Source organism: Vigna umbellata, chromosome 6 (assembly GCF_029865625.1).
Source record: "Vigna umbellata cultivar VRB3 chromosome 6, Vumbellata_1.0, whole genome shotgun sequence".
In the NCBI taxonomy this organism is placed as follows: domain Eukaryota; kingdom Viridiplantae; phylum Streptophyta; class Magnoliopsida; order Fabales; family Fabaceae; genus Vigna; species Vigna umbellata.
In genome coordinates, this window is record NC_142170.1 from 20,583,119 (window position 1) to 20,648,274 (window position 65,156).

At 31.6% G+C, this 65,156-nt stretch overlaps 4 protein-coding genes across 5 annotated transcripts; 2 read left to right on the forward strand and 2 right to left on the reverse strand.

Annotated features, from left to right (window-relative positions):
* The first annotated feature begins 9,728 nt into the window (after positions 1-9,728).
* Positions 9,729-12,995, forward strand: LOC124822313 (thiamine thiazole synthase, chloroplastic-like). The gene is made up of 3 exons (XM_088092270.1): positions 9,729-10,172; positions 11,964-12,452; positions 12,681-12,995. The coding sequence occupies exons 1-3, from the start codon at positions 9,771-9,773 to the stop codon at positions 12,843-12,845; spliced, it is 1,056 nt and encodes a 351-aa protein (XP_087948396.1). The 5' UTR covers positions 9,729-9,770; the 3' UTR covers positions 12,846-12,995.
* Positions 12,996-28,173: 15,178 nt separating this feature from the next.
* On the reverse strand, positions 28,174-35,516 carry LOC148196938 (rab GTPase-activating protein 22-like). Its single transcript, XM_088093175.1, has 10 exons — positions 35,269-35,516; positions 34,591-34,686; positions 34,164-34,267; positions 33,707-33,948; positions 33,503-33,625; positions 30,633-30,721; positions 30,356-30,461; positions 29,813-29,910; positions 29,334-29,588; positions 28,174-28,266 (listed from the first exon to the last, which is right to left on the reverse strand). Exons 1-10 carry the CDS (start codon positions 35,356-35,358, stop codon positions 28,174-28,176), a joined length of 1,296 nt encoding a protein of 431 aa, XP_087949301.1. The 5' UTR covers positions 35,359-35,516.
* A 2,284-nt stretch (positions 35,517-37,800) lies between these two features.
* Positions 37,801-39,048, forward strand: LOC148196939 (early nodulin-like protein 9). Its single transcript, XM_088093194.1, has 2 exons — positions 37,801-38,069; positions 38,394-39,048. The coding sequence occupies exons 1-2, from the start codon at positions 37,868-37,870 to the stop codon at positions 38,834-38,836; spliced, it is 645 nt and encodes a 214-aa protein (XP_087949320.1). The 5' UTR covers positions 37,801-37,867; the 3' UTR covers positions 38,837-39,048.
* Positions 39,049-46,520: 7,472 nt separating this feature from the next.
* Positions 46,521-60,162, reverse strand: LOC124845435 (protein disulfide-isomerase 5-4-like). Of its 2 annotated transcripts, XM_088092796.1 has the most exons (15): positions 59,963-60,159; positions 59,472-59,562; positions 59,179-59,273; positions 57,923-57,980; positions 57,623-57,807; positions 57,462-57,519; positions 56,966-57,006; positions 56,687-56,761; positions 55,269-55,325; positions 52,122-52,188; positions 51,887-52,030; positions 51,449-51,670; positions 47,183-47,335; positions 47,020-47,097; positions 46,521-46,927 (listed from the first exon to the last, which is right to left on the reverse strand). In XM_088092796.1, the coding sequence occupies exons 1-15, from the start codon at positions 60,001-60,003 to the stop codon at positions 46,850-46,852; spliced, it is 1,443 nt and encodes a 480-aa protein (XP_087948922.1). In that variant the 5' UTR covers positions 60,004-60,159; the 3' UTR covers positions 46,521-46,849. The 2 variants fall into 2 exon arrangements, 1 of the variants encoding a protein (XP_087948922.1); XR_015780229.1 differs by lacking the exons at positions 46,521-46,927; positions 47,020-47,097 and adding an exon at positions 48,617-48,815 and having other exon boundaries at positions 47,198-47,335; positions 59,963-60,162.
* Between the last annotated feature and the right edge of the window lie 4,994 nt (positions 60,163-65,156).

Sequence of the window (65,156 nt, forward strand, 5' to 3'; positions counted from 1 at the left end):
TAGGGACAGAGACAATACGGGTGTTTCTCAAGAGTGGCGGAGAGAGAGTTCGGAAAAGTCGAAATCTTCCAAAAAAGAGAAGACTCAACCCGCCAAAAGGGTTTCTGAATATTTTTTCTTTCCAAAAATGCCTTCCTAAACAAGCGGTTCCATTTAAAATAAACAACTAATCATAACGCGACATGTGGCGTTGTCAAATAGTTGGTAAAAATATGTTGTCAAAGAAACATTTTCAATAAAAAAAAGGGAAAAAGAAGATGGACTAATATTAAATTGAAGAAGTATTATCGGGAGAGAGATGGGAGTTACGTTCACTAGTACAAAATAGACTTTTTATAGCGTGTGTTTATACCTGTTCAATTTTATCAGGTGTAAAAAATGATGCGGTGGCAAAATGGTAAATAAAAATAACTTTTTTACACCAGTTACTCTAAAAATAGGTATAAAAAATAACATAGTGACAATATCGTAATAAATAATAAATAATTCTACACCGGTTACATTGAGAACCAGTGTAGAAAATAATTTTTATACCTATTTTACTTCAAACCGGTGTGAAATATTAAATGTACCCACTCCTATTCCTATTCCCATTCCCGCTTCACTCTGCGCGCATCTTCTTTTCTTCTCTTAGTTCTCTACATTTCTTCATCTTTGCTTCACATCTTCTCCTAATTCTCTCTGGCACGCGCGCGATTCTCCTCCGCAAGCTCCTTTGCATTGAGGGCAAAGTTCAAAACCTCCAATGTCGCGACTCTTCCCGATCGACTGCTCGTTAAAACTCTCGTGTTCTTGGACCGCGACTCCTCTATAAGGTTAGATCCTCTCTTTTGCTATGCTTGGGCGATTAGGGTTCCGCGCAACACAAGAATGAAATTTAATGTGTGCATATGCTCTGTTTTGTTATATCTAGCAATATACCTACTCCAAAGTACCTTAGTTTATTTGCTTTAGGAGCTGGGAGCATTATCAGTTTATGTATTTTGTTTCCTTATCGTCAATCTTGCTTCTGACTAAGATCTGGGCACTGTAGGAAGCTTTCCTTATTTTTTGAACTTGAAGAATATGAAAATATGACCTGCATTTTCACTTCTTAAGATCTTTTCAGATTGTGTAAAATGGAATTGTATACATAATTTCATTTAAGGGTCAGAAGACAGGATTTTATGCATACCAGCGTGAGAATCGGAAGTTTATATCAACAATTTCAGATGGTCTAAAGGTTCTTGATCTTTGCTGCTATAGTGGTGGTTTTGCTCTAAATGCCGTGGGTGGAGGTGCTTTAAATGTCACAGGTGGTTATATATTTTTAGTTCTCATTTTTTTTCTAATAATTATCACTACTTACAATTGACATTATAATGTTGTTGATACTTTGCTGTTTTACTGTCTCATGATTGAAATTTGGAAAGGAAGGATGCATACACCTTACCATCCTTGAGCTAGTGATGTTAAGTAATCCTGACTCGGATCCAAACTTGAAACTAAACTTATAACATTTATTGCTAAATTTTAATAGTTAAACCTATTAATAGTTAATCATTAATCAAGCCAGAGTCTTCCTCTATTGTGGACCATTGATTTGAACGGCTTTGAGTCATCCAATTGCCTGCATATCATATGTATATTGGCTGTGACTCATCCTGTTTGTTAGAGAAGAAGATTAAGAATATGATGAAAACTTAAGAGTAGGAATGACCGACTCTGTATAGTTTTTCTCCATACCAGATATATAGGCCCACCCGAGTGGGTTATAATAACCTAAGAACTATTCTGTATCACTGCTGATAGTTTTTTTATTTTTAATGTTTTAAAGTAGGTGAATTTCTTTTCCCTGGCTTGAAATACTATATGTCTTCAGAAGTAGATTTGTCATTCATCAGTAACAATTGAGAATTTTCTTTTTATATTATAGTAATCTTTTAAAAAGTTTTTTTTTTCAATCTTTTTAAAGAGCTTTATTTACTTTTCTCTTCCAAATGTGTAACTTTTGCTATTGCTGCTTCATCCTTTATAATTAATGTGATATGTTGGAGCAAGTGAAGATTTGCTCAAGAACAGGACTTATGGTGCCTACTGAAAATGATGCAGAAAAGTTGGAGTCGAAACATAATTCTGTCAAGCAATATCTTGTTAAGTGGAAGGGACTCTCATATTTGCACTGCACATGGTAAATTCAATGATTATTTTGTTATTTCATAACTTTATATTCCTTTCTTTGAATCTTGCAGTCTTGTTCTCTATTATTGTATCAGTGCAATTATTATTTTGAATACATGTTCATTAATTTTTCTTTCAAAACTGCATGTTGATTTTTTATTTGATCTTAATTTATTTACTTGTGCAGCCTTTATATTTGATCTTAATTTATTTTATTGAAAGGTATAAGCAGCGTTCTCTGCCCATTATTTTCAAGGTTTTACTTTAATCTTATTATAGATGATACTACTTTCAACCTGACGCTTCAAATATGTAACTTTTGAAACATGTTTCAGTTTTATAAATTTAAGAGTCAAAATTTAAAATAATTTAAATATTTTTTCTTTTTTTCATTTTTTAAAATATTTTTTAAGAACAAAACTGTGATTAAAAACATATTTCTATACATACTTCTATGGAACTAAGCCTTCTACACAACATAATATTATTTGAAATATTTTATATATCATTTGTGCATTATTTTCTAATTGACGTAAAAGTATTCTTCTCCAGTACCAAAAGAAAAAATAGTTTTAATTGTGTACCATAATGACGGTTGGATATCTAATCTTGAATATTTGAATAACATGACAACATTATATTTTAGAACTTTGGTTAGTTTCTGTCAATTGTTGTCGCAAAACCCTTCTCTGAATAGAGGTCTTTTCTTCCCATCTATTGTGTTTCTAACTTTTCTGGCAAAATTAAAAGATGAAAACAAATTTTTCTGATGTATCTGAGCCAAGGGATGTTACCGAAGATTTCCAGTCTGATTTCTTTCCAATGCTTCGTTATGTGACAGTTGTGTAGTGGAGTTGATGAAAAGGCAAATGAAGCGTGCTCCACAGTTGCTTTCCAGGCATTGCTTTGTCATTTGGTGGAATGATCTTTGTCCTGTCTACTGCACTGCTGGTATGTCAGGTTAGAAATGCAAGCAAACTCAATACTTAATACTATTAGTATATGAGCTTGATATTTCCTTTTGATATTATCTATGTTTTTTTTCTTTTTCAGGCTCTTCTATCTGGATGTTCTGTAGGAGGTTTAGCTACCATTATACATTGTGACGAATTTCGGGAATTGTTTCCTAGAACCATAAGAGTAAAATGCCTGAGTATAGGTAATATTCATGTTTGCAAATACAATAGCAAGTAATTACTTTCTTGAGTCAATAACATCAATTTTTCAATTTGGTGTTAGAGCCACCTACAACAAAACAAGATTCAAATGATCAAATCTCAAACAGTTTTTTCAATGAAAGCTCAAATTCTGGTGTCCAAGTCCTGGTGTGTCTTTTTCCTTTGTTTTTTTTTCCTTTTCTCTTTCTTGGGTGATATTTTTGTATGGCAATTATTAGTTAACTTGATACGTATTATGATGCATTGATATCTCTTCCAAAGCAGCTTAGTTCATAGTGCATGTTTCTGGAAGTAGTATTCTTTTAGAGCCTAATGTGTCTTTGACAAGTGATTTCTATTATATGATACTTAAACATTGATACGACCTCTGTTACTATTGTATTGTTCTCAAAAGAATGTTATAAAAGATGTTGAAAAGGTCCACAGAGAAAGCTAGTAAGAGAGAAAGCTAGTAAACATCAAAGTTAAATTCTTGATTGATTTTGATTCACCTTATGAATGAGTAGGGTTATTAGTGTGTTATTGGGGCTGAAGGGGTTCTTTTTATAGGATTTCACTTGGATTCCCAATGAAATTCAATCTCAGTGTGGAAGTTAATAACCTCGTTTATATACACGTCTTGAGTTTTGAGCCAATTCTCCCCCACAAATAATGATTCTCCGCTTCTTCTTTTTCTTTTTTAAATTTAGTTGCAATGGGGTTTACTGTTTTAATTATTTTATTTTTTCCTTGCAGTGACATTGTGTCTAATAATCCTAAAAACGTCTTCTACTTAGCTTTTCTTATATGGAAGAACTTAAAAGATGAAATTATATTTAATTTATAAGCTTTGTTATGCCTAGTGTCAAGAGTTTTGTTCTTTGTTATGAAATTATATGACTTTATATTTGCGAGTTATAAGTCAAAGAAAACATTTCATTGGCAAAGAAAATATTTAATGTTTTACTTGATTTAAACTATTCAATGTGTAGATATTTGATGACACATCTCTAATGGAGCAACATGTCATAAACGATGTTCGGAGGCAGTGGGCTGCATTTTTTAACCATTTGTAAATGATTAAATATTTCGATATTACATTTTGAGTTTAGAAACTATTTTATATGTAACGATGTTAAGTAACTATGTTATGTAAATATATATTTAGAAATTTTGTTAGGTAAGTATTATATTTTGATGTGTTAATAGAAATGATATTGATTATTTTGTTTAATATTGATTATTTAGACTGGATTATGTAATTGAATTTTAGGCACGTCTAGATATGGATAATAGCACAAACAAATCAAACATTTTTAAAAAAAAGTCATTTTTTATACCGGTTAAAACCAAAACAAGTATAAAAGCCTTGCATTTTTTACACCGGTTATAACATCACAAGGTATAAAAGTAAGATTCTTTTATACCTATTCTATGACTAGCAGGTGTAAAAGTGATATCATTTTATACTTGTTTCCAGATTAGGTATAAATAACATACTTTTATACCTAACGTGTAACAGGTGTAAAAAAGTGAAAACATTCTATACCCCCCACTTCTATACCAACAAAAAATAGGTATAAAAAGTCTATTTTAACAGGTATAAAAAGTCTATTTTACACTAGTGGTTAGTAGAAAATAAAGTGGGAAGAAACTTTTAAAATAGTGTGGGACCCATGGGCTTGTTAACTAGAAATGTGATTAATTAAATAAGAGGTGTGTGTTTAGTAAAGATTTGATTAGATGTTCCGATTAACTTATATTGATGTGATATTTGCTGGTAGCAAATATATGTTTGATTATTTTATATTTTTGGTTGATTTGAAATAGTTACAATAATTGTTTGATTATTGGCTTGTGAATATCACTATGTGATGGATAATTTTTAGGAGGATTGTGAGACAACATATTTTCGGGTATAAAGTTGAGGACAAGAGGGTTACCATGTGGTGGTATGCGGGTGAAAATAAGACAGGATGTTGTGGGGTTGCCTCACCGTACCTAGTGAATCAAGGATGACTCTTGGTCATGGATGCGGGAAAGACATTCTTTTCGGCAGTGGATGCGGGAAGAGGATGAGTTCAAGTGGTGATGATTCTTTTGGCCATGGATTCGAGAAGAGATGAGATTGAGTTTTGAATAACTTACCATCGTGGATATGAAGAAAAGATTCTCTTTGATCGTGGATGCGGAAAGATGATAGGTCTGGTGACGAATGGGGAATGACTTGAACTGGTTGATTTTGATGAACAGGAAGTATGGTAGGGCACGAGGGGATCGATCACTGATTTGTGATGATGATGGGTGACCGCGTTGAAATTCTGTGTGTGTTGTTGTTTTACTACTGTGATGAATGTTTAGCGTATGTGTGTTATGTAATTCTCTTATGATTGATTCTCAGTTAGCTCAACTTATATTTGTGGTTGTAATTTTCATCTACGATGATTACAGGAGCAGACGATTATACAGATAATTCAGTTGCATTAGGATACGGCGAGCAAATTGATAAAGAGTTAAGAAATTTACGAGTTATTTTATATAAATTATTTTATTAAGAATTTTATTTTGTAATCAATTGGAATTATGATTTATTTTTAGTTAATATGAAAAGATTTATTTAATCAAAATTTTCGTAATATATTATATTTTAAGTTTTTTTTTTAAGAAAAAACTATTCATAACATTTAAAAAAAATTGGGGTGTTACACTTAAAATCTTCAACAACATGTTACAGTGACCAAATGAGCTGAAAGTTTGCTTCAATGAAAACTGACGTTGTTTACATCATGTTAAGTAATTGGATTATGGAACAGCTTCAGGATTATTAAGAACATGCTTTTTTTTTTTAATTTTTAGTATGTTATTTGAGCAATTAATTGTATTGAACAATCTTATTTAAATATATTACACCGTATACGCATAGACGTTTAAGTTTTATAACTCTTAATTTTTAAATTTAATCACGATTTTAAGTAATGAATATTAAATTTAATTACATATTTAAAAATATTTTTTATAAATATATATATATATATATATATATATATATATATATATATATAAAGTATATAAATATTAAATTTAATTACATATTTAAAAATTATATTTGTCATAATCAAATAAATTAAATAATATAAAAAAATTATCTGATTTACATTTCCAACGTTTGGAACCTTCGCAAAGAACGGCAATTTCTTGAAACTCCGAAAATCGTAACGTTTTGAAAAAACTGCCAGTAAATACTTTTTATCAATGTTGTTGTTTCCAGTGGTTTTCGTAACTACAAGTATTTTTCAAAAATTAAAACTGTCAATGTCAAAAATAATACCTGATAAAATTTTATATTTTTGTAGTGTATTTAACGTGTGAATTTTGCCTGAAAATCATATTTTCGAAAATACTACGGTCTTATTTTTTGCTTTTTGAAAAATCTTCTTGAAAGATTTTATGAAAAAAACAATTAAGTATACCAATTGATTTTAATTAGCATATGAGAGAAACTTAATTCATTTTTTGTTTTGTTCTTTATAATTTCATGAAAAATGATAAAAGAAATTAGTGTTAATAATAAACATTTAAGAATCATATTTAAACTTTTTTAATAATGAATAATAGAATCCTCATTACATTGAGAAAAATAATTTCTAGGAAAGATATAAATAAAAATAAATTATCTATTTCACTATACAAAAATTAATAATAATGCAGTAAAATAACATTACTTTTTTTAGCACTAGTAAACCAATTATTTGTATAGACAGAAAAAAGATACAACACATTGCATCAAAATCATTCTCATATTGTATAAATGTAAAAATTTTGTTCCTAGATGATCTCTAAATATCACTATAAATTTTTATTATTATTAAAGTATGTTTTGAAGTTGATGAGTCTCAAAAACCAACCTAAACATAAAAGAAAATACAAATAATGGATTTTATTAATAAGCAATACTTTTCTAAAGATACTCTAGATCAATTCCCATGCAAATCAAAGTATCTTCATGAACATTACAGAAGAAATCAAAGAGATCCAAATGATAGCCATATATATAATACAATATATTTTCCTTTTCATAAATTCAAATTTCCTACGGACAAGTTTAATAATTTTGATGCAATATCCGTGATATCTTTACACAGAAGAAAGTGAAGCCATATATTTAATTTCGTAGTCATGTGATTACAAAAAAATGAATACCTTTTTTGGTGGGTAAATATCACAAAAAGTGATAGATTGAACCCTATTACCAACACCATTCAAATTTTGAAAGCCTCTATGATGAATTTTGACTAGAATCATGAATCATGCTTGTTGCCCTTAGAATAATGCAGAATGATATATCATTTCATAACATAAAAAACCCTAACATTATAGTTTTTTTTTTATATTATATTATTATTCAACTACTGTAATTTAATATTGAAAGTTTTAGGGTGGTGTTTGTCTTTTAATATAGTGTAAATTGAAATTGATGTAAGATTTTAAAAATTCCTTGAGACATTCATGGAATTATTTATTTATGGATGGTTCAACATCATTTCTAATACAGTTCATTAAAATAGATCCTGGCAAATTATTATATATGTAATTTATCAATGTAAACTGTCCAATGGTTTTATTTAAAACATCTAATATTATAAATTATAAATTGAACCATGTATTTTTTAGCAAAATATTTATTAGCATTTATGCCTGAATTATTAATAATATGTTTTAACTTATATATCTTGTACTAAAATGATAAGAACAGAAAATATTTTCAGGCACATGAAAATTTACATATATTATATAAAATATTTTCAGAAACTGTCTGGAAGTTACCATTAGTAATCAGTATGATAATTGAGGGTATGTTTCTTTAAATAATTTTTTTTAAAATTTTTTATTCACAATTTCAACGACAAAAAATAAATTTAAAAACTAAATAATAAATAATAGAAATTGCAAATGATTATTCTAACTACAAATAATAGAATATATTCTTATAACTACTGCAAAACAATTTAAATTGCTATTTAGCAAATAAAAAATTAATGACCAACGGAAATATATAAAAGAAATAATTGTACAGAATCCATGTAATAATATTATATAAGTAATCACATAAGTATATAAAAGACATAAATCTAATATGATATTATGTATAGTCCTTTTTTTATCACAAAATAGAGATAAGAGTATTTCAAAATAAAAGGAAATAAATAATTAGTGCATAACATTACAAACTATATCTATATTAAGTTATCTACTTATCTCGTTCGATATAGTATTAACATTGTTTCTTTTTAAGTCCTATATTATCATATGTTTTCGTGAATTTTAGGATTATATCAGATGAATAACAATACCATAAAAATAGAAAGGATAAGCTAAATAAGTTTTAAATAAAAAGATAATATATTAGAAATTCAAAAAATAATAACATAGTTTTTACAATCTACGTCCAAATATAATAACTCTCATAGTTTAGTCATATACCAAGAATCATAAACACAGTCTCTAGAAGGCCGGTGTATTATCTAAAATCTTTAGATCTTATATTTGTTATTGTTTAATCACTTATACATCTCAAGAACTATAATTATAAGATATACGAGTCACTCCTCAATCTATAAAGTATGACAACATGAATTATATATCTAACATGTTCAATCATTATCGACACTTTAGATATGAACTTTCCAATTCTTATAACAAGTTATTTTTATTTAAGTGATTTTAATTATTAGTGGAGTCAAGATAATCTTATTTTAGTTCTTATCGTTTAACAATTTATCTTTGAAAAAACACCTCCTTAACAAATAAATGACCCATATAATGAATTAAACTTCGGAAAGGAAAGAATTATATATTAATGCGCTTAGTTTAATTTAAATATCTATCTATTGACTAGTGTTTTAGTTTAATTTAAAAATCTCTTTATTGATAAATTATCAAATTTTATTTTTAATTTTTTATTCCTCACAAATATTTTCTTTTGTTTCTCATAAGATAATTTAAATAATACTTCAAACAGTAAAATAGTAACTTTTAAGTAGCACTTCTTTAAAGAGTGAAATAAATTATTTTAAATAATACTAAAGACAAAATATTTTTTTCTAAACACAAAAAAAAAAACATAATCACATGCCAACAGAAATAGTTGTTTAATCATTTTACTACTTTGTAAGGGAGATATTTCCACATAAGATGAGTGTGGTCACAGTTGCAGCAACAGTACCAAACAGTGATTGGTTCGGAAAACAGAAAACTCTGCACCTTTGATTTCCAACAAAATTCCACGTGTCTTCCATGCACACCATCAAAGAACAGTTCTCACAAACTTTCTCTCTCCATTTCTGATTTGTCACCTTTGAAACTTTTCCATTCTTGCAAACTACTCTCCTCAATAAATACCACACTCTCCAGACCAAAACCACATCTCACACTTTCACTTATTGATTCTTTTTCATGGCTTCCACAATCACCTCTTCCTCCTTATTCTCTGCCTCCATTCTCTCTCCACCCTCTTCATCCCTCTTCTCCACCAAACCCACTCATGCCAACCCCACTCCCCGCTTCCACGCACCTCGCGCGTCTATGTCCGTCGCTTCCCCACCCCCTTACGACTTGTCTTCTTTCAGGTTCCAGCCAATCAAGGAGTCGATTGTGTCACGTGAGATGACGCGCCGCTACATGACCGACATGGTCACGCATGCTGACACTGATGTTGTCATCATCGGTGCTGGGTCTGCGGGACTTTCCTGTGCCTATGAACTCAGCAAGAACCCTTCTGTTAATGTTGCCATTATCGAACAGTCCGTCAGTCCCGGTGGCGGCGCGTGGCTCGGTGGCCAGCTCTTCTCCGCCATGGTAAGTAACTTCTCTAAAGACCAGCCACCTTGCTTCTACTGTTATTATTTTGTTTCTGATATTTATTTTCTTCTAACTAGGAAAAAATAAAAGGAGATCTTATAAAATAACTACTGAAACGCATGCATGACTTTTGTGTTTATTAATAATTATTTAATATTATGTTTTTAAATTATTAATAATTATTTAAATATATTTTATATTTAGTGTTTATTTTATTCAGATGAAATTTTTTATTAAATTAAATAATTTTATTCAAAAAAAATAATTACAAAATAAATATCATGGTATGAGATTAAGTCTTATTCAAATGTATTTACATCTCGTTGAAATAGTAAAATTTGTTATCTAATTTCAAGTAAATCAAGACATGATAATGATAGACCTGTACTTCTTTAGAAGGATAAGTTTTTATGTATCATGATTTAATATTTTAATTTTGCTAGGGGATTTTTTTTATTTAGATTTAATATTGGACTATGTTAGATCTGAAGAATTTTTTAGTATTCCGATAGAACATGAGATTTTTTTTTAAGGCAAGATAAAAATGTTTCTTGGACATTAAATGTGTAAAATATGAATAAATTTAAAACAAAATTTAATTTTTATTTTATCAGAATAATAAAAGTATTTATTTGAGGCATAGATCCAGAACATTCGACCATGTTTGCACTAAAATGCATTTATTTGACATAATAATAATAATATTATTATTATTATTATTATTATTATTATAATTAATTTTTATTAAATACTTTAATAAATGGAAAAAAATAATTATTAATGGCACATTAAATCTCTATAAAATAGTTATGAAAAACAGAGATAACTAAAACATTTATTAAATTTTTAAATATTTTAATTATTAATTTACCAAATGTAACAAAAGTATTATTTTTTTCCGTAAAACAGTTATAAAAGTAGGAATTTTACTCGCGCTTCTTCCTATTGAAACTTGATCAAATTATGTGTTTTAAAATTAAATTATATATGGAAACTTGATCAAATTATGTGTTTTAAAATCAAGTTATTAATATCTGACTGAACTGTCCTGTTAGAAGGGAATTTGGACTGATCTTATTTAAAGGAAAATAGTTGCATGCCATTTTTTTATATGTTGAATTCTATTTTTTTATCACATATTTCCTTTAATTACTCGATTTGAAAGGTTCTCTTTTATACAAAGAGAAATGTTATAAAATTTCCTCTAGCATTATTTTTATATTATTATTAGAAAATTATGTATAGGTTCAAAATATATAATACAGGTGTATATTGTTTTAATAATTTTTGGTTAAATAATTATTGTAAGAAAAAAAATGGTATCAAAGCGTAAGAAACAAATAGTGAAAAATATGAATATGTGATTGACTTAATCAATTTTAATTAATAGTGTAAGAGTATATTGAAGGGTCATTATGAAACAAAGCATATTAAACTCTATGAATCAAATGTTAAATAATGTGAAGAATAATAATTTAATAACTTTACCTTTTTAAAAAATATAAGAGTAAATTAAAAATTAAAAGGATCATTGTAGAAAAAAAAATACTATTAAAGGTTATGCAAAAAATGGTAAAAAATGAATTACAAAAGGAATATATTAAAGGGTCAATGAATCATATATATAAATTTTAATTAATAGAATAACAGTGTATTATAGGGACTTACAAACTAAAGGAGAAGCACTACTGAAAGGTAGATGAAAAGAAAAGAATAGCAGTAGAAAATTGTGAAGAGATAGGAAAGAGATAATCTAAATGTAATGGTATCATGAATGTGAAAGTGCAGATAGTGCGAAAGCCAGCACATCTTTTCCTTGACGAGCTTGGTCTTGAGTATGACGAGCAAGATAACTACGTGGTGATCAAGCACGCTGCACTGTTCACATCGACCATCATGAGCAAGCTGTTGGCTAGGCCAAACGTGAAGCTGTTCAATGCCGTAGCAGCTGAGGATTTGATCGTGAAGAATGGGAGAGTTGGTGGGGTTGTCACTAACTGGGCCTTGGTTTCCATGAACCATGACACTCAATCCTGCATGGACCCCAATGTGATGGAGGCTAAAGTGGTGGTGAGTTCTTGTGGACATGATGGACCCTTTGGAGCCACTGGTGTGAAGAGGCTCAAGAGCATTGGCTTGATTGATAATGTGCAAGGAATGAAGGCCCTTGACATGAACATGGCTGAGGATGCCATTGTGAGACTCACTAGAGAAATTGTTCCTGGCATGATTGTTACTGGAATGGAAGTTGCTGAGATTGATGGTGCTCCAAGAATGGTAAAACTTTCTCTCTTCATATTCATGTTGAAAAAATTTAGATTTTTTCTACTGTTAGGACTGTTCTGATAGACTGATTCTTTAGCTTAGACATGCTGGTACTCTGGTGCATGTATTATGAGTTCTTGGGAGTGTTTGTGTTTTTTATATATTAAGTAGTTTTTGAATAATTTTTTATTTTCAAAAAATTAATTTATTTGTTTGGGGTTTGGTCAATTGGAAATGCAGGGTCCAACCTTTGGAGCAATGATGATATCAGGGCAGAAAGCAGCTCATCTGGCTTTGAGATCTTTGAAACTTCCCAGTGCTTTGGAATCTGTGGGAAATGTTCATCCTGAGCTTGTCCTAGCTGCTGCTGCTGCTGCCGAATCTGTTGAAATCGCAGATGCTTAAATCAATGTTGCATTGAATTTAACTTGGTATGCTTGGAACTAGAAATAAGTAGTTCAAACATTAAGCTTTTAAGACGTTGGTAGTGATGGATTGGAGTGGTTGATTAGACTCTATGAGGTTCTTGGTAATATCATGAATTATGTTTGTCAACTCGTTTTTTTCTCACAACCTCAAGCTTCTGTTTTAATGGTCACATTCTTGTGCCAAGTTTCATGCTATGTTTAACTTTTTTTTTTTTTGAAAAAATTGAAATCAAAGCTTCTGAAATAGTACTATTTTAGATGAAGTTTTATATGAAAACTCCCTTATCATGGTATAATCTTATTTTATAAAAAAATTAAAATAATTTATGGTGAAGTATATGATTTAGATGAATTGTTTCTAATAAAATAAATTTTAAAAAATTATCAGAATATTTTATTATTTAAACGTATGATAATTTAAACTTCATTAAAAAAGTTTGAAAATTTTCACACTTTTCATATTTATGTATATTTTTTTCTTATAACATTTTTAAAAATAATTGATATTTAATCATTAAATTATTTTTTTAAATATATTTAATTTGTGTTACATATAATAGAAACTTATTTAAACTTTCATTCCAACAAAGCATTTTAAATTTAAATACTTAAATCAAAATATTGTAATTTGGAAATTGTTCCCTGGAACACATCCCAAAGGCATTTTATTGAAATTGAGTGGTAGTTTCCAAAATATGGGAAAATTATACTTCATTTAAGGATGTTTAACAAAACGAGATCATTTTTTTTATAATTAAATCATTTTAGTAGTTTGCAACATTAATTTTTCATTTTTCATGACTATTTATTAAAATTTTAATAAATATTTTATTTTACAAAAAGGATGATATGTGACTTGATTAAAATTATAAAAAGATAAATTCATCTATATTTTTATTATTATTATTATTATTATTTATATCTATTAATAAGATGTCAATGTAAAAAATGGATATAGTGAACTGAATTGTAGAAGACTGAGTAAAAGATTTTATTTTTAAAAATTGAATTAAAAATTAATTTTGACTAATTAAATTATCTTTTATTTAATAAAATGTCAATGTAAAAAATGGATATAGTGAACTGAATTGTAAAAAACTGAATAAAAGATTTTATTGTTAAAAATTGAATTAAAAATTAATTTTGACTAATTAAATTATCTTTTATTTTATCAATTTACACTGTACTAATAGAACTTGAAGTTCACTAATATTTTAATATTTCACTATTTTTTTATTACAAATGATTAGTAAGTGTTAACAGCTAAGTAAATAATATTGAATTTATTTTATCTTATTTATTTTATTCCATTCTATTTTATGTTATTGTATTTTATATTATTTTTTATTATTCAATTTTATTTTATGTTATTTTATTTTGTGAATTTGAGTTATTGTATTTTATTCTATTTTTATTTTTTCTTATTTTATGTTAGTTTTACTTTTATTTTATTGTTTTAACATTTTGTTATTTAGAGTTATTTTATTTTAGTCTATTTTTATTTTATTCTATTTTTACGTTAGTTTTTTTTGTTATTTAATTTAATTTTTTCTTTTTTATTTTATTTCATTTGTTATACATTCTAGAAATAAAAATAAAAATGCAACTCGTCCAATTTAGAGTCAACTTTCTGAATCATAATCAATTTTCCTCTTATTTTTTTTTTATTTACGCTATCTCCCATTTTTGGATGAGATTATTTTGTTCAGTCATGCACACAAACCTACACTATCTTTGGCTAATTACCAAAAGTGAAAAAATCTTCTCTGACCATGAGAGCGGATGAGAGTAGAAAATAGGGTAGCTGGATTGCAGAGTAAAATTGTAGGTGCCCTATCTTTCGCATGTGAAAAAGTGAGAACAAAGTAGCATGACCTCAGATACACTAACAAAAAATTCAATCAGATCAAGCCACTATGGATTCCCCAATTCACTCATCAGATATCACGCCACCTTCATCACCCAACTTCAACTTCATCTTCCAACTATCAAAACTCCAAACCCATTTTCATACAGAGAACAAAAGAAGAGACATTCATTAATCATCTCTCACAGACAAAAGTTGACTTCTCTTTATCCTCACGACATCCGTTTTCACTAGCCTTCCTCGTCATCTAATCATCTTTCATTCTCCCCTCCATCTTGTTCAACGCCTAAAAAACAGAGAACAAGTAAGCCCCAAGCTTCATCACCTTCATTGCTAACACCAAAACACAAAGCACAAAAACAGAGGGAAAAGAGAAACAGAGGAAGAATGAAGGGTTTGGAACGCTACGAGGAGGGGCAGCGCTCCTACCCTGAGTAACTTTATCGATGGTCTTGGCGACGACCGGTGGTAGCACCTTTAGCCGAGCTTGAAGATCGTCATGGTGACGACTCCAAAATCTCTTTTTTAAATCCGTTCTTTTTTTGGATCATCATCCCATCGCGATTCCGGTTGCGACAAATGGCGACTCCACTGGGGACTCTAGAGAGTCAAGCCATTTGATTAGATGTGCGAATTCAATGTGGTTTTGCTTTATGTTGTTCTTCCCTTTTTCTTTTTTCATGTTTGTATATTCTTATCTATGTTTGATATTTGGAATTATTGTATGTGAATTGTTTTGCTTGTTCTTTTAATTTGAAATAATTGTTGGATGTTAAAACCTAGGATAAATGACATGTTTATATCTGCTTGGGAAAATCTTCTGGTTGTTTTGCAGGTAAGGGTTTGGGTGTGCATTGCATTCTCCCTTCACACATATGCATATCATGAGTGGGGCCCTACACCTGGGTCCGATTGTAACTTAGAATTAGAAGGGTTGTATAACGGTGTCACTTGGGACATACTTCCTGTTTGGCTATCATGGGAACTCCAACTAGAGTTTGTTCTCTTCATCTATGTTTTCACACCGAGTTAATTACTCGACTGTTGTGAAGGGGGCTATAACTCTAGTAACCATTGATCTTTAGGCTAAGGGAACCATCATTCTTATGAGATTACATATACTTAACTTTGAATCTTAAGCGTTGAACCTTGCTAGGGCATAAAGGGAGAAGTGTGCAGCTCTACAACCCTCATTTTCGCTTAATAAAATTAAGCACCTTGTACATATTATTATATCTTTTATACATATTTTTCCTTTCTTTCTTTTTTGGTCATGCTCTTTTATCTTCTTGCCACATTTTGTGGTTCTAGGCAGGAAGTTATAAATTTGTGACTAAGCGCTGAAGGTAAAATGAAAATTAAGATGGGATTTGAAGTCGAGGGGCGTTCAAGTTCAGACATTTTAAAGGAAAGGATAGCCATTGAAGCCAAGAAAGGTAATATGGATGGCTTGAGAGAGCTAGTGATGGAATTGAAGACAACCCAAAAGGATGCATTCAAAAAGAAGTATGGGAATTTGTTGAGCCTGTTAGAGGTGGAGGTCCAAACATCAGCAATTACTACTTTAGTTCAGTACTATGACCCACCACTAAGATGTTTTACTTTTTGAGATTTCCAATTGGTGCCAACAGTGGAAGAATTCGAGCAAATCTTAGATATACCTCTCGAGGGCAAAGCTCCATACAACTACCTTGGGCAGTATACTCCTATCTTGCAGCTAGCGAGAATCATGAAAGTACACCCTATGAAGTTGGAGAGCGAGTTCATAATCAAGGGTAAAGTGAGGGGCCTTCCTCAAGGATACCTAGAGTGGTACTTACATCGTTTGGTTGAAGACGAAAAGTGGGAAACATTTATGGATGTATTGGCTCTTATCCTCTATGGTATCATGCTTTTTCCTAATGTTAAGAATTTCTTCGACTACACCGCCATGAACGCGTTTGTGAGATACAAAGAGCGCTTTGAGAATTTAGTCATTGTTGTCCTAGCTGAAGTTTATGGGACCCTTAATCAATGTTATGAGCTAAAGGGAGGAAAAATGTTATGTTGTCTACCAATGTTATATGTGTGGTTCGTCTCTCGTGTGAGTGAGGACGCCTTGAATGCCACATTTCCCTAGGTGAGCTACTGCAGTGTAAACCAAAGATGAAAGGGGCAAACAAATGGGTACAACTCTATGCAAGTTTAAATGAGAAACAAATTAAATGGTGTGTCCCTTGGCAGCGAAGATCGCATATCATATATCATTGCGGGAATTACCTTAATGTGCCCCTCGTGGGTATCCGGTGTTGTATTAATTACAATCTTGTGTTAGCACAAAAGCAATTCAGACATCCTATGAGAGGGAACTTGCATCTCTTGTCACATTGTTGGTCTATTACAAGGAAGAAACTTTTGCTGAAGTGCTTCCTCAAGTTAGGGACGCTTGGAGCAACATTGTTTGTGCGGAGAGGGACCCAAAATCATGGACTATTGATGAAGGAATTCCTTATAGTCATTGGATTGTAGAGAGGGTTAGGACAATTAAGTTGCCTTTCAGGTTAATTTCTCCTAACTTGGATTGTGAAAAGCGGTTTCATAAGGCTCAAAGTGAGGAGGTGCAACTGTTGAAGGCAGAATTAGAGCGGGTGAAACTAGAAAATATCAAGTTGACCAGTAATATTCAGAACCTATAACAAGATTATGCGAATCTCAAGCAAGATAGTGTGGAAAACAATGGAGTATATGAAGCATTGTAAGAAAACAAAAGCAAGAACCGGTAGCAGCCAATACTGAGCTGACCTTAAAAAATCGGGAATATGGTATAATTGAGATATCAGAGCATGTTACAAAGCAGATGTGTGATGAGTTCAAGAGGGACAAGCAAAAAGCACTAGAGAGGTTGCACGAAATGCATATTAGAATGGACGATGCCAAACAACGAGTGGAAGCAGTAGTGGCAAAATTGAAGAAGGAACATTGACATCAGGCTGAATCAGAGAAAAGACATCAAGAATTGATGAATCAAATGAAGGAGTATATCGTTGAACAAGGGCGAGTTATAGAAAACTAGAAGAGAAGTTTCTCACAACTAGCCTTCCTTGCTAATGAAGCCATTGAAGATGTCCCTAAGTTATTAGCTGATGTTGAGTCTGCAATACCGATCTTTAATCCGCCTAAGAAGATTGAAATTTTCCTCATTTAGTGCAAGAAACTGATGAGAGAAATGAAGAATGTGATAGCTAGGGCTCAAGATAGTTGATAATGACTTTGTATACCTCCTATGTGGTGAACTTATAAATGTTGTGGATGTTTTAGGAACTGTCCTATTGACTTTGTTTCATGTTAACTTCCAGATTATACATTTGACAATGTTTTCACATCTTTATAAATTCTTACTATAGTAGTTACACTACGTTGTCGTTTCTTTTTCTTCTCGTTTTTATTTTCTTTTTTTAATTTATTTCATCTAATGAAATTTAGTTAAAAAATAATAAAATGACTAAGTCTCCAAGACACCCTAAAGGACACAAACCAGTGGCAAAATCATGGAGAACCAAGGAGAAGTGTAAGAGGGGATGAAAACCGATATCCAACAATTGAAGGGACAAATGAGCCAAATCCTAGAGGCCTTGAATGTCCTACAAAGCCCTGGAGATTTGGGCGCACTGCGACCACAACAAAGAGTTCTAGAAGAACAAATTTTCCCTCCTTATGGTCTCCCCCCAAATTACACTCCATCCTTAGGAGTGAACTTGGGACATGTTGACACTCAAAAGGCCAGAAATAACACAGATGAAGGAGAAAACGAGCTCGGCGCAACCATTTCCACAATTCCTGGGGAGACGAATCGACTGGGTATTGCGAGTATGATAATAACAAAACAACCTGAGACGAAGTCTTCACCTTATGTCGTTACATCAACAGATTTTAAGGATGACAATAGTAAATTAGAAATGCTTAAGAAGAGGTTGAGAACCATGGAGATTGAGAACCAATGGTCGAATCCAGATGTTTGTTTTGTGATATTGGCATTCTGCTAGGCAATGGTCAAATTCAGGTTATTATTTTTGGATATCGGCCCTCTGCTAGGAAATGGTCAAATCCAAGTGTTTGTTTTGTGATATTGGCCCTTTGCTAGGCAATGGTCAAATTCAGTTTGTTGTTCTGCGATATTGGCCCTCTACTAGGTAATGGTCAAATCCCGATTTTTTCTTTCATATTTTAGCCCTCTGCTAGGCAATGGTCGAATTCAATTTCTCTTTGGGATTTTGGCCTTCTGCTAAGCAACGATCATACCCAAGTTTTTTGTTTTGTGATGTTGATCCTCTACTAGGCAATGCTCCAATCCAGGGTTTTCCTTTTGTATTTCGGCCCTCTACTAGAAAATGGTCGAATTGAGTTTCTCTTTGGGATTTCGATCCTCTGTTACGCAATGGTAGAACCCTCTTTGTTGCATTGTGACCATCTTCATGAATTTGGTTACCATACCTACATTAATCAATTTTTATTCTCCCACTTAGTCTTTGAAACCCAGACGAAATTAATGTTTCAATCTTTACTTAGCTTTTATTATGATAATACGAAAATATCAAATTTTCACATATCCAGTAATATATAAGTAAAGAGGGGCAATTTTCAACATCCAATTTCGTCCGGGTAACTAAATAAGTAAATAATGATTGAATTTATTTTATCTTATTTATTTTATTCGATTTTATGTTATTGTGTTTTATATTATTTTTTCTTATTCTAATTTTATTTTATGTTATTTTATTTTGTTATTTTGAGTTATTGTATTTTATTCTATTTTTATTTTTCATTTTATTTTATGTTGTTTTACTTTTATTTTATTATTTTAATTTTTATTTATTTAGAGTTATTTTATTTTATTCTATTTTTACGTTAGTTTTTTTGTTATTTAATTTTATTTTATCTCCTTATACTTTATTTAATTTGTTAAAAATTCTAGAAAACAAAAAAAAAACAAAAATGGAACACGTCCAATTTAGGTCACACTATTCCAACAAGTCAACTCTCTGAATCATAATCAACTTTCTCTTCATTTTTATTTATTTACGCTATCTCCCATTTTTGGATAAGATTATTGTGCTCAGCCATGCACACAGACCTACACTATCTTTGGCTGATTACCAAAAGTGGAAAAATCTTCTCTTACCATGAGAGCAAATGAGAGTAGGAAACAGGGTAGCTGGATTGCAGAGTCAAATTAGTCAAATTCCAAGTGCACATTGTCTTTCGCATGTGAGAAAGTGCGAACAGAGGAGCATTAACCATAGATACACTCAGAGAAAAAAATTGAATCAGATCACACCACTATGAATTCCCCCATTCACTCATAAGATATCACGCCACCTTCATCATCCAACTTCAACTTCATCTTCCAACTATCAAAACTCCAACCCCATTTTCATACAGAAAAAAAAAGAAACATTCCTTAATCATCTCTCACAAACAAAAGTTGACTCCTCTTTTATCCTCACGACATTCGTTCTTACTAGCCTTCCTCATCATCAATTCATCTTTCATTCTTCCCTCCATCTTGTTCAACGCCTGAAAAATTGAGAACAAGTAAGCCCCAAACTTCATCACCTCCATTGCTAACACCAAAACACAAATCACTGAAACAGAGGAAGAAGAGAAATAGAGGAAGAATGAAGGGTTTGAAACGCTACGAAGAGGGGCGGCGTTCCTGCCCTGAGTAACGTCGCCGATGGTCTTGGCGACGACCGGTGGCAACATCTTTAGTCGATCTTCACAGTTAAAGTTGTCACAACCATATTGTTTCGGGTGTAGAATTAAGCGATTTTTACAAACACGCCTTCACACTTTCAATCCTAAGCTGTTCGATTAATTGTTCCTTTCCTTCATCCAAGTTCTCCATTGTCCTCACTTCAAGCCGATCGGGAGGTATCTGTCAAAGGTACTTTGATGCTTAAGTCAGTAAATAGTCTGTACGGGGTCAGAGCAAAGTCTTAAATTCACAATAAATACGATCACCTACCTCTTACCTTTGACATCTATTTATAGATTTTGAGATGAGCCTAATATTAGTGGAACCTTAATCATGGTCTAATCTCAACCCATTATACAAATTGATACTTACTTTTAACTTCGATTCCTAACATCTTTTGAGAAGTACTTTTACAGCTGAGACCGCCCGACCAGCTTCTACTCATGTTTGGTCGGATGACCTTCACATTTGTCTTGTTTGTATTTGGGGCTTTAGATGTTCCAGGCCGTCCGCTCCTTTTTTGTGTGGTACACATATTGTCGAAGTTTGTTGTGATATCTAGTCTTATATTTATATTGTGAAAGTATTTTTGTAGAAAGTCTTAACCTTTTATATTATTGACTATTATTTTGTCGAGACTTTTAACCTCTTTTGAAACTTACTATTATTTTGTCGAGGCTTTAAAACTTTTTTATTTATAATTATCCACCTACATTCATAATTTCTTAATTTAATGAAATATGTGTTTATAATAAGAAATAAATAAAATATATAAAATTGTAAAGTACAAAAACTTAATCAAAATTAATTTTGTTGATTATTTAAGATAAAGTACATTCATTGATAATTACAATGTAAATAAAAACAAATACATAATGTTTAAGGAACATGACTGACTAAAAATCTAACATGATTGAAAACAACTAGGTCATAGACTAATGTCGATGACTTAAACAAAGTCATTACAAAACATCATATTGCTTTAGTTTCAACTTTGTTGAAACTAATATATCTTAGACTCGTTGAATTTGTTAAGGTTTCTTATGCTTTATTATTTAGTAAGTACTTCCATACCTTCTTTTAGTAATGGTAAATCAAATAGGTCAATGACAACACTAAGTAAGACCCTAAGAAAATGTGATAATTAGGAAAGGGTTAAATATGTTTTTAGTCTCTAAACTATCAAGCGAATTTGTTTTTAGTCCCTCTTTCAAAGTAAGGTACATTTTAGTCCTCATTCTTCAAAAAAATCTTAATTTTTGGTCCTCCCGGGAGGATCAAAAATTAACGTTTTTTTTAAATAGAAGGACTAAAATGTACCTTATCTTGAAAGAGGGACTAAAAACAAATTCGCTTGATAATTTAGGGACTAAAAACATATTTAACCCATTAGGAAATAATGTGGTTATGATAATTGAATACTTTTGTCTAGAAATTGGTATTTGATGATTAGATGTTGTCTAGAATTATAATTATTAGGTTTATTATTTAATGTTACTATTGACTAACCAGAACATATGATTTATATGTTGTTATTTGAATGATTTGTGTTGTGTGTTGTTACTAATATGATGTGTTGGATTGATGGTAGAAGGGTGCTTTAGTATTGAATAGGTGTGGGACAAATTCTGAAAAGAAAAATAGTTAAAGTAAACTTTTGTTTAATTTGTATTTTTTGGCATAAGGGCAAAATGGTCTTTTACCTTTATTAATTGGTGTTGAATTAATATAAGTGGGTGTAGAAGGTAAGAGAGTAAAAATAAATCTGAAATTTAAAATACTAGTGGTTGTTGATATTATTTTAATTAAAAAGATAAAGATAGAATAAGAAAAGATAAAAAGGAGGGGAAATTAGGGTTGTAAATTTTAACTTACATCTAAAACGAGAAAAAAAAGGTTTAATAGCCAACTTTGTCCCCAGTTTGGTTGACAAATCTCAATTTAGTCCCTTTTTATAAAAATGTTTGAAATTGGTCCTTACTTTTAAATTTTTGAGTCAAAATAGTCCCTTCCGTTAAGTATAACCAAACGGAGTTAATGGGTTAATGATGTGGCACTATTTATTGATTACGTGTCAAAAAATGTGCTTACGTGTTGGTTAATTAGGAAATAAATTAGGGAAGAAAGGATTTTATTCAGAAAGGATTTTTTAATTTGGGAAGAAAGGATTTTATTCATAAATTGGGTTTTTTAATTGAGCAGCCATCTTCTCCCCACTCGCGGCATCGCACCTCTTTTCTGCCGGCCAAGAGCATCACCGACGATGCCACCTATGTTGGACGCAGCAGGTCGAAACCTTCGTCCCCGCTTTTCGCGCGCGAGAGGAGTTTCGTCTATTCCTGCAACGCCAACGACATGAACCAGGATCGCCACCGTCGCGATTCTCCGCCTCGATCCGCTGCATCTCCTCCGGCTGGCTGAGACCCGTGCCGGTTGCAGCAGCCAACCACTCACGCTAACGCCGCCACCAAGAGCACCACCATACTACCCGTTGGACTGTCGCCGACGACGCCGCGGTTCAGAATGGAGAAGGAACAAATCTTTTGGGCGAGGGAACTCGTCGCAACAACCTCGGCACCGGTAACGCGAATGAACTCACCAATCATCTAATAAGGATCAGTCTCTGTTATCGTTATCGTTGGACAGTGGATTTCTTCACTAAAGGGTGCGGATTAGGGTTTGCGTACTAAACAGGAATTGGGGAAATGGGGAATGAAATCCTAGGTTAAAATTTGATGAAGATGATGGGAGTAGATTCTGCCTCATTTTTTATTGGATTAAGAAAATGAAGCAGATTGAATTTGATTTTTGGGGAGTGTGATGTTTATTGGCTAGTCTTCTCCACTTAATGTTTTTCTTCTCTGGATATTGCTTTGCTTTTTCTGGGTGCAGGTTAAAGAGATGTTGGTGAATGAAGGTACGTAAAGATGAAGAGTGTGATGGTTGGTGGCAGCATAAGAAGGAGTATGAAAATGATGATGGTTCTGTGTTGATATGGGTGGAGCAGAGGGGAGAAGAGGATGAAGATAGATTAGGGTTATGGGCGATATTATTTTTTTTTAGAAAAAAAGAATGAAACAGTTGCAGATTATTTTATTTCCGCAATTAAAAAATTCCTTTTTGAATAAAATCTTTTCTTCCCTAATTTATTTCCTAATTAACCAACACTTAAGCACATTTTTTGACACGTAATCAATAAGTAGTGCCACGTCATTAACCTATTAACTCCGTTTGGTTATACTTAACGGAAGGGACTATTTTGACTCAAAAATTTAAAAGTAAGGACCAATTTCAAACATTTTTATAAAAAAAGACTAAATTGAGATTTTCCAACCAAACTAGGGACAAAGTTGGCTATTAAACCGAAAAAAAAAGAGATAGAGTGAGGGAGGCAGTTTTGGGAGAGAAGAGAAAGAACTCCAGAAATCTTCTTTGTAGCGATTGACACAACAATCAATCTTCTTTGTTGCCAATCCCAACTTAGAAACACATCTTTTAGCTTCATAATAAATATGTGACAAAGAATTATTTGGTAGTGTTAAATCTAAAAAGATTCTTGAAATGAAGTTCAATGCTTAATTGGGAACGTTCCAATTAGATTTACAAATCATAAGTCTAATGCACATTGATAATTTTGACTAATTTAACCCTTGAAATACATGCTCATTTGCCTTTGCCAATAAATTGTAAAACCTCTTAGTGACTTCATTTGGAGACTCTTCTAAATGACTATCATCTGCTTGTTGTTGTTCAACGTGTCGACTAAGAGCATTATTGACAATCTCTTGCATATTCTAAGAGGTCTCTACAAAAGTGTTCGAACTTGAAGGCTGTAAACTTTCACAAGCAGTCGAGGTAGAAGGAATTTCTTCACCATGAAATGTCCAAATCTTGTAATTTGGCATGAAACACTAGTGCAAAAACATTATAGAACGTCGGTGTTTTTTCGGTCTTTCACGTCGAATTCAAGGTCGACGTCATATCGGGAGACGTTAAATTGACGTCGAACATAGAACAATTCGACGTTCATTGTAAAGCAAATTAAGGTCAAATTTTGTCAATATTCGTCATTAATCAATTTCTTTTGTTTTTTAAATTAATTGTGATCTTTTTTACAACTCTAAGAGAGAAAGCAGAAAAACAACAAATTTCAGTTTTTGGTATTTTATAAAGTATGAACTATGAACGTGTAATGTATTATCAACAACAAACAACAAACAAGTTCAATCAAACAACAACAACAAACATGTTCAACTGAACAACAACAACAAACAAGTTCAACAAAAAAAACAAACAAGTTCAACAAATAAGTTCTTCAAAACGAAAATGAAAACTAACCTTCAAAAGGTGGGTTCATCGGAATAAAGTGTTGTCACGAGTGAGAGAGAAAACAGAATGAGCTTATGAAGGACAAGAACATGAAAATAATTGGTCAAAACAAAATGAAAATCATATTTAAAGTAGTTGATTAACATACATTTGTAACAAATGAAAGAAAGATTACATGTGATGGTCGTCAAACTTCGTTCCAGAAAAGTTTGAGCAGAGAAGAGGGTATCGCGCGATAAGATAAAGTGAATGAATTTTCAATCTCCCGCTCAAATTTTTATTGAATTTACTAACCTTTTAATGTATAACACAGGGACATTCGACGTTTTATATCCTTTTTAACGTCTAATTCTAGGGAATTCATTGTCATATGTAAATACATTTTCACCTTTGCGCCAAACATTTTCGCAAAGTTTACCTAATATAACAAATTGATGTCGATTACAATTCTAAAAAACTTCTAATAATTGCATTTATTTACAAAAATATCATCGATCATTTTTAAGGTTGGTTATTCAATGGTTGCACGTTAAATGCGTGACGTTATATTTCCGCGTCGTCCGAACAAAGTTTTCAACTCCTTTGACAAAATTTTCCTTCAAACCTCTCTTATCGCTATAACAATAATCAAATATCCACCCACGGTAGTTGAAAACTTCGTCTATGTTTTGTGATAAGTCAAAGAAAGAAAATGTTCAGTGAATTAAAGGTGATTACAACTTTATAAAGAATTAACTAGTTATTCCCATTAGGATTAACTAGTTATTGTTAGCCTTGACCTAGTTAACTTACTACAACACCACTTGTAAGTGTAGTATTGTGTTTATAATACAAATACAATTAGAGAAATAGAGGAATATATTAATATAATTAAAAATTTGCCACCTAACTTGAAAATATACTTCTTAACTTGAAAACTTGTTGCCTACATGATATGTTTGAGTACTTTAATTAGTTAAACTAGTTTGTACACTACTTCACTAGTTCTAGGCAATGAAAGATGACCTGTACTAGCCAGTTAGAAGTTGAACATCATATTTTTAGACTTGAAGTTACCTATGGTAACTAGTTTCACTTGGACAAAGTTAACTTGAAAACTTGTTGCCTAAGTGATAGGTTCAGGTAGTTTAATTACTTAAACTAGCTTGTACACTAGTTGATTGGTTCTAGGAAGTCAAAGTCACTTGTAATTACCTGTTTTTCCAGGTTGTTGGTTGCTTAGACATCAACCAACAAATAAAAATTGAAAGCAACCAAAAACTAAAAAATAAACTACCTAAAACCCTACTAAAATCCTATTGATAATGTTGTCATTAACAAGATCAAGTTAATACTACTAAACTATAGTAACTTCAGTATTTCTAAGATAGTAGCCAACAAAATAGAAAAGGTAAAGTTTGACTAAAATCGTCTCCCAACGAAAACATAATTGATTCTTAACCAATTAGTTCTTATAAAAACTATACAAAAGGATTAGTAAAATAGATGATATAGATCAACAAAAGATTAAAGAACAAAATAACCAAAGATAGAAAGAAATAAATTTTTAAAAAGATTTAAAAAGATAAAAGAAATTATAAAGAAAAATAGATTGATTTTACTATTTTTTTAAATAGGATTCATCATTGGTTATCTAAAAATTATTGTTCATTCAATTATTGTCTTAAATTTTCAAAATAAATTCTTAATTATTAACAAATTACGATTCATTAAGTAGTAATTTCATTGGTAACGCGCTATTATCGATAAAATTACAATTCGTCAGTACATATATGCCAACAATTTCATGTTTTCTTGTAGTGTAAATAACCTAAATTTTCCAGGTGGAGGTAGCTTGGTTTTAAGACAAGTGTAATAAGCTTTTTAGTCAAATTAAAAAAAAAATTATTTCTACTTAAATATACACTAATATATTTTTTTTTAATTTCTACCAAGAGTATGCCTTTTGGATATTTCGTAATTTAGTTTGCTTTATCAACTTTTTTTTATGATATTGTTGAATCCGATTGAGCATTTTGCAGAAGTAAAATTAAACACCAATTTACAATGGCTGAAATTCTAAATTATTTTTCTCATGCATATAATTATTTTTTGTATATTTTTTCGCATCTTTTACCGCGTATAACACATTACATATATGAAAGAAAAAAAAGATTGTAACACATACCAAAAATAAGATTAATTTAACATACAACAATTGTGTTTCATGATACAATGGTTGGAACCCTTCTTCAATGCTGAAATAAAATATAATTCAAATTTTTTTTAGAAGAATCAAAGTTGTCTTCTAAACAAGGGCTCAGCAACACATCACTTGGTAAGTGGAAAACCAAATATTGCGAGCTATATATTATGTTAGGGATTCTTAGCCTGCAAAAATCACAATTTTTGTGTATATAATTACGTGGATAACTAAAGAAAATTTTGATAAAAACAAAATAAATTTTAAAACAAGCTAGCACAATATAAGCACTATATGTCACTTAATTTACGACAAAATAATAATAATAATAGTAATAATAATAATAAATAATAATATATTAATATATTAATGACAAAAGAAATGTAATATACTGCTAACTTTTTTTCCAATTAAAAGTAAATATCGTATACCCATACTCATAATTTGATGAAATAATATATATCGATTATTTTCTTAAAATAATTATTTTCTAGTGATATGATGTATCATGTTATGAGCATGGATCCGAGATTTAGTTTCCACTATAAAAAGATACTATGTATCATTAATGTGACATTTTTTTAGTTCTTATTCCCATAAACAAAGATAATTAAACAAAAGGTTATATAATTCATTTTTCCTTTTTCAAATATAGATATCAACGTAGCTAATCTTTTGCTTCCTTCAGCATAAAAGAAGTCAAATGAATAGGAGTTTATAATGATATCAGTGAGAACATGTTAGAAAACAAAAACAATAGGTTTAACTTTAAGCATGACAAAATTCAAAAAACACATAAGGTTGTGTATCCTTATTATCACTTTAATTACAAATAATTTAGTAGCAATTGAGAACTTTATATTAGGGAATTTGTTCAGGTATGACAACAAAATGTCAATGGTAAATGATGATCTTTAGATTTACTTTATAGATTAAAATTAAAAGATAACATAATCTTTTTTAAGTATTATTTAGTCACTAACAAATTGATTACATTATTCCCACAATCTTGAAATTATAATTTTTTCATCATATCTCTTCATGTATAGAATTTTAACATTATGTTATAACTATAAAGGAATAGAACACTGTGTTTAATTTTTTCCTTAATGCTAATTGTTTTTCAATAGTATTATATGAAAACATGAAAATATAAACACAAGAAACTGTGGAAGATATTAAAAAAAAATGTTTTACAATACCTTTTTCAAATACTTCTTGTGAAGTTTAAGTGCAGCCATACAAGCTTTCTTGGCATCAAGGTTTCCATTCACATCATTCAATATCTGAGAAAATAAATAGGCAGTAAAAGAGAAGTTCCTAACCATATAAAAAGGATTCTCTTTTTTTGTGGCATTTTTTTTTTTACTTTTATCTTTCAAGTTACTATTTTATTTAAATTTAATTGATTATTTAAATTTAACCATTTTTTCTAAATTATAATTTTCACAATTAAATAAATAAAAATTATGTACTAAATAAATAAAAAATATATACAATTATATATTATAATTTCATTATTGTTTGTTATTAAAAAAAAGTAAATATACATGCGCTATGCACTAGTGTAATATGTAACTATTCTTTCCATAATTTCAAGAAAAGTTATTCATGTAGATTTAAAATATTGATAAACTCTTTTATATATATAATATAAAACTTACAAATTTATAGAATATATATGTGATAAGATGAAATATAAAAAAGAAAAAAAAAGTATGTAATAGGTGTATATAAAATAAGAGTGCCAAATATGTCTCAATTTAGTTTAAATGAAATAATTTTACTATAGATTAAATTAAAAGTAAGTCAATTTAACTTGATTAACTTTTTTTTAGTTAGATTTCTTTTTAATGCAACTCAATTATCACATATTGATGGGTTAATTCATTTAAAAATATTTTACTATCAACTTGTTCAATATATTTATTTGTTGCAATAAAGTAAAAGTTGACTCATTAAACTTACTAATTTATAATGGTACGTCACTTATTTTACTGAATATCGCTCACAAACTTAAAATGATATTATGCTGAATCACTCAAACATTATTAAATTCCATTCTATTATTAAAAAAAATTATCAACTCACATAAGTAAAAATAATAAATAATTAAATTAAAAAAAGAAATTATTTTAAGAATTGTTGACAAATTACTAATTAACCCATTTCTAATAGAAGAGAAATGATTTAACTCACCCCTCAAACAAAATGAAAAAACTGGATTTTTTAACTTGACATGAATGAAATCTATATAATTTATTTTAACAATAATAATAAATGAAGGTATATATATGTGTATAATTAATGAATAATTGAAATTAATGGAAAGTTAAGGTAAAGAAGTGTATACCTTGACAACATCATCCAAACCTTTTGCTTGTTGGAGTAATATTGCACTTTTTTCCTTCAAAACACTAGCAACAAGGAAAACAGATATGGGAAATGGAGGATCTTCTCCATTCTTTCCTCCATTTTTCATATTTTCTCTCTCATACTTCCCATAGTGACGTAACGACTTCATTCTTCCTTTAAATTCCTCAGATTTATCATCAGCCTCCTCGTACATCCAAAACAAGTCAGGATCGTATTCTAGAGCCCACATCATCTGTTTCATTCAAAATAACATTTTTTATTTTATATAAAATCATTCACATTCTTAAACATTTTAATAGTTAAAATTTTGTTGTTATTGTTTTAGTACAATTATAGGTTATTATTCTGTATGCTATCATTTTCTAATGGAAAAAATTAATGTAAATATGAAATTTAATGTTTCTTTTATGAAGATATATGAGCTTAAACAAATAGAAATAAAAAAAGAAAACAAACCTCCCAAAGGTACAATGAGTCACAAAAGGAGAATTCTCGTCGAAATAAAACCATTATCATCCGAAAAGCAAATAGATAGTCACCTCCACCAATTTGTTCTGTTCTCCATCAATAAAAATTAAATGTTATTTTTGTCAATGTTATGGAAACAAGATATTTACAAAATATATAAATCTAAAATCAAATGTTACTTTTGTGAATGTTATGGAAACATGATATTTACAAAATATAGAAATATATTTGTTCAGTTATTTTAGGTTATATAATGAGAAATGTGGTGCTAACAAGTTCAACTCGTATAAATTTCTGACAACATATTTAATTTAAAATTTAAAAAATAATAAACTTACAGTTTTTTTTTTGTATTTTTGTATCTTTTTATTTAATGTAAAACTTAAACTCACAATTAAAATAATCCACCACTTATGGGTGACCTTGCACTGATTTCTCTTTCATTATTTTTGAAGAAATCTCACAAAAACTATATTGTATATATAATTAGATTTTCTGCTCATAAATAAAAATAGACACAAGGAAATATACCTATATGTTGATGAAGTTTTGGATCAATTACTTGAGTGATTGTTGCCAAATTACTTAATTGTGCCTCAACCCCAACAGAGTTAGCAGTGCATCTAAAGTTTCCTCGCTTAAAAAAATAAACAATGTTGATTGTAAGAAATAAATACGTTTAAATATTGTTTAAACATATTTTAATTTCATATATATAATTCTAAATATTCAAATCTTGGTTAGTCAATTTATTTTGCAACATGGCATGGAAGTCATTAATTTTGTAATAGATAGGATTGGAGTTTACCAATCTACGCATCAAACGTTCAAAGCACCAAAAAGCATCGGCTTCATCATTAAGAAGTATTATCATAGGAGAGCACAGGTCGCTCATTCCTGCAAAAAGTGTAACCAAAAAGTAAAAATTTTATGGTGTTACATTTGGAGCTTCTTTGGTTTCAAGAATAATTATATTTTTTTTTTATCTTCACTCATTTATACTATTATATAAAGAGGAATTTTTTTAGGGTACATATTTTGTTTCTAATTTAATTTTTTTAATTTTTTTTAAATTAAAATAATTATTTTATTAATTTTATCTTTTATGAGACCGTTTTCTTCAAATTTATTTTTTCTGTTCGTTATAAAAATCCTTTAAAACAACAAATAAAGTTAAAAGGGATTTTTTAGGTATCTATAAAAATAAGAAGTGAAAGACATCTCTCAAATCAAACAATGAACACTTTTAAAGAATTAAGAGTTTATTTTCATACCTTGTTTTTTTTTGCGAGAAGCTTATTGGCTTTTATTTTTTTATTTCTTTTATTTTCCTCTTTCTATGAGTCAAATTTGGTTGAGAGTATGCCCATAAACAAAAAATATTTTTTATTGTTTTCTATAAAGAAAAGAGACTACTTTGATTTGAAGGGTAAACTCGTTTAAAGTAAAAACATATAACACTCTCATTTAAAGTAAAAACATATAACACTCTCATCTAAGTAAAAACATACCACACTAAAACATCTCTTTATAGTTATGATTTAGGTCTTACATCATATGGTCGGACATGAATTTGGCTATTATTTCAACTATGCTAAAAACCCAATTATGACAGATGTAAACTACAAAATGAATTACATCTTTGGGAAGTTCTCAAGCAAGAATCTTTAACTCAAGAAGTGAATACAAACACACTATATCTTGTTTTCAAACTTTATTTGTGAATCAATAATAAGGTGCTCATTTGGTTCAGGTATTCATACTTTGTATAAACTAAGTACTAAAATGGTAAGGTGAAGGTTAATGAATATTTTTCTCTATATTAAGTTGAATGCGAAAAAAATAAACTAAAGGATTTATAATAAATAACTACGGAGTAAGATCAAAGTGAGCAAGGCGGTATACAAGTATTCTTTAAGAGTGAACAAAAAATTCAAATTATTAAATAAATTATCTAAATTCATATCACTCTAAATATACTTAAATAGTTTCATCTCAAATTCAAATTCATATTTTTGGATTTTAAACTCAATACATTTAGCTAGATTTAAATTGGATTTAGATCAGATAATGTTTTTGGATTTTGAAAGTTCAAAATCAAGGTACGTATAGTTCATTTTAAGTTATGAAATATTATGTCAGGTTATACCCAAGAAAGGTAAAATTGGATTGAGCTTATGTAAGGTCGAGTTGGATCGACTTGAGTTAAAGTCAAACCAAGTTGACCTAAGTCCAATCGAATCGAGTGGTTAGGTCTAAATTAAGCTAAATAAACCCAAATCTTGGTCAAATAATCGAGTCAAGTCAGGCATAGGTCAAACAGAGCCGACCTAGGCACAGGTTGAGATAAGTCATGGTGAGCCCACGTTCAATTGAGTTGAGGGGACTCCAAGTCCATATAATTCTGAACCAATCCATGTTTAGCCGAGTTGATTTAGGACAAGGTAAATCTTAGCAAGCTTGGCCTTGGTCAAGTTGAGTTAGGCTTAGGCTAGGTTAAGTCGAGTCAAGTTGAGCTTAGATTGAGTTGAGCTGATCTAGGTTCAAGGTGAGTCGAGTTAGACAAGACCCATGTTGAGTTGAATTGATTTAGGCCCAGGTTGAGCAAACCTAAACCCAAATAGGGTCAAGTTAGCTTAGGTTGACCATAGTTGGCTCGGGCTATTCAAGTTGAGTCAACCTTGACCTTAGTCGATCTGAGTCAACTCGAGTTATAATAGAGCTAGTCGTCTAGTATGAGGTCAACTAAGTCAATCCAAGTAAGTTCAAGACGAGTCGACAAGATCTTAGGTCAATCGAAGTCATCCTAGTCCTAATTCCAACCAAGTTAGCCCATGGTTAAGTAAAGCAAAGTCAGGCTGGGCCCATGTCTAATAAAGTTGATCTAGGTCTATGTTAAGCCGAGTTAAATTGGGTCCATGACGAGCCGAGTCAATCCTAGGTTGAGATTGAGTCGAGTCAGCCTAGGCTGAGGTCGATTTAATCCCACATCGAGCCAAGTCGACTCGTGTCTTGGTTTGACTTGGCCTAAGTTGAGTTCGTTCAAGATTATGTTAGTTTAGGTTCAGATTGAGTTGAGTTAAGTCGAGATCAAGTTAGACTAGGTTGGACTAAGTCAAGTTAAACCTGTGTTAAGTCAATACATTGTGTACTACATCTAATCATCGAAACCATGCAAACTAAGTTGAGTTAATCTCAAGTCAGGTTGATTAGATCAATTCCATGTTAAAGTTAATCTAATTTACAAAGTGGATTTAATCTTAATTTATTCTAATTTAAATTGGATTTGAAAAATCCAAACCATTGCAATCTAGTTAAAATTAATCTATATTTTAAATCCAATCTATATTATTGGATTCCAATTGTATGAATTTTAAAAAATCTTATCCATAATCAACCCAAGTATTTTTATGTTATTTCAAAACATTGTAGTCAAATAAAACTAGGTGTTTCTTTATCAGACAAAAACAAGGTGTTTACTACCGTACAATAATATTAAATATTAAAGTGATGGTTTGTTCATTTGTCTTTGTTTTTTAAGGTTGTAAAGTTACATGGAATTATCCTTTATATTAAGGCAAATAAGATCTAAAAAGAATAATGATAGATTCTATGTATATTGGTCAGCATCCAAATTTGGTAATGTGAAGTATTTAAGATTGAAATTTAAAAACTGACCTTGACCATAGCCAACATCTGAATCTATTTTAGCATAAACAGAGAGAATATCCCATAGTTTTGACAAGTTTTCTTTCTTTTCATAAAATACTAATGTTCTATCAGTGCGAACAACATCAAGACCTGAAACATGTGTTTGTGCAAGAATTAGGATAATTTTCATCGTAGTTTTACCAACATAAAAAAAAATAAAAAATCACAAACCTATTTGATGAAGTGTTAACATCCATTGAATTATTCTCTTGTCTGTGATCTTTTCTAAGTAAGATGGAGGAGTGACATCTTGAAGAACAACTGGTCCATTCTCTGGATTCTTTTCTAACAAAACCAATGGATCTAAACATTGTGTACCATCTTCAGCAACTGCAGGTGCTGTGATAAATCTACCACTTCCTACAAGAGGAAACAATATACGACATTCTTCTTTCCATGTATTATAAAGATCCCTGAAAACATTATTATAAAAGTTAAACTACCCAACTAATCATCCACTAAATTCAGAAAAAAAAAGTCTTAAATTGTAGAATATATTCTTGTTATAATCATTAATCCATTTTTATTTTTAAAGGGAAAACATGGTAGTAAAGATAGTTAAAATGCTTTGCATGGTTCATGTAAAATGTTGTAACTAAAAAGGTATCTTGAAGCTGAGAATGTTTACCTTCGACGTTGTCTTATTTCATCTCTTTCCTGAAATGTACTCTTGGGATCATAGCAACCAAGTAGAAATTCCCAAACTTCTCCCCTAATTGATGGATGGATTCCCTGATTTTAAAATTTTAATAAAGTTATAGATTCCTTATTACATAACTTTTATATAGCAAGCTACATATATATATAAACAAATTACATTTTAAATACTTGATTAAAATAAAAGTGGCAAAGTGATTTTAAATCATTGAAATGTGTTGCATGATAATGGTAATAAAATCTCATGGTTTTGCAAAGAAAATCAAAGTATTTCCAAAAACATTAGTTATTAATTTTATTTGCAAGACAATATTGCATCAAATTTCACATGATCAAGTTTTCTAATGTGAACAAACCCTAAACCCTAAAAAAAAGTGAAAGAAAGAAATATGAATTACCCCTCGGTGGATTCGACCTAGAGTCTTGCCTATATCTAGATACCCTTCTGGAGAAAACGCGGCATGCCATTTTCTTGCACTTAATGTTTTGCCAGCCTGAATCACATTACAAGAAGCTTAATTCAAAACATATATGTTAATGCTGCACGACTAAACACATAAAAAATAAACTTCTTAATTAAAAGATTATAACTTTTATAATATAATAATACAAATTGTTTAATTATAATACTTAGATATTTTCATGATCCATCATAATCAACCAGAGTAATGTTATTAATACTTATTTTCTTGAAGTTAATTAAGTATATAGAGAATCAAACCAAAGATACCCAAAAACTATCCTAATATAGTAACTAACAATTACAACATTGCCTTTTTGTTTTATGAAAATATATACCATCATTATGGCACCCACCATTAACCTTTCTATCAAGGCCAATTAGTCCATTTTAGACATATTTATATACACATTTCCAATCACCCGTTTGCATAAAAGTTTCACAAAGTTAAGTAACTTTTCAAATAATGGCTCAAAGAATTCACCATAGCACCAACAAAAATACTTAAAACATTCGTAAATAACCAATGAATTGACAGAGTTATTGATAACATTGGTGGCATAAGATTATAACGTAAATTTCTTTGAATGCTGAAATGAAAGAGAAAAGAAGATACCTTGATCCTAAATTTAGACTTTGGAACATCAGTGCATTCAGGACGAGTTTCATAAAACGAATCGGCGGGAGCTCCAGGATCTCTCCACATCCCAAAAATCAGAAGTGTTCTTGGAAAAAATGAATGCAAAAACAATGATAATGATTCCTAACCAGGAGTTGGACCCCTTTGAAATGATATGGCAAACCCAAGAAATTAATCTTCAATGAAGAATTCAAAGGGGATCCAACCAAGGTTCAATGGGTAGGGCAAAGTTCTAAAGCCAAATACTACAAAAAAAATTCAAAAACTTTTTATTCTTTTTTAGTATTTGTGGTTTTGTGGGGTTAACAAATGGTGATTGTGTTTGATGAAGGAAACTCTCCCAATACCATGTCAAAAATCATTCACAACCTCACAAACTCTAACATTCACCGTTTAATGCGTAAATTTACACAAACCATTTCGTTTCTATTTTTCTATCTCTCTCATTATACTTTTAAATTATTTTATTTTTATGTGTACGTGTTTCGTATGATTCCTTGAAATTAGTCGTGATCCATGTTCACGTATATCTTATGGAAAAAATGCTCTTTCATTATAAATTTTGTTTATAAACAAAGTTTATTAATAAATTTTATTGAGAAATTTAAAAATTTTAGTTATTGATGAATACCTTTGTCATTAATGGATCCGTCCATAAATTATAATTTTTATTCCTGATCACTAATGAATTCATTCGTAACAGGTTTGGTAAAATCTTTCCATAATGTTTATTATCATTATCGAAGGAAGTTTTTATCGATAAATTTCATAGTTAAAATGGGTGTCAAACTTTTCATATTGACCAAATTTTTAAAAAATGATAAATGAATAATTTATTCTAATCGGATGGATGTAATTTTTCGTCATGAGTTCAGAGGTGATCTCTAATTGAAAAAAATATAAGAGATGGATGAAGGAGTTTAGAGAGAAGTAAAAAGGAAGACTAGGAAAATGTTTTTAGATAGATATTTTCATCTAAACTATATATAATTAGTTTAACCTTTTTATTAATAAAATATTCATATATCACTTTATTAAACCAAATTTACTAGAGAGCTTCATGTTGTACATATAATTGTACAAAATCAATTTCTTACAAAGTTTAATCATACGTATTTTAATTGTACAAAATTTATTCCTACAATTTTATTTTATTTTTTTCCAAGGTGTTCACTTAAGATATGATTTGAACAACTATTTTTGTAATTCACTATGACTTTGTATAATTTATTATTATATAAAAAATATCATACTAAAAATAGAATTTAAAATTTAAAATATATTTAAAAGTTTATAAATACATTTAAGTTTTAAAATTTAAACAACTTTTTTAGTTAAATTTTCACAAAATTGTAATCCAATAATTTTACTTCTAATCAAAATGATCTATTTTATTTATCTAATATTATTTGATGAACCAGTAGGATTAAATTTGCTTAGGATAAGATCTTAATTCTACTGCTTGTTTTATATATAAAAACATACACATACCGTACTTTTCTACTATGTTTTTTCTTCTTTACTCAACCAATACTATTTCTATACGTTTCCACAAAAGTTGTGTATCTTTTATAAAAACTTTTGAAGCATCCAAAATATGCAAAGTCACTGCAACAATACACACAGTGAAATTCATTACTGAAAAAATTTGACAAAATTTACCATAGAGGATATTAGACGATAAAGGAGATAAAGGCTGAAGAGTAAAAGTCATATGTAGAGAAGCCAAAGAAAAAACTAATGCTTGCATAGTGTTAATCTATCACGTAACAACGCACAAAAAACTTCACATAGATATATGCAACTATGTACAAAATTATACCAAAAATACAATAACAAGAAAATGTAATATATATATATATATATATATATATATATATATATATTACATTTTCTTGTTATTGTTTCTTTGTTTTTTGTATAATTTTGTACATACATCTAGTTTTATGTGAAGCTTATATATATATATATATATATATACTAAAAAATGTATGAAATTTATTAAAAACATATAATAATTATTGTGTGAATTCAAATTAAAATAATATATATTAAATATTATAAAAATAAAAACTTATAAATCATGATAAATATACTAATATTTTATAAATTAAATACTTCATGGTTAAATATTATTAGAATGCCTTAAAAATATCGAATACAAATACATATTAAATAAAAATATGATATAGATTGGAGTATTGGGAATCATATTTTTACTCATATAATTGTGTGATTAGCTAGTTTAGCCCTATGTCACAAGACATGAATATTCTTGGTAGTACCAAAGCAAAGCACAAACCCACATATCAAGTTTTGAGAAAGATTCTAAAAGAGATCATAGTCCAGATAATAAAAGGGAACTTGTGCTTTGCATCAGAATCAAAGTAAACCCTAACAGAAGGGAGAATAATGAAAGTTGTAATGGCTTCCCTGCCACAGTTCCACGGAACCTACACCTACATAAACCCTCATCATGGTTCAATGTCACTCATCTCTCCAACCAACTTTTCTAGCATTTGGGTTGCAAATTGCAATACCAACTTCCCATTTGCAAAATCTTTGAGATCTTTCAATGGCCACATTCATCTTTAGGTCTAACAAAGCAGTGCATGCCTTTGTTGGCTGGCTTTGTCTTCTGCTGATGGTTCAAAAGGGTGCTTCCTATGATTTTGTAGTTGGTGGCCAAAAGGGTTGGAGTGTTCCCAATGATCCCACTTTCAATCCTTTCAATCAATGGGCAGAAAAGAGCCGTTTTCAAGTTGGAGACTCCCTTGGTGAGCTTTCTTCATTCAATCTATGCTTCCTATTTTTTACACAGTTTAACATTTCACTTTAGATCATCCAATTGATATACTTCTACTTTGACTTTGGTTAATGATTCTTATATTCTTTTGTCCCAAATCAACCTTTTCAATATATGTATAACTTTGATAATCTGATATACGTTGCAAAAATCAGAGTACAAAACCAGTATTGCTTTTCACACATTCACATAGAAAGATTTAAAGCCCTGAGTATAATTATATATTTCTATCTTTCTCAGCAAAACGTCACCATCAACACTAGTTATTAAACTTTAAAATATATGGGTATTGCAGTGTTCAACTACCAATCTGGCCAAGACTCAGTGCTGTATGTAAAGAGTGAAGACTATGCGAGCTGCAACACCGATTCACCTTATTCAAAATTCTCTGATGGCCACACAGTCTTCAAGCTAGACAAATCAGGGCCTCACTTTTTCATAAGTGGAAGCAAAGACAACTGCCTGAAAAATGAAAAGTTAACAGTGATTGTGCTTGCTGAAAGGAACAAAAACAGCAACCAAAGCACCAATGCTTCTCCACCTTCACCACAATCATCATCTTCATCACCACCACCTACTACTGGGCAAGAGGGTCAATCTCCAACTTCAGACACAAACCAAACACCAAGCCCCGTTAGTGAACCTCCACCTCCCAATGCTGCTCCTTCAGCCTTTCTCTCTCTTGTTGGCTCTGTTGGAGCATTCATGGTTTCAGTCATCATGCTTTTATCTTTCTAAGAATTTATGAGTGGTTGAGGATTGATTTCGTCTCTTTTTTTTCTTTTCCATACAATTCTTTTATATTTTTTCATTTTTCTGTTCTTTGTTTCCTATGCTTTGAGGTAAGAACTACTGAACTTGCTGGTCTTTGGTTCAAAGTTGGGATGATGTTTGATATATATTTGTGAAGATTGAATAATAATAATAATAAGCTGACAGTGATTGATTTAGCCTTCTGTGTCATTCTTTCTTTCTTATATACCACCTTCTTGTATAAACGATATTCTCGTGAAATGAACTAAAACCATTATTCATTTATTTAGTTACAAAACGCAGGAAAATGTTTCGTGATAATATGAAACATGAGACAATTTATTTCTTCGAAATGTTTTTTCAAAATATAAGATAGAGAAAAAAAGACAAAATGTGTATTTACAATTTTATTATTTAATAATTATTTAATCATTTTAAATCACTTTTTTAATTAGTTACTTTATTAAATAAAAAAATTATTTAATAAAGAGTTGAATTATCTAACTAAAGGATGTCATGTTATATCAACTAGTTTATATGTAAATAATAGATGTCTTTATATATTATTGATATATTATAATTACGAATATTTATTTTATTTTATTATTGATTAGAAGATATATTTTTAACCTATTTATAGACACAATTTTGGTCATACTTATTAATACTAGCTGATGAATTTTTTTGGTTGTAAGTTTGTCTTGTGTAATAGATTTTTGTAATATGTGTATTTATATTGATCGCTTGATGGATATAGAAGCATTCATTTTCTTAATTTAAAAATTTTATAATCATATTTGTTGAATATATATGTATGAGATTAATATGGGCCATAATAAAAAAATATGGGCTAATTTCAAAATATAAAAAGAAGTAATAATAAACTAACTAAGATATATAAGATATTTAATAATTTAACATCTAACACTATCAAGCTGACGCATACAAATTGTATGTATTAAACTTGTTACAAATATAATTAATTCTCAGTCGTAAAAACTTAGTGAAAATATTTACTAACTAATCACTTGAATTAATGAACTCAGTCTTGATGTCTCTAGATATAATCTTCTCTTGAATGAAAGATAAGATTAGAACTAATATGAAAAGTAGCCTTATTGTCACAATAAGCGTCATTTGAGTGACAACTTCAAATTATAACTCTAAAAGCAATTGTTTAAGCCAAATAAGCTTACAAGTGGCTAACGCTATAGCTCTATATTTTACTTCTACACTAGATCTTGTCACAACACTCTTGGAAAATCACTCTTGTATGGTTATTAAAACCATATAACAACCACTTTTCAAGATATCCTTTAATGCACTCTAATATACGGATAATTGTATTCCAATGATCTTCACACAAGGAATTAAGGAATTGGTTTACCACAGTAACTACAAAGGAAATGTTAGAACAAATAACTATAAGATAATTCAATTTTTCAATTATTCTTCTATATTTTTCGGGGTCTCACATAGAATCCTCCTGTTTTGATAAAGTTTAGTATTAAGATTCATGGGTGTGTCAATATATTTTGAATCCATCATCCTAGTTTCAACCAAAATATTCAATGCATACTTCCTTTGATATATAATAATATCATCGTTGGATTGTCCCACCTCAATACCCAAGAAATATCTAAGTTTGTAAGAATGATGTCATCAACATATATTATCAAGTAGACTCATTCAACACTCGAGTGAAGATAAAGAACTTAATGATCTGCCTCATACTAAGTCATTCCAAATTATTGAACAACGTTACTAAATTTTCCAAACCAAGTTCTAGGAGACTATTCTAGACCATATAAGGATTTGCAAGATGACATATCAACAGTTGGTTGGCCTATTGTTTTAGTTGAGGATTCTTCCATGTGTAAGATTCTGATTGGATCTACTTTTTGTGAGTAGTAAAAGGGGTGTGAAATAAGAAAATCAAGGGGTGTAGAAGTAAAATGACTCATTGCTAATAAAGGGAGTGTATAAGTGAAACTAGGGGTGCATTCAACTCCTTATATATTTCTTTCCCGAATTCACTAATTTTAGCCTTATTTTATGACTCAAACAATTTAGTTTCATGCTTTGAATGAATCAAACTTTATTTCAGCCGCATCAACAAGCATTTAATTTCATGCTTTGAATGAATCAAATTTTATTTCAGCCGCATCAACAAGCATTAGAATATGCAAAAATAGTTATGCAACTAAAAATCACATTTTAATACTTTTTAATTCCCAAACTCGATAAGTTTAATGTCACAAATCTTATTTAAACCAATTATTTAAACATAAAAATTCCATCAAAATTTCAAAATTAAACCTAAAATGTGGACATAAATATACACTCATCAGAGTGACAGTAACACAGGATGGGTATATGCACTAAATTTAAGAAAATCCTAAGCTACCAAGAAATCAAATTAAGCCAAAAAAATATGTTATTCACAAGACAATCAAATTGAATATGCAGATATTAAAAGAAACATAAAAAAACAATTATAAGACCAGTGTCATCAAAGGTTGTAGAAATCAATCATCATAGCAAAAATCAAAGTTGATTATTAAATTCATTTGCCTAATTGAATCCCAATGTGACTCAAGAAGACCACTTAAATAAAATAGATCCAATTTAGGGTTCTGCAATTCCAATTTCAGAAATTGGAATTGTGCACATTCCCATTCAATTATTCAAACAAATCAAAGTTTAAATCTGAATTAAGCTTGAGAAAGAATTAGTGCTGTCAAAATGAATCACCTAGTCCTACCCGATTTAGCCCATCACGCGTTGGCCACTTAGTCCCAACCCAGCTCAATTATTAGCTAGTTGAAAAAATTTAAATCCAGCTTCAGTCACCACAGGTTGGTGGGTTAAACTAGTTGGCTCACTGACTCACTTAATTACAAGTTTTTTTTTTCAATAAAAAAATAACATTTTTTTTCTAATTCAATCTAAATTAATTTCAATCCAAAATCATATTAGACTTCAAAGACAATTCAAAATAAAAAGAATATAGTATAATTCAAATACAATCCAAAACCATTTTAGACTCTGAATATAATCCAAATGCAAACCAAAAAACCAAAATTAGGTGGGTTAGTGAGTCAACCCGGCTCACCACAACCTGGGAGTTCTTAGTGGGCTAGGCTCAAAATTAACCCATATTGAAATTTCAATTTTTTTTTTCAATCCAACTCAATCCAAACCCGTGGTAGGCTGGATCGGTTCATGGGTTCCAACCCATTTTGACAACACTAGAAAGAACACAACATGATAAGTACTACTACGATGTAAATTGAATGACCCAAAGCTAAACTAAAAATAGATAGCAAGAATTATAACGCTAGTGTCCATCTACATTATCTTTACTACAACCACCCTACCAGATTGTAAACAACCTAAGAACTAGGATCAAATCAGAGAAAACCTACTCAATGTTGAATAAAAAAAATTAAGAATTCTGTTGAATATAGTGAAAAGCTATATTTGGATTAATCTCCCTTGTGTTAAATACACACAGAGGGTTCTCTATTTATAATAGAAGAAATATGGGCTAAGCCCAAAATACAAATGAGAAATAATAACAAACTAACTAAAAGATAAAAGATAAAAGATATAATATATCTAACACTCCCCCTCAAGCTGGAGCATACAAATTGTATGAACTAAGCTTAGAATAGATGAACTCAGTATTGAACTAGATGATTTGTCTTCAAGAGTGTGAGGCAAAAATAGATGGACTAACAACAGCTTGTGAAACTTCAACTTCAAAAGTGGATGAAGGAGAGCAGTGGTGGACAATGACAAACTGCAAGGACTAATTCCCAATCAATGATGGATGAGTGACGAGATCAACAATGGTAGCTGAAAGCTAAGAGCTACAAAACTGCAGGGACTACACCCATATATATGTGACTTGTAGTGTCTTGGAAACGTACTCCCCCTCAGTGTGAACGGTGGAAATGTGGAATATCACAGTTGCTGGACCACTAAAATAAAACAAAATATTAAGCTACAATGCTGAAACAAAGACATCAAAGATCCAAAGATACGTTGGAGGTCCAAAATTCTTTGCTGGACAACTCCCAAGTGGTGATACTTAGTCGTGTATCACAAGAAGATCGCGCTAAACTCTAGCCCAAGAAGAACTGACGCAGTTGCGTCTGTCTGAGGCGGTAGCGACTGCAGCGGCAGTTGACTGCTATAAAACTGTAGGGACTAAATTGCCATCACTGACTGATGGGGCCTGTAGTGGCTGGAAGCGACAAAACTACAGGGACTGCCATCACTAACTGACGAGGTGATGGGGCCTACAGTGGTTGGAAGCATACGACGCTTGGACAGCAGCAAACGGCGCTTGGACAGTGGCAAATGACGCTTGGACAACGGCAAACGGCGCTGACAGCGGAAAACGGCGCGGACAGCGGCAAACGACGCGGACATCGACAAACTGTGCGGACAGCGACAAACGGTGCGGACAGCGGTAAACGGCACGGACAGCGTCAAACGGCGCGGACAGCGGCAAACGGCGTGGACAACGGCAAACGGCACGGATAGCGGCAAACGGCGCGAACAGCGGCAAACGACTATGGATCATCAACGGCAGAGACGAAGACAGACGAAGATGGCATCAATGGCTGCTCTGGAGGGTCTGAACAGAGAGAGGGAGGTCCGACGACGGCTATGGAGGTGTCGCGGTGAAACTCTGACACCGGGAAGGCGGCGCGTGCAGAACACGCGGCCGAGAAGAAGCGGCGCGTGACAGCTGGTGCGGAGGCTTCGGAGAACGGGACCACTAGGGTTGGGTTGCGCTTCTCAAGGCGCACCTAACCCTTGACTTCGCCGGAGCAAACGACGTTCGGCGGCGGCGGCGACGGCGGACTGGCCGGAAAGAAGCGTTGCGTGGCAGCGCGTGATTGAGAAGTGGCTCTCGAAACTAGCGTGGTTGGCCGTCGCTCGAAGAGACGGTCCAGATCCGCAGGTCACCGATCCAAACTGTGACGGTGGCCGGCGGTGGCGGCGGCGACGACGGTGGCCGGAGTTAGCAGCGACGGCAGCGGAAAGTGGCGGCGATAGCAGTGGCACTGGGTCTGGACTGGTGCTGACTGTGGCACAGATTTAAGAAGAAAAGATGGACGGCCCACTGAGATTTTAGGGGCTGTCGGCGGCCATGGCGGCCGGCCGCCGGTAAACAGCAGAGACCCTGGAAGAAGATCAGAGAACCTGCTTTGATACCATGTTGAATATAGTGAAAAACTATATTTGGATTAATCTCCCTTGTGTTAAATACACACATAGGGTTCTCTATTTATAATAGAAGAAATATGGGTTAAGCCCAAAATACAAATGAGAAATAATAACAAACTAACTAAAAGATAAAAGATATAATATATCTAACAAATTCTATAGAAGAAACATAATTGCAAGAGAGAGAAAAATTGAACAAATAAAGAATCACACGTTTACATGTTGAAAGAAATTCAAGACAACTTCGGTGACTAAAAATCTAGTTTGTAAAGCAAACATTCTAGAAGCTTGTGGGCCTTTGACTAAAATAGTCTCCAAGTTGCTCTCTTTTGTGAGACATATGCTCTTACCACATGGCATTCTCCTAACGGTGGGATTTCTCCTTAGTAGTGACCATGTGTCATGTTCCTAATGAAGAGTATTTCTCCTTAGTAGTGGTCATATGTGTCATCCTTTTAATGGAGAGGTTTTTACCTTGGTCTCCAAGTTAGAGTATTAACGTTTTACTTCCATAATTTGCAGACACTTTTAGGGTTACCTAAGCTTATAAATAGAGGTATCTTCCCATGTAAATTAACCTTTGAATTTGAGTAACATTATGTTGTCAAATTTGTATCATACTACTGAACTCTAGGTCACAAAGGCTAGAGCACTCCTTTTATGTTTCTTCTAGTCACCCTTTCTTAAGAGTTGGCTCAACCTCTTTTGAGAGTACCAAAATACCACCCTAGTCTCTCTCTCTTGAGTCATATAGTTTAGAAGAGTTATCATCTCACCACATTAAACCTATTATGCATAATATTCTCATCACCGTCAAACTTATGCAATCACCAACTCATTTAAAAATCTCCACCGTACTCCAGTCATATAGCTTATAAAAGCTTATTCCATCTATTATACTATTTTAATTTAAATGGATAAGTAAATAAGATTTAAGGTAAAAAGAATAAATTTTACATTGATTTAAAAATTAAAGTTGAGAAATTTTAAGAAATGCTATTAATATTTTTTTAAAATAATAATAATAATAATGCAATAAAATTATATTAAGAAGTGATTCCATATATGAAAGTTATTTTAGCAACCTTCGAATTTAAAGTCTGACTAAATCAGTCAAATCATGAACAAGCTAGATTTGACTTTAGTAGATGCGTGAATAGAAAAAACATCTTTACGTGTTCACTTTATACGCTTACTTACCATAAATTAGTTCAATTTAACCAAATTAGATCCCCATGTATGCATTATCAACTGTCGTAACAATTCAATAAATATTAAAGTATACATTTCAATCAATTAAATCATGAATTAAAAAATACATTATCTTTTCTAAAATTTTACCAACAATACGATAAAAACAAGCTAACGCTTCTAAAGTCTTCTCAATATAATATTTCAATAATGGTTTCCTTTTATAGGAAGTTTTCTAATAGATCTGATAGATTCTTTGTTTTTTAAGACTAAATTGTACAATTTATTATCATACCTTTATTTTGTTTTAAGATTAAATTGTGCAATTTATTATCAGAATGATATTTAACAGAAGTGTCAAAGTAAAGTAATGGATCTTTAACATTATTTTCCTATTCAAAATTATAATCTTTTTATTTTTTTATCCTTTATTTTCCTTTTGCTACAACAGTAATAATAAACACTTAACCAAACACATCTTTAATTTCTCACATTTTCCTACATGTAAATTGTCCTAAACCATATTCATAGATTGATCTTCTTCTATAATAATATTTTCCACGATAGATTACATTGGAGTAGACATGTCACGTATATCAGAGATATACTTCCATATTATATACTATAGATATGAATTTTAAAAAAATTGTTCCAAAAGTCTTATTTCAAAGAATTTGTTCGAAAATACATTTAATGTGTTCTAAAAACTCTGTTCTAAAAATTTTATTCTGAACATCTTATTCCAAAAATTTTTGAAAAACTTATTCTAAAAACTTTTGAGAACATCTAATCCAAACATCACTGATTAAATGATTATTTTAAAAATTTGAGGGTGGACAAAGAAATTGAGGGAGGCCTTTCTTTGGACCACCATCAAATCAGAGAAAGGAATGTTTGGAAAAACGAATCAGAAAACGGATTACGAGTTAAAAATAATTTAATTAACTAAAATATAAAAAGATAAGATAAATAAATAAACGTATATATAATTGAATAGTGAAAAAAAATTATGAATTTTCTAAAACTAAATACCACAATAGCAGAAAAAAATTAATGGGAGGTCAAATCACGAATCAAGAACTAAAGAAACCAAAATTGCAATTTTATGAAAGGAAAGAAAAGAACTAGCACATCAAGTCATCGAATCTTCTATTTTATTTCTTTTCCTTTCTTTCCTTCTCTGGTATACTACGAGTGGGGGCACACCAGTTTTCGTCTCATATAACACCACAAAAGACAAAAAGGTGAAGAATGACTTCAATAAATTTGCATCCACATTTCTTCGTCATTATGGTACTCCATACCAATTTCCCCCTCTACTCTTTAATAAATTAATAGATATTCTTTCCTCAGCCATAAAAGAAACAAGAATTCGATGAAGGAAAATGTTGGAGGCATTGCGTACCTCGGAATTCTTATCCCTGTAATGATCATTTTACTGAAGTAGCAAGAAAATTATATTTGTAAGAACATATAGCATAGCTAGTTACCTATAATACTGCTAAGTGAAAGTGAACATAAAAAAAATCAGAGGCCCAACACTATACAATGATCACCTATCTATCAAAAATTTTTCCCAAGCTCAACTTTTTTCATCATTCTGATAGTGTTGTGCAGAATCGAGTCCAAAATTCCAGCTACCTGAAATTACGAAAGGAAAAAGTAAAACTTATCAACAATATAATTTTTAAAAAAAGAATAAAACAAAATCTGGAACAATGGCAAATACAAACCGTGAAAACACCTCCAATAATGGCACAGACATTAGTAATAAAATGTGAAAAAGACCTCTGGTTTTCTGTTATTAAGACCTGCAGACATAAACATTGTTAACCATGAATAAATTTTATTAATACGGCACAAATTCATCCAAAATTATGACCTCCGTATGCAGACCTGCATTGGGGAGAGCTCAAGATGAAACTTCGCAACAGGAATGTCAACACTGTGAGCCACACTGCTGTGCGCTGTGTACTCGTACTCCTCGATTAATCTGTGACCTTTTCTATTCACAACCTCTGTTTTAACTATCTGAATATAATGCTCTATCTGCAGAAACAAGAGGCTTAGAACTATAAGAGATTTGGAAGAAAAGGAGAAAGGAAAAAATAATAAAAACTTCCAAAGGTCCTGGACATTCAATCCCACTTTGCAACCAAACACTCAATTCATATACTAACCAAAATAAAGTCAAATAGCAAAGTTAATACTAAATTATAAGACTTGAAAAGATTAATATGAAAAAAAAAATTATTCAATTGATTTATTTAAAACAATACACTAGTAATAATTACAAAGAAATCTCTAAATCTTCTAACAGCTTCTAGTAATACACTTGATATCCTACTAACAAGAAATCTCTAAATCTTCTAACAGCTTCTAGTAATACACTTGATATCCTACTAACAACACTCCCCTCAATTTGGTAAATGAGTATATCCATAACTCCGAGCTTATATGTGACATCCTGAAAAGACCTTTGGTAAACAGATATGCTAACTAAAGCCCATATAGAACATAAGAAGTAGTGATAAGACCACTATCCAATTTCTCTTTAATAAAGTGTCGATCTATCTCTATGTGTTTGACCTATCAAATTGAGTTGGATTATGAGCAATGCTAATAGTTGACTTATTATCACAATAAAGAATCATAGGCTATTCACATGCTACTTTAAGATCATTTAGAATAATTCTGGCCATAATAATTCATACACCCCATACACCATAGCCAAAATTCAGCCCTGAACTAGACCTATCAACAAAATTTTGTTTTTTACTTCTCCAAGTCCTTAAATTTCCACCCAAGAACATGCAATATGGTAGATTTCCTATGCGACAGACCTTGCATAATTTACATTAGTATACAGTTCAATTTTTAGTTTTTCATTCTTCAACAAATACAATTCCGAGACTTGTCTTCAAATATTGAAAGATTTTGTTCATAGCTTGTAAATGTCTCTCCCTTGGATCATGCATGAATGGACTAACTATACTCACAACATCGGCTATGCTAAATTTGGTTACCACAAGTGTTTGATATTGATCTCTATTTATAGTAGACCTGCCTTCATCACTCTCAATTCTATGACTTTGTTCTATAGAAATTCTAGTGATCATGCAATCAATCTTACCAATTTCTTTGAGAAGACCAAGAACATACTTTCTTTGAGAGATAAAGATGTCTTTCTTCAAGTGAGTTACTACTATCCCTCTAGATTCTTCATTTCAAACTAAGCAACAAGCTTTTGATTCAAGATATGTTTGCCTTGTTCATCATCTCCTACAACAATCATATCATCAACATAGGCCAAGGGAAAAGTAAGTTTACCTTCCAGGGAATGTTTGATGAACAGGTTATGGTCACCTTGACTTATGTTCATACCCCATAGATATCATAACTTGAGTGAATCTACCAAACCAAACAAGGGGTGATCGCTTGAGTCCATACAAGGCTTTCTTTAACTTGCACACCTTATTCCCTTCTTCAATAGACCTAAACCAGGAGGAATTTCCATGTAAACTTCCTTCTGTAATTGTCCATGCAGGAAAACAATTTTCACATCAAATTGTTGCAGTTCCCAACAAAAGATAAGCTAATGAGAGAATAATTCTAACAGTATTCTATGTTGCCACTGGAGAAAATGTTTCCTCATAACACAAGTCTGAGTATATCCTTTAGCAACTAACCTTTGTAATGTTCTAATGTGTCATCCGATTCATACTTTACATTATAAACCCATTTGCATCCTACTTCCTTTTTATCTAATGGCTTTTCAACAATTTCTCATGTCTTGTTCTTTTCTAGGGCTCTCATCTTCATTCTTGACTTGAACCCAATTTTCATCTTTCGATGCTTCTTGAAGTAAAGTAAGATTTCTAATTGCATCAATAGCAGAGAGGAAACCCCAATGCTACATAAAAAGGACTGTAGTGGACATAATGAAAAATAGAATACTTGGTACAAGATTGGATTCTTTTCTCAAAGTAATGGGCAAGTCATCAATGTCAAGTTAACAATTATTATTCAAGGAATTTTTCAAAGGGTCAAGGGTGTCAGCAGAAGGAGCAACAAGATTGGATTCTTTTCTCAAAGTAATGGGCAAGTCATCAATGTCAAGTTCACAATTATTATTCAAGGAATTTTTCAAAGGGTCAAGGGTGTTAGCAGAAGGAGCACTTACCCCTAGTTCAGACAATTGAAGTTGTTCTTAGATTAGGTTAGGTTGATTTTGGAAGAAACTCTTTGTACAACTAATTTCTAGAGCTGAGCCTAACTTGGGAACAAATATGCCCTTCTTAGGAGGAACTTCAAAGACATCCATACGAGATGAGTTAAGGGAAGTATTAGGAGTACCAAGAGTAGTATCAGTATGAGACGGTTCCCGTGTGAAAGGGACAAGTGATGACTATAGATTCAAAAGACTTCACTTCAAAAGAACTCTTTACCTGAAGCAAAGGACGCATGTAACATATTTAGTTTCATAAAAGATGGCATCCATGGAGATAAAACACTTTTGACTTCGAAGATGGTAACAAAGATATCTCTTTCCATTAGATGCATAACCAATGAATATGTGTTTAACAAATCTAGGATCTAACTTTCCACGGAGCTAATTATGAATATGGACAAACACAACACATCCCAACCCTCGACTATGAAGACAATAGAGAAAAGAAACATATTGATAGGAATAAGAAGAAATGGTTAGTCTATGAGAGAAGGAAGAAGGGTAATTAGCTGTAATAGCCTAACTGCCTGTGACAGTTAGAAGTGGGCGGGAGAGGGAGTATAAATAGAGGCCTGTTAGTTGGTAAAAGGCATGTATGTTGAGTTGTTTGTTGACAGATACACTACTGTGAATAATATTCAATTTTCCCTATCTTTCTTGTGTCTTTTGGTGAAAGAGAGTTCTTGATTAGGTTCCCAATTTAGGAACCTATCACATATGTAAAGAAGGAAAACATGAACTCAATGAAACTCAGACCATCTAGGACCAAAGAGGGAACTGGTTAATAAGATAGGTTGTAGTGAGTATATCCTCGCCCCAATAAGATATAGGGGCAAACATTTAGAAAAGAAGTGTTCATGTCACCTTAAGAAGATAATTATTTTTTCTTTTAGCAATGTCATTTTGTTGTGCTGTATACACACATGTAGATTCATGAACACCATTTTCGAAAAGGAATTTACACACACCATGATATTCCCTCCCATTATCAAGCACCTAGGACTCAGAGAGCATCGTGCGCTGGCAACATAACACTAGTTGAAAAAGGTAAGAGCGTTGGGCTTCTCATGGGTTGGGTCAATCATAGGACCAGAAGGATCGACACAGCCCACAATGCCCTGATTCATCAAGTATCTGAATCTTCCCGTACCCGCTCACGATCTGCTCTCCGCATCAACTCTCTTGGTGCTCCAAACTCGCAGGATCGTGTGAGTTTAAGATCTTATTCACGGTTTTAACAACACTGAAGTACCCGAAGGTGGCTTACTAATAGAATCCATGAGAGATTTTAGATATTCAATTTCAAAACATAGTGCATGCATTCCTTCTTCAATTTTAGAGGATGAAAAGAGTTGTCAGGATTTTTCAGAATCTTAAGTTGCCATGTTAAAACAAATAATAGGAATTCTTTAACTCCCTTCCTAATAAGACAGAAAGCTCCAACGATGGCAGCAGAGACAGTACTAAGGATAGCTATGGCCAATGCTTTAGCAATGACTCTGAAAAAATCTCCAACGACAACTCCAGTGTGTCTCTGACGACAGTTTTGGTGGATGGCACTGGTTGGGGCAGCAGTGTCAAAACCGCTTGAATGCACTTCAGGCAACCCCAATAATTAAAGGAAATGAGTGCACATCTAGCAAGCCTAAAAAGAACCATAACTAAGATGGTATAGAAGAAATACGGAAGCAGGACTCTGAAGGTCGGGAGCTCTAATACCAACTTAAAAACATTAATATGAAAGAAACAAGACTTTTATTCAATTGATTTATTTGAAGCAATACAGCAGCCTCTATAAATAGAGAACTCTAACCCTATAATAATAATTATATAAAGATCTCTATAATCTTCAAAGAGCTTCTAGTAGTATACTGAATATCCAACTAACAATAATAAGTTTTTCTGTTTTTCATATAAAATATTTCACTTACAGTAACATTTGCTCCGAAATCACGAGTATTAGAGAATGACCGGCCACTGAGCCTATCATGGCTGCTACCTATGTATGGTATCAAGAGCTTCACATCACTCATGGCCCTAGGCGTCACTTTCTTTCCAAAAAACAAGTTGTTTATGACATGTGACATGTTCATTTGAGAAGCATCAAAAGAATGGGAATCAGATCTAGCTGAGATGATCAAATTTCCTGGAACCTGCAAATTGCAAAACAGATTTACATTTCGAAATCTTAGAAAAAAAGAACTAGTTATTTTAGAAATTTTACTATTACAAAATGAAGCTTCTAGAAAAAGCAAAAGAAAACAAAACAAGAAATCCATTGACCATTATATATAAACACTATGGAACAAAATACGAATTTTGCTATAAATAACTGTTGAAGGTTAAACATCAACCTTTTGGGCATTTACCTTTTTCACTCGCACATATCCCTCAATTCTACATCCACCCGCTGATGGTGCTGGCCTTTTTGCATTTTCTGCAGCATTAGACTTATCTTCCAGAGCTGGCTTTTGAGATGCTGTTGGGAGAGATGCAACTAAACTCTCCATAAACTGTAGGAAGAAAGTGAAGTTTAATAACATTATTAAAACAATTAAGTCAACTGATTCAAATATGTAAATTTAAAACAAATATAGCATGAACCTGGACAAGGCTTTCTGTATCACGATCGCCATAATAGGACTCGTGTTCGTGATGCCCATGTTCACTTCTGAAATTGCAAAAGAATTCAACAAATTAAAATAAATAAAAATATCCAAAACGTTAAAACTCTAATCATGAACCAGTATGGTACACAGTAGCCAGGATGTGCGAAACATCATAGAGATATGACACAAAATTGAAAGACCCAAGGTAGTCAAAATCGAGATCTTAATCAAGATCGGAAAGGAAAATATAAATCGTAGATTGGAAGATCATAACGCCGGTCAGCTACGTTGGAGCACGGTCAGCCGGGTTGAATGACACATTGGGAATAGGTGGCGCATGGGGGCACTGCAGCGACAGATCGGAACAGTGAAAGAAGATGCTCAGTGTTAGAGAAAAGGGGCACATAGTGGCCGTGGTATTGTTCATCTAAAACAGAAAAAAAAAAACAGATCGAAAACCTAAACTATTGATACCATATAGAAGTGTATATGTTTTGAATGTATTGTATTCTTATCGAAAGAAACCTTATCTCATGGAAAACCAAGAAGCAAAATATTGTTAACATAAGATCGTCTAAGCAAACCTTGTTTTGAAGTTTAACATATATGTCTAAACAAAATAATGCTTAATCGTCTAGGACAAATAATTAGAAGTGCTAAACGCTACTCTTTAGCTGCTTAAACGATATAAGAGCGTCCAACGTAAGTTTGATAAGGACTAAACAATATCTATCATGGTCTGCTGCTATTGAAATGTGGTTCCTTGGCCAAGGGCATTATGACCACCTTGAGCAAGATGGAAGCCATGTGCCTACTAAAAAAGTTGATCAGTGGAAACAAGCAGATTTCCAATTGTGTGCCATGTTCTGGCAATCAGTGGAACCCAAACTTCTTATATCTTTAAGGGCTTTCAAAACTTGTCACTCCTTTTGGACGAAAGCTCAAAGCATTTATGTCAACGATATTCAACGTCTCTATGACACTGCAAACAAGCTTGCATCTCTGAAAATGGTAGACCGTGATATGGTGTCCTTCATGGCTAAAGCCCAATCTGCTGTCAAAGAACTCAGCATGTTTTTGGAAGCGGACCCATTAGAGGATATCAAAATTAAACTAGACAAATTTTACATGGTGTTCATCCTTCGTGCCCTACATCCAGATTTTAATCATCTCAGAGATCAACTTCTGACAATTCATGAGGTCCCCTCCATGGAAACATTGACCACTCGCCTTCTGCGTGTCCCGGTACCTCAAACTCTGGAAGCGCATGAACTAGTGGAACCATCTATCATGGTTGCCACACGAGGAAGAGGAGGACGTGGCACTAGAAGAGGAAGACGAGGAGGTCGGGGACGTCCTCAATGCACATACTATAAAAGGATGGGTCACACTCAAGAGAATTGCTACTCCTTACATGGGTTCCCTTCCAAAACTGCCAATATTTCGAAGACTGAAACTTCTACTTCGAAGACTAAAACTTCTACTTCTAAGTTCTCCGAGGATAAATATCAAGAGTATTTAAGGTTAAAGTCTAACAGTTTGGAACAACCATCTTAATCTCCCAGTACATCAACAGCCTGCGTTTCTCAATCCATGGAAGGTAAAAATTCATGGGTAATTGACTCAGGTGCTTCTGATCACATTTCTAGTAATACCTCTTTGTTCTCATTTATTTCCTTTCGAGAAAAACCTCATTTCATAACCCTTTCATAACCCTTGCAAATGGATCTATAGCTTCCTCCAAAGGAGTCGGTCATGTTTCCTTGTCTCCCTCCCTCAATCTCAACTCTGTTCTTTTTGTTCCTAATTGTCCTTTTAATTTAATTTCCCTAAGCCAAATGACCAAAATGTTAAATTGTTTAATAACCTTTGATCACAAATCATTTGTTATACAGGAGCGTGGTTCGGGGAGACAGATTGGAGAAGGATATGAAGCTGGCGGATTATACCATTTTGGATCTCGTCTAAGGGTGTCCTATGTTGCTGCTCCTAATCCTAAACTACTACATGATTGACTTGACCATCCTCATTTGTCCAAATTAAAAAAGATGTGTCCTGAACTTAGTGGTCTCCGGACCTTAGAATATGAGTCATGTCAATTAGGAAAACATGTTAGATCTTTCTTCCTAAAAGGTCTCAATCAATATGTAATTCTAGTTTTTCCATCATCCATTCTGATATATGGAGACCTAGTCGTCTCTCCTCCTTTGGTTTTAGATATTTTGTTACCTTCATTGATAAATATTCAAGATATACTTGGGTTTATTTTATGAATATTCATTGTTGCCACATGGTCTATCCACTTATTCTTCCTTACCGCTAGGAGGGTTTGCAACACAAGGCCACGAGAGAAGCACCATCACGAGCTCTGTTGGCTTCTCCCTCGTCGTTGGGAGTTGCATCGCCAAAATCGCCGCTCCCACACGAGTTGCGATGTATAACGGCAATCTAACACATTATGTGAAAATCGCGAGTTTTAAGTAAAGAAAGATTGAAGAGGGAGAAAAAGATCGTAAAAACTCGTACAATCTTACACTTTGGATCGCAATTTTGACTACCATGGAAAGACCTCTAAATACAATGGAGAACCAAACACTGTAGCGAAACCCTTGAAATTTAACCAAGTTTGTACTAAATTGCTAGCTTTTAAACTTCTAAAATAATTTCTTATCCCAATTCCATCATAAATAGTCAATTTGAATAGAAAAATAATAATGAGGATTTTAAAAATGAGGATAATAGACAAGTTGACATAATTTGCCAAATTTTAAAAATAGGGTCTTAAGAAAATTTAATACAACCACAAAATTAAGTATATAATACCCTGAAAAGGATAAGCAGATGCCACAAGAGCAAGTGTTCATTATTGCCAAAATAGCCAAGGTGAAGAAAACCAAAAATGCATGACTTGTATATTTTGGGGTTTGTGCAGGGATAACAATGATATTAATGCTAATAACATGGAATTAATAATCATAAATAACACGCAACATATAAAGTAAATGGCTGTTAATCAAAAGACAGAAATAGAGGTCGAAATTTTTCATCAAACACTGGTTGATGAAAAATGGCTGTTAATCAAAAGAGTGAAATAGAGGTAGAATTTTTTCATCAAACACTGGTTGACCAATTGATTTATCACCTGACATCACTTCCTCTACGGAAGATTCGAATGGATGGATATCCTTGAATATGATTCCTGGACAATGATAGAGATACAAATGAATTGCAAAATAAGTATCAGTGCAGAATAGCAAATGTTCAATAACAAGACAACGAACCAAGGCAAAAAACAATAATAACTATAATGAAGAAAAAATAATTTTGTGCTCAATTTGGATACAATCTGCAGCAATCATATAATGGTTGAGAAGTTTTTCTTAACATGGATTCTTCATTTGTCTCAAAAGTTAAATTAGGCAACGGAGAATGTGTTGAAGGAGGCAAAGACAAAAATGGATTTACAACAAACTGTGAGGAGAAAAACAAGACTGAAAAGAACGAAGAAAAACTCCCAAACTCAATTATTCACTATTATTAGCTGTATAAGCCAAAGTTTACAAAGGAAAAGCTTCCTTTCACACAGCATATCCTCTATCACATAGTCAAAAGACTGTCAATACAAAAGAATTCCTCTCCAAGGAACTGATTGGTCTAATTATACAGACCAACTCCCAACCAACAGCACCGCATCCACTTACCTTTCCACCACTTACTTTCATTTCTCCTTCTACAATTAACCTTCCATATCCTATCATTCCTTCTATAATACATATTCCATTCTTCCTCATTATTTATATGCCTAACAGTATGTGTCAAAAAACTAGATGAAAATATGTTGGGTATTGAACAACTTTTACAGTATGGTTATTCTTTGATTTGAGAATTTAAACTCTTATTAAAAAAGAAGAATTGTTAATACGGTGAAAATGAGAAAAAACAGAAATTTTCTACTCTCACTTAATTGAGAAAAAAGAGAAAAGAGAAACCAAGAAGGCATATAATGAATTATTCTTGTTTATAATCAATAAGAGATACAGTAATAAGGAATAAAATCAATAATTAATAATGAGAAATGTTCACTAAGATATTTCCCTATTGATGTAATCAAATATCATATTTCTCTATTTAATACAATCAAATCATACATTAAGCACAGGGATTATACCAAAACCCATTTTTTCTTTCCATGAATGTTCTTTTCCTTCTTTTCTACCAAAGTTAAGAAAAATATATTCACCATTTTTCTTTCTCCACTCGAGTTCATCAAAAGCATAGTCTGTATAGCTTTTTAATCAAATGTAAGAATGTTATTGCATCACTATGCTGACTGAAACCCTAACTAGCTTACACCCCAATCAAACATAGCCTCCATAGTTCTTACAATAACTTATTTTTCAAGTATGACTTGGCAACATTGTCTATATATATGATTCAAAAGCCAAATTTCATTAAGTAATGGATTTAAATATTGAAAAAAAAAAGCAAAATATGTCAATTGTAGGTAAGAAGCACAATCTTTTGGGGGAAACAGAAAAGTAAAGAAACTAGCAATAATACCTCCTGCATAAATCTGCCTCTAGAGTGCAATCCACCTTTGCCAAAATAATGCGCCCATCGATTTCTGGGTCATACCTATTAAAGTTAATTCTAATTAATCAAATACACATCGGACATTGAATTAGTGAACTTATGATAAAAATTAACTCTAAATCCGTTAGGAATCTCAGTGAAAAATCCTAACAGATTCTCTAACAAAATCTACCAAAGGAGAGGGGGAAATCTATCTCTAAAATGTAATTTCAAGAAGTGAGAAACAATGAATCAATAATAAAGTACCTCTCTTTCATAAGTTTAGCTGTTTTCTCCCATGCAGGTTTCTGAAAGAAACCAGTACAAGATAAATTCATGTAAAGTTTAAAATCTATTAATCCACCAAAAATATTAAAAAAGTATAAACCAGCCATCATTCATTAAAGGAAAGAACTTCTACATAATTCACTCATTGTATCAAAGCACGTGGCTAACAATCTTGTATGGGTGAAATGCAACCACCCTCATCGTAATATGTTATTAAATATTATAAATCATATTTTTGCATTAGTCACTATTAAAGTGTAACTGATGAAATAGCCTTTGCCACTGCTAATTAGTGGCTTGTACTGAGAGGGAAATTCCCCTTTTAAGGAATGAGACATTGATGAAACAGAATCCAGTCTATTTAGGAAACAACAAAGACATCAGGTTACAGGTGCCAATCTTATTTCCTGATGAAGAGGAACAGAATTATGATAAAAAAATTATTACCATACAGAATTATGATAAAAATTATTACCAAACGCTGACACCAGGAACACCAAGGTGCATAAAAATTTACAACTGTAATTGGGAACCTGCAAAAGGATTATGAATCATAGAGTAAATAATGCATTTTGCAAGGAACTTGGCTAAAACAAGGAAAAATCAAATGAAATATTCTCAGAAGTGGCCACTTACTGATGAACATAATTATCAAAATTATGTGTTGTAAGTGCTAATGAACCTTCAACAGATTCTCCTTCTACTTCATCATCATGCTTTACAGCATTTGCAAATGTACCTGAATGAAACTCAGATCCAGTGGGTCTTAAATTTGAATCAATAGAAAACTTCCGAACTGTTTTTGTTATATTGAGCCTGTTCTGAAAACAAGAGGTAAAATATTAAGTACAAGGACTAAAACTTAAAAGAATGGATGAGGTATCATATCATAAGTGAGTATAAAATGCATAAGAAGAAAGAGTAACAGAGACTTACTGTTCCCAGCACATCACTCACATCAACTGATGCAAACTCACAAGAGAGTGCAGGAAAACTACAAAATAAGTTGAAGCAATAAGCCAACAGCAACAGAGAAAGAGGAAGATAAAGTTTACAAATAGTCATTAAATTGATTTAATGAACTGAGGATAATACTATGACTTGCTATGGTATCAAATGTGTTGTGGAGGACTAGAAGCTCTTAGAAAAACCAATGAACTGTGAGAGATGACCGCAATGTTTGGGGAACACCTTGACCACATGTCAATTTCACAAGCAATTACTATACAACAAATACCGATATTTACTCCTAGCCTTCTAATGATAATTTTCTAAGGTCCCCATCCCACTCTCAATTTCAACAATCACCCAGTTTCATTGGAAAGTTTTTCCCTCTTCCTTCTATAGTAGGGTTATTGGATGTGGAGTTTTAAGAGAGAATTTCAATTTTCACATTCGTTTGGATCTTAAATCCAAAGAATTTTTAAAATGATGGTAAGTTGACAGGAGATTTGTTTAAAAGTAATAAGAAGGCCGTTCATATCAAGTTGAAAAATGAAAGAATTTGAAAATTCCTACTCTTTTACAGTCTCACTGTCGACTCTCTCATCCGAAGCTTTGGTGAGTACTCTCTCTCTTGCACCTCTTCGCCTATGTTGCTTTTGTTTGAGTTTCTCTCTCTCCCTCTTTTCTACTCCTCTCTCTTTCACACCTGCCTCTCACTCTTTTGCACCTCTGCTTCTATTTCCCTATCTATCTTTGTTATGCATTTTTATAAATAAAAATTTTAAAATGAAATTCTACATACAATAGAAATTAAATTACTTTACACAAACAAAGAATTTCAAATGCAAGAAATTTAAAATGCTTTAATAAAAAATTGAAAATGAAAAAAATTAAGCTAAAGAAATTAAATTTCCAAGCATTGTAAATTCCTTGGAATTTAAATGCTCTATCCGAACCCTACATAAGTGAATTTCAAGATTCTAGTCAAACTTTAAACCGTTTTGTTTAATAATTAACCAATAGACAGTAAACAACGTATCAACCCCTAACCAGCCTCAATTTGCAAATAGAAGTAGATTGAAGCTCGCATTCCTTGTAACATGACAAGTTCTTATCAAGACTCAACAAAAACCTCAAACCCACCAGTTTATACGTAATATTCAACAATAGTTAAGACATGAGCATTCACCATCTTTGAAAAACATCCTATTCAACCACGGACAGCAAATGCCTGGATAGTATTCTACCTGATATTGAAATCGATACGTAAATAGTCATGATCAGAACTCTTGTCAACAATCACAGATGTGGAGGTGCTAACAGTCAAATAATTACTTAGTTCCTGAAACAAGGATGCAAGTGAAATATCAATATTAAATTTGAACATCCAATTCTTAAAAATTTAACAAAACTATAAATAAGATGTTCATAATTAGAGGTCTAATAGTAAAGCAGTATGGGACCTAACATCAATCTAAACTACAACATTTTGTTCAACAATTCACAAGTCATAAACATGATGGAGATTTCAGTCACTGACCATTCCAAACAAAAACATCATGAAGAGAGCTGCCAATATGGATAGTCCCGCTCCCGATAACGATGCCTCAGTCAAATCTCTCGGGATTTTTCTGTTGACACAAGTCAACATCAATAACATAAAGAAATCATTCCTAATTTCAAGAAGCAAAAGAAAAAAAGAGGGAACCTGCATTCACAAATTACTCGTAAAATTTACATCGCAAGCGGTAACATCCATAACCACAAAACTAATAAAAAGATTTACACCAAAACACTTCCAATTACACAAGAAGCCTCGAATCTAGGCAATGGACAAGTCTTCTTGCAGACAGACACCGAAAGATATCAGTCTCCGTGTTTTCTTACAGTGTGGACTTCGGTTTGAACCGTTATACAAAGAACTTAACAATGAGCACAACAAAATCCAACTAAATCTGTAACAGAAAAAACCTATTCTGCACATTCGCAAGCAAATTGAAACCGATAGGAATAACGGAGAGAAATTCCGACCTGTAAAAATCAACGGATTTGAGCTTAGTTGCAGAAATCATGATGGCGAAATGGTGGAATCACAGTGAGAGAGAACGAGAGAGAAACAAAATTCTCTGAAACAGAAAGCGCAATAGCTATAGATTGCAGATCGAAGGAGCTTCCCTTTCTGCTGTAGCTTCTTCGTCCCCCACTCTCTCCTCCTCAGGGTGACGAAAAAAAGTTGAATATATTCAGAAAAGAAAAAGGTAGAATATTTAATTACTAATTAGATTTTGGGGGAAAATTGAATTTTGCATAGTTAATATACTTAAATAAAAATATAGCTAAGTTTGAATATTGCACTACTTCATGACTATAATTTAAAAGTACATTTTAAAGTATAATTTTAAAATAATTTTGCTGGTTTAGTAAAAATTATTTAAGAGCAATATATAGTTGATTATATACAATTATAAATGAAAATAAATTTTTTGTTTTATAGAGAAAAATAATAGAAAAATACAACATAGGCAAAGGCAAAGCCCAATGTGAATCACACTATCAAAAGACATCTACTGGTTTTTGTTTTTTTTTTTTCGCAATTTATCTTCATTCAATTTAGGTCATGAATTGGCTTGCATCATGTGGTTGGAATGGTGGAAACAAAAGATAAGGAGGAAGGGAAAATAAAACAAAGGGTGTGGAATGAGGAAGTGAATTGAGGATTTTAATTTTCTACTTTTTATTTTAATTTTATTTAAGTAACTTTTTAATCGATAATTTGTATAATTTGATTTTATTAGTTTCCCCCAAAATTAGTTTAGTTCTTAGAATTCAAACATTTTAATTTTCGTTACAAAAGTTTATTTTTATTATTTTCTTTCCTAAATTTGTTAAAAAATATTTTAAGTTTTAACTCCACAAAACTACTTTACAATATAAGCTTTATAGTCATTTGTATATTAATTTGTATATCAGCGGGTGAAACAATAAATTAAAAAAATTATAAATTTAGTAAAATACATGGTTAAGAATTTTAAGCTTAACTCGTAAAACTTTACTTTGTGAGATAATGTTTTACTTCCATTTATATATACTAGGGTCTCTAGTTAACTTAAGACTTCAAAATGGACTATCACATTATCTTTTAACATTGTTTTTTTAATAAAGCTAAAAATGTTCCAAAAAGTTTAAATATCCAAATAATTTTATAAAATTAAAAACAGAATGATGGAAACTAAAGAATATTTAATTTAGAAAATTACAAATATTTTTATAACAAAAAATAAGAGCACCTAATTGAAATTTTTAATATTCGAAAAAAAAATAACAATACTTTTTTTATAAAATGACCATCTGCTAAATTTTAGGTTTAATTAGTATATGGTGTCATAAAATTTACGTTTAACTTTTATATTTAAAATTATTAATTTTAGTCTTTATTTATGTGGTATTTTTAATCTGTTTTAATTCTTATAAAGTTACATGTTATGGATTAACAAATTTAAAATCATATTATAAGAATTAAAATGGCATGGGTAACAATTAAAATAAATATTTGTTAATATATGAATTAAAAGGTAAAATATGTGCCACCAATTAAGCCTAAAACTTAGAGCAAAAGTATTTATTATCCTAACAAGTTGAATTTCACAAGTCAACTCTAATAAATAATGTGAAATTAAAAAAAATCATGATTATGCAAAAAAAAACATCAAGTCAATAAAATATTTTGACTAACTAACTCTTGTTTTTTTAATCTTTCGAGTTGTTTTCTTATTTAAGAAAATATAACATTTTACATGGGTTTTGGTTTTAAACGAACACAAATAATGTTAACCAATTATTGGAAGGAATAGCTTATGTTTTCATGATGTATTTTATTTGGTGTCAAAGTTTTGTTTCATTGATAAAAATAGACTAGAATATAAGTTCACAGGGAGAATAATTTTAGTAACTAAAAGAGATATCCTTAAAAAGATTCAATATTTCCATTAACCTTACTAAAGAGGAAAATGAAATTTAACATATCTTCTTTTTCTCTTGTTTTTTTTTCTTCATTCCTCGTTATCAAATATTCATTTTCCTTCAAAACTTATCAACCTTCTATTTTTCTCATCTTTTATTTTCGAGTTAACTTCTTTAGTGTGAAACAACAAATTGAGTTTTCTTTTGAAGTAAGGCTTTTGTTTTTCTTATTAAACATTTTTTCTCTTCCACCAAGTTTATACATGCAAAAGCGTTGAAGGTTTTAGATGGATGGAGTTTAATTTTTTTAACTAATTTTAGTGTGATTGCATATTAGGGTTAGTGGTAAAGCAAAAGTTAAATATACATTGTGATTTTGATTAAGTGTTAAAAATAATTAAGCATAGAATATGGTTATGCTTCATCTATAAAACAATAAAATTTGTTTCAATAACAAATAATGTAAGATGTAAGTGTTTCGTCTAATAAATAATATAATTTATGTTTGGCAAAGCATAATTATGATCAAATAATGTGCATATATTTAAGTTAACATCGTACTACACATGTGTGTGTGTTTCGTCTAATAAATAATATAGTTTATGTTTGACAAAGCATAATTATGATCAAACAATATGTACATATATTTAACTTAACATCGTATTGCACTGTGTGTGTCTGTGTGTAGGTGTGTGGGTGTGTATGTGTGTGTTTATGTGTGTGTGTTTGTGTGTGTGTGTGTTTATGTGTGTATGTGTGTATGTGTTTGTGTATATGTGTGTTTGTGTATGTGTCTGTGTGTGTGTGTTTGTGCATCTGTGTGTTTGTGTATGTGTGTGTGTCTGTGTTTGTGTTTGTTTTTGTGTCTGTGTGTGTACTTATGGTGTGCCTGTGTTTGTGTTTGTGTGTGTTTATGTGTGTGTGTGTGCTTGTGTGTGTCTGTTTGTGTATGTGTGTGTTTTTGTGTCTATGTTTGTGTATGTGTCAGTGTTTGTGTGTATCTATGTTTGTGTTTGTTTCTTTGTGTATGTATGTGTCTCTATGTGTGTATGTGTGTGTTTGTGTTTGTATGCATGTGTATGTATTTGTGTGTTTGTGTATATGTGTCTTTGTACATGTGTGTGTGTATATGTGTAAGTATGTGTGTATGCATTTGTATCTGTGTTTGTGTGCGTGTGCATGTGTGTGTCTGTACGACTATCTGTGTCTGTATGTGTGTTTGTGTATGTGTATTTGTGTTTGTGTGTGAGTGTGTGTGTGTGTGTTTATGTGTATGTCTATGTCTGTGTGTTTGTGTTTCTGTGTCTGTCTATGTTTGTGTCTCTATTTGTATGTGACGAGGGCGTGACCAAGATCAAAGGAAAGGGTCCACTTGAAGAACTTGGAGGACCTATGACAAGGACCAAAGCAAGAAAGAAAAGGAAGCTCTTCAACAAGTGTTGTCCATATTAATTGAATAGTCCAAATGTCAAGGAGAAAAGGCTAAGATGGTGAATTGCATTATGGCAAAAATGGAGGAGAACTAAAGCACCATTATGTTGCCGTTTTATTTTATAAATTAGTTTTTTTTAAATAGCTCAATCTTTGTAAAATTGGATAACCAAATTATGTCTTTATGTCAATCAATTAGCGAGATTTAACTTGACTTTATTTTCAAAAGGGCCCGATTTGGAAACTTAGACATCAGCCTTTAAAAATACCAAATTAACTACACTTTTATAAATCTTCTATTTTTACATCCAAAAAAATCTAATCTAATTCTAAAGACTTAGAAACTAAAAGAGACTTAAAAGGGATTTTTACAAAAGAAAAAGATGAAAAAGTGGAGAGTAATCAAGGATTATAAAATTTACTTGATAATTGTGTTATTATGATATATAGTTATTTTGATGTTTATTCCTGTTAGCTCACTCTTGCTTGTTTATGTTTGAGCGATGAACATATAACTCGTATTATTGTACGGGAGCAGATGATTCTACGATGTTCTAGTGGATGAGTAAAGCGGCGAGTTTATCTTGTTGGGGAGCTTTCAAGTTTATTGAACGATTTTTTCTTATTTCATAACATAATGTTTCTATAGTTTTCTTTGGAAGGTTTAAACCTTTGATTGTGTTTTTATTTAATATATATGATTTTAGTTTTTTTTTATAAACATGTCAATTTTGAAAAGTTTTTTTTTAATTCACATTTTTGCAAGTTGGGGTTTTACATGTTATTCGTGGCATCCTAAGTTAGAATAATTCATTCATTATTTCAACAACGTCATCCAAAACTTCCACTCGAAAACAAATGTTGCTATCTCCAGGATATTGCATTGGTTCTAAAATAATGAAAGTCATAGTTTCATCCTGCACACGTACCTTAAGATGGCCATCATCCACATCAGTGATCACTTTAGCAATCTTCTTAAACGGTCTACCCAAGGTAAGAGGAACCTCAATATACTCCTCCATGTCTAAAATGACAAAATCTACTTGAAAGGTGAATTTGTCAGCTTTAACTAAGACATCTTCAATGACACCATATGAACACATGATAGACCGATCTACTAATTGAAGTGTCATTCTTGTGGGTTTAACCTCTATACACTACTATAGAAAAGGCTTTTAATGTTTGATATTTTGGGTCTTTGACTTATGATCCCTCCTGACGTCATATTGGATGATGGCATACCCCTTGCCATGACTTAGCACATTCATGAAGAGTTGGAGGCATATATGGAAGATGGGCCTAAACTCTTTCTCTTGGGCCATCTTAAGTCATCATGAAGATTTACTAGAGTAAGAATAATTTTGGGCTTTGTATTTTGGGCCAAGTAGTCTAGATTTTATTTGAGCTTTATATTTTGGGTCAAGTAGTCTAGATTTTATTTGGGCTTTGTATTATGGGCCTAGTAGTGTAGGATTTCAATTGGGCCTTGTATTTTGGGCCAAGTATAATAGGATTTTGACCAAACAAGTCAACAAAGGGCCAAGGCCCAAAGTTGACTATGCTTAGACCTCCAAAATGGGTGTGTTGACCAAGGGGTCAACATTTTGGCTAAGCTTGGAGAACAATGGAGAAGAATTTCGTCCAAGACATGTGGAAGCTTCCCATTGGAGAGCTTTCCTCCTAGTTAGTGGCCATGTGTCACTCTAGGAATGGAGAGTTTTTCCATAGGTAGTGGCCACATGTCACTCTCTCATTTGAGAGGATTTTTGCCACTTGTCTCCCTTATATTGGAGAGGATTTCTCCTTGCTCTCCAAGCCAACTAAGGTGGCTCTT

Bases quoted from the DNA above. Each gene is read 5' to 3' on its own strand.
- LOC124822313 (XM_088092270.1), top strand. From the start codon at position 9,771: ATGGCTTCCACAATCACCTCTTCCTCCTTATTCTCTGCCTCCATTCTC. The intron at 10,173-11,963 runs GTAAGTAACTTC...GTGAAAGTGCAG, and splicing joins GCCAGCTCTTCTCCGCCATG to ATAGTGCGAAAGCCAGCACA. The intron at 12,453-12,680 runs GTAAAACTTTCT...TTGGAAATGCAG, and splicing joins TTGATGGTGCTCCAAGAATG to GGTCCAACCTTTGGAGCAAT.
- LOC148196938 (XM_088093175.1), bottom strand. From the start codon at position 35,358: ATGTGGAGAGATCCTGGAGCTCCCGCCGATTCGTTTTATGAAACTCGT. The intron at 34,687-35,268 runs GTATCTTCTTTT...AATGTGATTCAG, and splicing joins AGTCTAAATTTAGGATCAAG to GCTGGCAAAACATTAAGTGC. The intron at 33,626-33,706 runs GTTTGTGATTTT...CACATGTTTCAG, and splicing joins GTTAACACTTCATCAAATAG to GTCTTGATGTTGTTCGCACT.
- LOC148196939 (XM_088093194.1), top strand. From the start codon at position 37,868: ATGGCCACATTCATCTTTAGGTCTAACAAAGCAGTGCATGCCTTTGTT. The intron at 38,070-38,393 runs GTGAGCTTTCTT...TGGGTATTGCAG, and splicing joins TCAAGTTGGAGACTCCCTTG to TGTTCAACTACCAATCTGGC.
- LOC124845435 (XM_088092796.1), bottom strand. From the start codon at position 60,003: ATGATTTCTGCAACTAAGCTCAAATCCGTTGATTTTTACAG. The intron at 52,031-52,121 runs GTTCATGCTATA...TTCTTCCTACAG, and splicing joins ATACAGAAAGCCTTGTCCAG to TTTATGGAGAGTTTAGTTGC. The intron at 47,336-51,448 runs GTAAGTGAAATA...TTGTTTCTGCAG, and splicing joins ATTTCGGAGCAAATGTTACT to ATAGAGCATTATATTCAGAT.